The following is a 71,808-nucleotide window of genomic DNA, read 5'->3' as shown; positions in this document are numbered from 1 at the left end:
TGGTAATGGAGATCAATCGGGCAATCAAAGTTGTCATGCCCCTACGATGGAAATCGTTTTGGTTTTCAAAGGATGGACGACAAGGTTAAGGATGACTAGTTCTAAGTCTCGATTGGAGTTGGAGAGACACTTAGAGTAGTTTAGGACTTTGTTTTTCCTTTGGCCGTACTATTAAGGGGGGTATGGACGGGTAGCTTGACCTAGTTAAGTCTAGTGAGTTAGGTGTGGTGCACACTTATTAAAACTAGCTCTAGGTAGCTTCTATGAATGCCTAAGATCTTTTTGAGCAAACTTCATTCACATATGATCGAGAGTTGGAAGTGAATGGAGGGTCAAATGCTGACCGCACGCTGGCCCCGGTGCGACCGGACATTGGCCGCATGGTCCGGTCAGTTCATTTGATCAGCTGTCTGCGTTCGGTGCGATTGGACGCTGGAGAGGTCAAGTGACCGGACGCTGAAAGGCAGCGTCCGGTCGACTCCAGTAAGGTTCCAGAGAAGGGAATCTGTGACCGGACGTGTCCGGTCAGTACTGACCGGACCCTGAGGGTTCAGCGTCCGGTCGAGTCCAGTAAGGGTCCAGTACGGGTTTCATGCGACCGGACACGTCCGGTCAGTGCTGACCGGGCCCTGCCAGCGTCCGGTCAATACATTTTTACTGGTTCGCGGGTTGAACTGACCGGAGCGTCCGGTCAACATGACCAGAGCGTCCGGTCACCCCGCAGAAGCTCATAACAGTTCGTTTTTCAGGCTGCCTTATAAATAGAAGCTCCACTCATGTGTGGAGTCACTTTTGCTCATTCCAACAGCCGAGAAACACATTTGTGAGTGCCAAGAAGAGCAAGGTCCTAGTGAGGTGTTTGTGATTTGAGAATCCAAGAGTGAAACCTCATTAGTGAATCAAGAGTAGACAAGTGTGCATCCATCTTCTCATTAGGCTTTGCGTGGTCAAGTGAGAGTTCGTGCTTATTACTCTTGGTGATCGCCATCACCTAGACGGCTTGGTGGTGATTGGGAGCTTGGTGTTCACTCGGCGGAGCTTGTGGGTGACCCAACTCAAGTTGTGAGTGGCTTTGGGTGATTCGCCGCGACGGAGTGTCGAAGAATCAACCCGTAGAGAGCACTTGATCCTTGCGCGGATCAAGGGGGAGCTACACCCTTGCGCGGGTGCTCCAATGAGGACTAGTGGGGAGTGGCGACTCTCCAATACCTCGGCAAAACATCGCCACATTCCTCTCTCCATTTACTTTGAGCATTTACTTTAAGTATTTACTTTGAGCAATTCAATACTTGTCTTTACATTCATAGAATTGCCATGCTAGAGTAAGTTTGGAACATAGGTTGCAAGTCTTGTGTGCATTAATTTGATAGAAACACTTTTCTAGGCACAAGGGGTTAATTGGGCTATCCGTAGGATTTGATTATTGCAAGAAAATTTAGAATTAGCCCAATTCACCCCCCCCCCTCTTGGGCATCTTGATCCTTTCAATTGGTATCAGAGCCTTGTGCTCACGTTTTTAAGCTTAACCGCTTAGAGCAAGATGTCTCACGGGGATGGACCACCTCCTATCTTCGAGGGGGACGATTTTCCATATTGGAAAATTCGCATGGAGGCATACCTAGAAGCTCTAGACATTGGAATTCTTAGAGCCGCCTCTCAAGGGTTCCCAACACCTAAGAATCCCACACAACTTGAAGGCGATGAAGTGAACTATGAAAAATGGAATGCAAAGGCTCGCAACACCATCTTTAGAGGCCTTTGCAAAGATGTGTTCAACCACATAAGGAACCACAAAGATGCCCATGCACTATGGTCGGACGTTTGTGCGGTCCATGAGGGAACTAAGAGTGAGCGTGAGGAACGCTATCATCTTGTGATTAAAAAGCTAAATTCATTTGAGATGCTTTGCAAAGAATGTGCTAATGAGATGTATTCACGTTTGAATGTTCTTGTAGAGGAAGTCAATGGGCTTGGACTTACTCAAATGTCACCATCCAACGTTGTGAGAAAGATCTTGAGTGTCCTCCCCATTGACAAATATGGCCATATTGTGACCGTGCTACACCAAGGTGATCTTTCCACCGCTACACCGACACAAATCTTGGGAAAGATCAATGCTCATGAGATGTACATGCACATCACCCCACAAGATGGCTCATCCTCTACAAAGAAGAAAGAGAAGGACTTAGCATTCAAAGCGAGTTAAGATAAGGGCAAAGCAAGACTTGAGTATGAGAGCTCAAGTGATGAAGAAGATGATGAAGAAAGTCTTGCTCTCATGGTGAAGAAGACCGCCAAGATGCTAAAGAAGCTAAACAAGAGTGGCATCAAGTTTGATGGCAAGAAGAAGAAGTTCTTTACAAGCTCAAGAAGAAAACCAATCTCCGAGATGGATTGCTACAATTGTGGTGAACTTGGCCATCTTGCTCATCAATGCACAAAGCCCAAGAAAGACAAGTTCAAGAACAAGAACAAGGGCAAGAAAGATGACTCAAGCAATGAAGATAAAGATGAGAAGAAAAAGAACAAGCCATACAAGAAGAGAGATGGCAAAAAGAGAGACTTCCACAAGAAAAAGAAGAGTGGAAAGGCCTACATCGTCGGTGATTGGCTCACGGACATTGATTCATCAAGTGGATCATCCGATGATGATAGTGACAATGAGAAGGTGGCCGCCATTGCTATTGATCTTGCACCTTCACCGCCACCATCGCCATCATCCTCTACACACCTATGCCTTATGGCCAAGGGTGAACGCAAGGTAACTAAGAGTGATGATAGTAGTGATGATGAGCATGCTAGTGATGATGATTGCGATAGCGATGATGATGATTCACCTACATATGATGATCTTGTCAAAATACTAAGAAAATACACTAAGATCATTAGAAGGAGTAGAGCTACAAATGAAAAGCTTGATGCTAAAAATGATTCACTCTTAGCTAAGTGTGATACATTGGAAAAGACTAATGATGAGCTTAGAGAAACTAATGATGCTATATCATCCAAACTCAAGGAGCTCAAATCTTCCAAGAAAGAGCTTAAAGATAAACATGATAAACTTGAGTGGGTGCACAATGAACTCATCACTAGCCATAACAAGCTAAAAGATGAATACACTACTCTTAAGATTAATCATGATACTCTTGTTATTGCTCAAGAATTTTTACCAAATGAGCCACATGATGCTACTAACCATGTTGTCAAGATTGATATAGCTACTTCATGTGATGATTTAATTGATGAGAGCATTGAGCATGGATCTAGTAGCAAAGGCAAGCAAGTGGTTAAGTGCAATGACTATGATGAGTATGTCAAGCTCAAGAGTGATAATGAGAAGCTCATGAAAGATCTTGAAGAGATGAAAAGCCACAACACCATTGTGCTAGAAACTCTTGATCATGACAAAGAGTTGATTCTTGAGAATGAGAAGCTCAAAGAAGAAAACAAGAAGCTCAAGGAAGAAAAGAAAGATGATGCTCTAAAAGAAGAAAATAAGAAGCTCAAGTTGGAAGCATCTCAAGATTGGATTGAGCAAGTTTGCTAGAGGCAAGCATCTCCAAAGTGAGCTACTCATGAACACCGTCATGAAGATGGATAGAAGTGGCATTGGATATGTGGCAAGTGTAGAAAAGAAGAAGGCTCAAGCTCAACAATAACAATTAAAGCCAAAGCCAAAGCCAAAGAGATGTTTTGAGTGTAGACAAGAAGGCCACTTTGCTCATGAGTATCAAACTCCACTGCCACAACCCTTGCCCAAGCATGCTAGACCCTTTGCTTTCAATGCTCACTACATGCTTAGAAAAGATTCAAGTGGAAAGATGAAAGTCATGTTCTTAGGACCCCCAACAAGAGTAGACCTAAGAAGATTTGGGTGGCTAAGTCACTTGTTGAGAAGGTGAAGGGTTCTCAACAAGTTTGGATTCCTAAAGTTTGAATCTCATGTGTGTAGGTGAACTACAAGACCAGTGGAAGTCATTGGGTTATTGATAGTGGTTGCACTCAACATATGATCGGTGATCCTCGTATGTTCACCTCACTAGATGAAGAGGTAGATGGGCAAGAGAAAATAACATTTGGAGATAACTCAAAGGGCAAGGTTAAAGGATTGGGCAAAGTGGCAATATCAAATGATCATTCCATCTCCAATGTGCTATATGTTGCTTCATTGAGCTTCAACTTGCTATCCGTTAGGCAATTGTGTGATCTTGGCTTCCAATGCTTGTTCACCAAGAAGGAGGTTGTTGTATCCAAGGTAGATGACAATCAAGTGATATTCAATGGATTTAGATACAACAACTTATATCTAGTTGACTTCACCTCCGAAGATGCAAATTTAAAGACTTGCCTATTCACCAAAACAACTCTTGGGTGGCTATGGCATAGAAGACTTGCTCATGTTGGGATGAGCTCATTCAAGAAGCTTATGAAGAATAATTTGGTGAGAGTGTTGAAGGATGTGAACTTTGAAAAGGACAAGCTTTGTAGTGCATGTCAAGCCGGCAAGCAAGTTGCAAACACTCATCCAACCAAAGCTTTCATGTCAACCACAAGAGTGCTAGAACTCCTACACATGGATTTATTTGGACCAACAACATACAAGAGTTTGGGAGGAAATCTCTATTGTCTTGTGATTGTGGATGACTATTCAAGGTACACATGGGTGTTCTTCCTTCATGACAAATCCGAAGTTGCCTCGTGCTTCAAGAAGTTTGCCAAGAGAGCTCAAAATGAATTTGAAGTGAAGCTCAAGAAGATAAGAAGTGACAATGGCAAAGAGTTTGACAACACAAACATAGAAGCTTATTGTGATGAAGTTGGAATCAAACATGAAGTCTCCGCAACTTATACTCCTCAACAAAATGGTGTAGTTGAGAGGAAGAACCGGACTTTGATCACTCTTGTAAGGACAATGCTAGATGAGTACAACACCCTCGAAGCTCTATGGGCGGAAGCAATCAACACCGCATGTTATGCATCCAACCGCCTATTCCTTCAAAAGTTCCTTGGCAAGACACCTTATGAGTTGCTCAATGGGAAGAAGCCGGACGTCTCATTCTTTAGGGTGTTTGGTTGCAAATGCTACATCTACAAGAAGCGGCAACACCTAGGGAAGTTTCAAAGACGTTGTGATATAGGTTTTCTTGTTGGTTACTCATTGAAGTCCAAAGCATATAGAGTATTTAATCATGCCACCAGCTTGGTTGAAGAAACATATGATGTGGAATTTGATGAATCTAACAGCTCCCAAGGAGCACATGAGAATCTTGATGATGTAGGTGATGAACCGTTGAGAGAGGCTATGAAGAATATTCCAGTGGGAGACATCAAGCCAAAAGATGATGAAGATGATGTACAAGTCATTAACCAACCTTCTTCATCAAGTGTACCACAAGATGGTGAAAAAGATGGGAGAGTAGAAAATGAAGATACTCATATCTCCCATGAGCAAATGGTGGTACAAGCACAAGATGTTGATGCTCCACAACCTCCTCCTCAAGTGGTCAATAGAAGAAATACACCTCTCCTACAAGATCATCCACATGATCTCATCATAGGGAGTCCATCAAAGGGTGTAATGACTCGATCTCAAAAACTTACTTCATTTATTTGTCATCACTCTTTTGTCTCTTGCTATGAGCCTACCAAAGTAGAAGAAGCTCTTAAAGATCCGGATTGGATCAATGCCATGCATGAAGAGTTGAACAACTTCACTCGCAATGAAGTTTGGACTCTTGAAGAGCGACCAAAAGGTGCAAGAGTCATTGGAACAAAGTGGGTGTTCCGCAACAAGCAAGATGATCAAGGTGTTGTTGTGAGGAACAAGGCTAGACTAGTAGCAAAGGGGTTCTCTCAAGTTGAAGGTTTGGATTTTGGAGAGACCTTTGCACCGGTTGCAAGATTAGAAGCCATCTGTATCCTTCTTGCATATGCATCACATCATGAAATGAAACTATATCAAATGGATGTGAAAAGTGCATTTTTAAATGGCTTTATTAATGAACTAGTCTATGTTGATCAACCTCCCGGGTTTGAAGACCCTAGATATCCTAATCATGTTTATAGGTTGTCCAAGGCAGTATATGGGCTTAAACAAGCCCCAAGAGCTTGGTATGAGCGCCTTCGGGACTTCCTCATTGAAAAGGGCTTTACCATTGGGAAGGTCGACACCACACTATTCACCAAGAAGCTTGATGGGCATATCTTCATTTGTCAAGTATATATTGATGATATCATCTTTGGATCATCAAATGAAGACTCATGCAAAGAATTTGGTGAATTGATGTCAAAAGAGTTCGAGATGTCAATGATTGGTGAGCTTACATTCTTTCTTGGTTTTCAAGTCAAGCAAATGAAAGAAGGCATCTTCATCTCTCAAGAGAAATATACAAAAGATCTTCTCAAGAAATTCAAGATGGATGAATGTAAGCCAATCAAGACACCAATGCCTACAAATGGACATCTCGACCTAGATGAGGGAGGTAACCCGATTGATCAAACTCTCTACCGTTCTATGATTGGTAGCTTGTTATATTTAACCACATCTAGGCCCGACATCATGTTTAGTGTGTGTATGTGCGCTAGATTTCAAGCTAGTCCTAAGGAAACACATTTAATTGCCGTAAAATGAATCCTTAGGTATCTTAAGCACACACCAAGCATTGGCCTTTGGTATCCCAAAGGAGCTTTATTTGAATTAATTGGCTATTCCAATTTGGATTACACCGGATGCAAAGTTGATAGAAAGAGCACATCCAGAGGGTGCCATTTGCTTGGTAGATCACTTGTGTCTTGGTCCTCTAAGAAACAAAATAGTGTGGCTTTGTCCACCGCCGAAGCAGAATACATTGCCGTGGGTGCTTGTTGTGCACAATATTATACATGAAACAAACTTTGCTAGACTATGGTGTTGTTCTAGAAAAGGTACCTCTTTTGTGCGACAACAAAAGTGCGGTAAAACTTGCAAATAATCCAGTTCAACACTCTCGCACCAAGCACATAGATATCCGCCATCACTTTCTAAGAGATCATGTTGCCAAAAATGATATATCACTAGAAGGTGTAAGATCCGAAGATCAATTAGCGGATATCTTCACTAAACCGCTAGATGAGGCTATATTTTGTAGATTGCGGAATGAGCTCAATGTGCTTGATTTTAGTAACTTTACTAAAAACTGAGCTTGTGTTGTCCCTTGCATTCATTGTAATTTACAACATGCTTAATTTGTGGCAATCCATATAGGGCTTGTCAAACATGGTTAAGATAACCGCCGAAAAGCGTGTGAAGAAGCTTAACCTTGGATCAAACTTGACAAGCAACTAGATTTATTTTCAAGTACTGCATATGCATGAATGTTGTTTTGTCGGTTTGTTCCATTTGCCCTCTTGTTGCCTATTTTCTTAAAAAGAATTATAGCCTAAGGCAAAATATTTTGAAAAATATGAGGGTTTGAGAGAGAGGTCACTCACATCAGTCCCAATTGGTGTTTATTTGGATCTTATTCAAGTTGGGACTTGATTGGGAACAAGCAGCGCGAAGGGAGTTTGAAGATTTGCTAGAAAAGATGCACCGGACGCTGCTGTCCAGCGTCCGGTCAGTTCACAGGAGGTGAACTGCTGGTGAAGGAGTGTCCGGATGCTGCGTTTGTGCGTCCAGTCAGAAGGGGATCCAGCGTCTGGTCGATCGAAGGAAGAACAAGCGGTACTGACTAGACCCTGCCTGCGTCCGGTCATGGACCACCGGACGCGTCCGGTCCCGATTCTAGAGGAATTGGACCTCTCTAGAATCGATCGGATGCTGGGTGGTAGCGTCCGGTCGCTACCACTGGAGCGTCTGGTCAGTGGATTTCGTGCGGCTTCAGGACTCTTTTCTTTGTTTCCTTATCTATCGCGTTTGGGGGATCTATTTAACCACCGCCGTACCCTTGTTGCCCCTCATCTCGTTTTGCCCTAGCCCGTGCTGCCACCAGGTCGCCGCCGCTGCTCTCCCGCGCCAACGCCGCCGACCAGCACGCCGTGCCGCCGTAGTCAAGCCCGTAGCTGAGCTCCGTGCCCCAGCCACACACGCCACCGCGCCTTTCCCTGCCTCGCTTGCCTCTGCGCCACCACAGCCCGCTGCCGAGCCTTGCCGCGTGCCTCTCGCGGGTCAGCCACACCGATGTCAAGCTCATGGATCTAGCGCCTCTAGTCCTCCTGCTGCTCAAGCAAGCGCCCTAGCTCTGTTTCCTCCTTGGTAAGGCCAGATCATTGCTCCAAATTTGTTTTGCCTGTGAATCTAGATCAACTGCATTGTATTGATTCCCAATCGCATTCAGGGCTTTCGACCTAACCCTAGCCAGTTCCGAGGTTCCCCCGCGCGACGTCTTTCCTTTTCCTGGTTTGCCGTTTCTTCAGGTAGCTTGCCCGTCGTCTCAATTTCGTACCTACATTGCTTGCTTCCTAGGTTTTCGCATCTATTAGATATATTGTATTTATTCGTATATCCATCTATTCTATCGTGCAACGAGTCGGTGCCATTGTGGTTCTTGTGGCAGTTGGCAGTCAACTCAGAGCCAAGCTCGCGAGTAAGGATTGAGGCCAAGCCTCGAGAGTGTCAGTTTGATAGTTGATCTTCATCAGCGGCAGTTCACCCTCTTGTCGGATCAGATGGCTCGCACCAAGAACGTTGGTGGTGGTCCAGGTGATGATGATCGGAGGCCCCCGCCTCGCTAGCCTGCAGGATCGAAGGGCAAGTCAACCAAGCAGGTGACATCCAAGAAGCGCAAGTACCCCAACACAGAGACAGCTGTTGCAGAGGCCACAGAGCGTGCCAAGAGAGGCGGTGCCCGCAATGGAATCGTCATAGCAGATCAGCTAGCACCAGATGCACAGGACATACTGAGGGAGATTGAGCGACTTCATGGTAGTCCACCTAGGACTGTCATGATGGTAGGACATCGTCTAGCCACTAAGGAGCATCAGTGTCAGGGGGAGTCCCAGTAGGAGGCACAGCAGCAGCCCCCACCAGCAGAGCCTCAGCCAGCCCAGGAGACTTAGGAGAGTCAGCAGACCAAGGAGACCGAGGAGACCGAGCCGGCACCCCAGCTATGCCACTCAGGTCATACCAGTGCTATAGTTCCACCAAGGCCAGCTACACAGCATAGGGGGTCACGCCCTCTGCCCAGACCATAGGGTCCGCCTCCAGTGGTACACCTCGACTTGAGGGCTGCTACAGCTAGGCAGGTTCGCCAGCTACGCTTTGTTGAGTTTGACGTGTGGTTCTCTCCGAGGAGGGATGAGAGAGTAGCTGAGGGGTTCTATACACCGCTCCAGGAGGACTTCTACAATGCCTATATCAACAGTGGGGTAGTATTCAGATCACAGAGGGTCTGCAGTTTGGAGTCTATTGTGGCAGCAGCTGGAGAGCACATCCGTCCCTACTTGTCATATTTACTGGGGCTTGCAGATCTGATTGGCTGGACAGGAGTATATGTACCATCTTGGGTCCGGCAGTTCTATGCTTCACTCTACGTTGATCCGCATCACAACTTCATTCATTTTGCATTCAACAGCAGAGATTATCGGGTGATGAGCTCCAGGGCCCGGGAGATACTGCGGCTACAGGATCAGCCTGTCAAGCTACATGAGGTATGCTATGGATAGCAGGAGCCTCCCAGGCGTCCTCATGGAGGGTTGGTGCCCCCTATAGATTTAGTGCAACATTGCTTCAAGGAGCCCTTTGGTGAGGGGTCGAGCAGGAACCCCCATGACTTGACTCCTATAGTGAGAGTGCTAGAGGCCATTATCAGGAGGACACTACTTCCCAGGTTGGGATACAGGGAGGGCCTGACTCGCTTACAGCTCTGGCTTCTTAATGCCCTGATGCAGCATACCGTATTCGACATTTGGGACCTCCTTCTATCAGAGATGGAGGATACTATTGCTGAGGGTTTCAAGGGTCGCCGACAGCTTCCTTATGCACATTGGGTCACATTCTTGATGCTCAAGTGTGTGCAGGTTAGGACTCCTGAGTTAGTTGCTGAGTACAGGGTTGCCACCATAGAGTTTCTAGCATACTACATGGCACAGAGGATCAGGCACAGCACTCCACAGGCACCAGCTCGGCCCAGCCGTCGTCCAGATGTTCCCAAGTCAGCAGCTCAGCAGGACGAGATCATTAGAGGCATCGCCGCTACAGAGGAGGAGCAGCTTGAGGCACAGCAGGAAATGACCGAGTCCAATGATAGCTCGGATGATGACTATCTGCCGATTCCTCAGATGCCTCCACGCAGACATGATGCAGAGGCCGGTAGTTCCAGCTCAGCTCCACCAGCACCGCAGACGGACCCCGCATTGATAGCTATTCTTGAGCGGATGCAGCAGGACCAGGCACAATAGGCACAGGAGACCGCTGCCAACTTCACACAGTTCTAGGCTTGTCAGGACGAGTTCCAGAGGCAGCAGCAGCTTCTCCAGCAGCAGCAGCAGCAGATGCATCACCAGCAGATACTCATGCAGCAGCAGCTTATGGGCTTTATGCAGCATGTCGTGACAGCACTTGGGGCCCCACTGCCACAGTCTTCGCCCTAGCTTGCTCAGCCTACCTCCACCACGACGACTCCAGCTATACAGCCCAGTGGGCTTCAGAGTCAGGGACAGCCTCTAGCTTAGTTTGCATCACCAACAGTTCAGGTGTCCCAGTGGTTGTCCTCACCGGTGGTTGCCCTGCAGTTCACTCCATATCACACGGGTTTCTCACCAGAGCAGTCACCCTCACTATTTGTTCTTGACATGTCAATCTCCAGGAGTCTTGGAGCATCTTTCAGCGAGCTGACCGGCATGCCTACACCACCTCATATGCATACTGCCGGTCCGTCCACAATAGCTCCAGCCGTAGTGACTACTCAGAGGCTTCCCTCGTCTGTCGCCTCGTCAGATCCTACGACAGACATACTAGCAGCTTCACAGGCAGCACCAGCCCTAGCTCAGACCCAGACCGCTTTAGCGACACTTCCTGCCACAGAGGGTCAGTCAGTACAGAGCTCAGGGTCAGATGATGATGGTGCCCAGTTCCAGCTTGCCCCACGTACTTCAGCGCCCGACTCATCCGCTGCAGCCCTGCCGACCGACCCTTAGGTTTTGGTGTTTGACGCCAAAGGAGGAGAGGGTTCGAGTATGTAGACTCAGGGGGAGCTAGTTGTCTAGTATTAGCTTATTATATACATTTGGAGTTGTTATTTGTGAGATACACTTATTTATGCATTCGTGTGATTACTTTCATGCATATTATTATATCTATGTGACAGTGCTATCTACGTGATTGTGATATATGACATGTGTACTCTCCACTTTATATTATTTCTATGTCGTATCACTTGTGTTATGCTCATTTGCCTTTGCTTCCGCAGTTTTACTCCGATGCAAATGAGCTTTGTTACTCGTACTCATGCTTAATTCATATTCTTTGAGTACATTGTGTTGGCTTGGGTCATATAAGCTTGACTAACACTTTTTGTTCTTGCTGACAAAAGCTTATATGAACTAAGCCCGTCAAAAACCTCACTCTTTCACATACTCGAGGTGGTATTGTCATCAATCACCAAAAAGGGGGAGATTGAAAGCATCTAGGCCCTTAGTTGGGTTTCAGTGATTAATGACAATACAAGATTACTATGACTAACGTGTGTTTTGCAGATGCAATTAAGTTAGGTCATGGTAATGGAGATCAATCGGGCAATCAAAGTTGTCATGCCCCTACGATGGAAATCGTTTTGGTTTTCAAAGGATGGACGACAAGGTTAAGGATGACTAGTTCTAAGTGTCGATTGGAGTTGGAGAGACACTTAGAGTAGTTTAGGACTTTGTTTTTCCTTTGGCCGTACTATTAAGGGGGTATGGACGGGTAGCTTGACCTAGTTAAGTCTAGTGAGTTAGGTGTGGTGCACACTTGTTAAAACTAGCTCTAGGTAGCTCCTATGAATGCCTAAGATCCTTTGGAGCAAACTTCATTCACATATGATCGAGAGTTGGAAGTGAATGGAGGGTCAAATGCTGACCGGACGCTGGCCCCGGTGCGACCGGACGCTGGCCGCAGGGTCCGGTCAGTTCATTTGATCAGCTGTCTACATTCGGTGCGATCGGACGCTGGAGAGGTCAAGTGACCGGACGCTAAAAGGCAACGTCCAATCGACTCCAGTAAGGTTCTAGAGAAGGAAATCTGCGACCGAATGCGTCCGGTCAGTACTGACCGGACCCTAAGGGTTCAGTGTCCGGTCGAGTCCAGTAAGGGTCCAGTAAGGGTTTCATGCGACCGGACGTGTCCAGTCAATGCTGACCGGACCCTACTAGCGTCTGGTCAATACATTTTTACTGGTTCGCGGGTTGAACTGATCAGAGCATCCGGTCAACACGACCGGAGCGTCCGGTCACCCCGCAGAAGCTCATAACGGTTTGTTTTTCAGGCTGCCTTATAAATAGAAGCTCCACTCGTGTGTGGAGTCACTTTTGCTCATTCCAACAGCTGAGAAACACGTTTGTGAGTGCCAAGAAGAGCAAGGTCCTAGTGAGGTGTTTGTGATGTGAGAATCCAAGAGTGAAACCTCATTAGTGAATCAAGAGTAGATAAGTGTGCATCCATCTTCGCATTAGGCTTCGCGTGGTAAAGTGAGAGTTCGTGCTTGTTACTCTTGGTGATCGCCATCACCTAGACGGCTTGGTGGTGATTGGGAGCTTGGTGTTCACCCAGCGGAGCTTGTGGGTGACCCAACTCAAGTTGTGAGCGGCTTTGGGTGATTCGCCGCGATGGAGTGTCGAAGAATCAACCCATAGAGAGCACTTGATCCTTGCGCGGATCAAGGGGGAGCTACACCCTTGCGTGGGTGCTCCAACGAGGACTAGTGGGGAGTGGCTACTCTCCGATACCTCGGCAAAACATCGCCGCGTTCCTCTCTCCATTTACTTTGAGCATTTACTTTAAGTATTTACTTTGAGCAATTCAATACTTGTCTTTACATTCATAGAATTGCCATGCTAGAGTAAGTTTGGAACATAGGTTGCAAGTCTTGTGTGCATTAATTTGATAGAAACACTTTTCTAGGCACAAGGGGTTAATTAGGCTATCCGTAGGATTTGATTATTGCAAGAAAATTTAGAATTAGCCCAATTCACCCCCCCCTCTTGGGCATCTTGATCCTTTCACACGCTTTCAAGCTCGCCTGACCTCCCCCAAAGGTAAATCATTCTGCCTTGTACCCGTAGTCTTATGTTGTAACAGAAACTTACTGTGTTATCTCCTTTATGTTTCCTAGATTAATGGTAGAGATAGAGCAACAGTGTTCGTGTCTCCACCCCCTGGTGTAGATTGGCCGCAAGTTGCCACCCCAACCGCCCAGACCAGCGTCGGCATCGAAGACGTCGACTGGGCCATGCTCAAAGTTGGGGAGGAGGCAGCGGCTAGAGCTGCTGGTAAGCGGCCAGCAGCCAGCAAGCGTCGTCAGGCGATCTTCACATTGTCAGACGATGAAACAGAGGATGCAGACATCTTTCGGCTCGTCCCTTGAAAGAGGAGGAGGCAACTAGAGCCGATGGATCAAGGTGGCTCCTCTGTGCCAGTGGGGCCCACATCACCGACCACTGCAGTGTAGAGGACAAGTGGCAAAGGGGTCGAGCATCAAGCCCCGGCGCCGGTGCTAGTCGTAGAGGGAAACCAAGTGGCACCTGCAGAGCACGTGGAGCAAGCACGGCTGAAGAGACGCGCCTTTGCCACATCATTTCACGCTTCCAAGCTGTAAGTATTTGTAACCTTGATGTAAGCTTACACTTTAAATTGAATAATGTTATCTTCTGAACTTATCTCGGATATATTAGGTCGGCGTCCACCGAAAATCCCGACCAACTAGCCGGGTGTGGCATGGCTCTGCCAGCAATGTCAGAGAAAACTGCCCAGCAGCCGGCCATGGAGGAACCTATAGCAGTTAGTCCACCAGAGCCATAGCAGATGAGCGGCCAGACAACAGTCCCCGAGCAAGTGGTCAAGGGGAGAGCCGAGCCAAGTATAGGTGCTCCGAGCACTAACCCTACTGAGGGGAACACATCAGCGCCAAGGGTAATAGACCAAACTGAGGAGCAGCCGCCAGAGGTGGCACAGAGCAGCAGCAGTTTGCCAGCACAGAGCACGTTTGCCGATGCTACGGCCTGTGGGAAGGCCATAGTGATCGCAGAGGCTGCAAACTCTAGACCAGCACCGCTACCCGAACAAGAGGCCGAAGAGGACGAAGTAGAGGAGGTCCTGGGCCGTCCCTAGGACAAATGACAACATGTATATGTGTCGCGCTGGCGGAATGACCAATGGGTTGTTCATGAAGAAATCCCAGAGGTCGAAGAGACCATGAAAGTTGAACGTGCGGCGAAACGTCTGGTGACGGAAGTCCAGGTATGTTTTGCTTGACCACCTGATCCTGCTACCCAGTCAAACTATCTGACTTAGCTTTTTACATGCAGGACTTAATGAAGACCGCAAGGTACCGAAAGAAATGCTTCGACCAGATTGAGGGGATCACAGCAAGCAACAAAGAACTGGCGGTCGAGGTGGAACGCTTGCACCACCAACTTGAAGCCGCCAACCAGGAGAGGACGGAGCAAGAGGCACAGAACCAGAACCTGGTCGCCCAGTTCAGTAACAAAGAGCAAGAAAAAACAAGTAAGTTGTCACTTTATCACAACAAGTGCATGACACGTGTTGTTGCATTGTTGGTAATAACAGCTGTAATGCAGGCTTAGAAGCCAAAGTAGTCCGTCTCCAAGAGGAGAATAGCCATGTGGCTGTAGAGTGTGGTCGCCTGAAGGAGGACAACAAGAAACTGGCGCACGACTAGTCGCAACTCCGGGACCACACAACCAAGATGAAGGAGGAACTAAAAAGTAAGTGTTCCAGACCACCTTGCTTACTCTGTTGCCCGCCTTATCTTGTCGTGGTGTGACATTTTAATGTCTTGTGTAGTTTGCAGTTTTAAAAGTCAATGCCAAGAAGCATCTGGAAGCCATGATGAAAGATCGTGACGGCCTGAAGGCGCGGTGCTAGAGATCACCGAGGATCGGGACACATGGAAGAACCGGTGCTAGGAAGTGGCAACTGGCATTTTGCCCGTCCTCAACCTTATCGACCCAGCGCTTATAGAGGAAGTGCCAAGGACGCCGCAGCTCGGACTGGTCGAGAGATGCCGAAAGGCATCGGGATGGTTCCAAGAGTTCGTGAAGGAGGCGAGTGAGTACACAGGCGCACATGTGCTAAGCATGGTGCGGGCCCACTACCCCCTGATCGATCTCAAGCGCCTAGAGGCTGAGTACCCAAAGGAGGTGGATCCAGACAAGGTTGAGGAGCTTCAGATGACTTAGCTGGACCTATCTTCAAAGATAATTGGCGACATTAACCTATGTGGAGGTGGGACAGCACCTGTACAGGGTATGCCATCAATAAGTCAGCTAGAAACGCCATTAGTTATGAGCCAACCAGAGAAGCCTGCGGTCTTGACCAGCCAGGCAACGGCGGGGCCATCCTCTTCAGCTCGACCAATACAAGAGTCCCGGAGACTCGAGCAGGATGTTGGAAGCAGCGAGCAGCAGGTGCCGTGTGCCCCGCCCAGCCAACAAGATAGGCTAGAGCTGTAGAAGAAGGATATAGTTGTGTTATTGTAAACTTGTACCTCTTTAGGCAAGCTTGTAATAACGTAACTGTATATCATCATAAGCTTGTTTGTTTTGTATAAAACGTATTTAAGCTTGAAACCTGTGTTGGTGTAACTAAGTGAGAACATATTAGCGTTCTATTTAGTTGTACCAATTTAGTCGACATGTCATCCTAAAAAGTTTGTACAGCCCTGATTTGCCATGTGGTCGGAGTGTGAGGTGCGTGACCTGTGCACACATAGACACGGACAAGTTAAACTAGGGGGGACCTGCCGATCACCCGTAGCGTAGAGAGCGGATCCCATGCACGCGTTGGGAGGAACCAGATACAGGGCCTGCTCCGAAAACCCAGGAAGGAATGGTGGTCGGCTTTGACTGGCTAAGTTAGAATAACCGTAAAATTCGAAGTGACACATCAGAATGGTCAGAGAAATCATAATAGCTTTATTGAATTAATTCGAAAGTACAAGAGGAGTACATATCTTAGTAGTTAAGCATAGAAACGCCTAAGCTTGTCGATGTGCCATGAATTGGGTAAGTCCATACTGTCTAGGTGAGCTAACCTGTAAGACGTTGGTCGTGTGACTTCCTTGATCATGAAGGGCCCTTCCCATGGAGTTGCGAGTTTATGAACACCAGCCTGATTCGTCTTCCACTTTAGGACCAAGTCCCCGACCAAGAAGAACCACTCTTTAACGTTCTTGTTGTAGTACCTACGCAAAACAGCAAGGTATTTGGCTGTACGTACGCAAGAATCGAGCCGTTTCTCTTCTGCACTATTCATTTCTAGCTCCCGCACTTCGTTGACCTTACCTTCGTCGAAGTTCTCGACCCGTGCTGATCTGAAAGCGATATCTGCTGGGAGGACTACCTCAGTGCTGTAAACCATAAAGTATGGTGAGACGTCGGTGTTACGACTGGGCTGGGTTCTGAGGCCCCAGACCATAGCTGGTAACTCTTTGAGCCATCTTCTAGGAGCTTTGTCATTTTCTCTGTACATCCTCTTCTTCAATGCGTCCAAAATCATACTGTTTGCCCGCTCGACCTGTCCATTAGCTCTAGGGTGCGCCACCGAGACATATTTTACTACTATGCTCCTTTCATCGCAGAAGTCCCAAAAAGCGTTCTCGGTGAACTGAGTACCTAGATCAGTGATGATGCTGTTGGGTATGCCAAAGCGGTGGATGACCAGGTCGAGGAACATGACAGCTTTTTCTGAGGATGCCTGTACCAGAGGCATGTACTCTATCCACTTAGAAAATTTGTCGATCAGCACAAAGACACATGTAAATTTCCCAGGAGCCGGTTTGAAAGGCCCGATCATATCTAGTCCCCAGCATGTGAAGGGCCAAGAGGCTGGTATTGTCTAGATCTCATGTGCTGGCACGTGGATTCTCTTAGCGAAGAACTGACAACCCTCACAGTGGCGGACTAGCTTCTCTGCATCGGCTACCGCTGACGGCCAATAGAATCCTGCTCAGAAAGCCTTGCCGACCAGCGTTCTCGAGGCGAAATGGTTGCCGCAGGAGCTAGAGTGGATTTGGTCCAGGAGATGTTCGCCATCCTCCTAGGTTATACACTTCATCAAGATTTTCTCCTTTTCGTTCTTGCGCCATAACTTACCATCGACGAGCAGATACTGCTTACTGCGATGCATTAGGTGCTCGTTTTCTGTCCGATCAGTGTAACCGCTGCCATCTGTCAGGTACTTGATGAAAGGTACTCTCCAGTCGGGCTCATGAGTGGTCGGAGGTGGCTCGGTGGTACTCGACGCCAGAACCATAGCCACCAATTGCTTGTCTAGAGGCTTGTCGACCGTGGGATCTTCCTCTTCGATGGAAGGCGTGAGCAGGTCTTGGACGAATATGCCATGTGGGACTTTGGCTCAGGATGATCCTAACTTTGAAAGCGCATCTGCTGCTTGATTTTTGTCCCGGACCACGTGTGTGTACTCGATGCCATAAAACCTGCCTTCCAGCTTTCTGATCGATTTGCAGTATGCATCCATCTTTTCACTGGCCGTGTCCTAGTCCTTATTGAGTTGGTTGATAACCAGAGCCGAGTCTCCATAGACATAGAGACGTTTAACACCGAGCTCGACCGCAATACGCAAACCATGTAGGCATGCTTCGTACTCGGCGGCATTATTAGATGCTGGGAAATAAATCCTGAGGACATACCGGAGCTGCTCCTTGGATGGCGACACGAAAAGGACTCCTGCTCCTACGCCGTCGATGTTGAGAGAGCCATCGAAGTACATCTTTGAATACTCGTCGGGCCCTTGAGAGGCAGGCGTGCTTAAGTTTGTCCACTCGACGATGAAATCGACGAGTGCCTGAGACTTGATTGTAGTACGGCTTGCGAATTCCAAGGAGAAAGGGCATAGCTCCATTGCCCATTTGACGATGCGCCCATTCGCATCCTTGTTGCCAATGATGTCTCGCAAGGGGTACTCAGTCATGACCACCACACGATATCCGTCGAAGTAATGTTTCAACTTTTCGGGATGTTATCAGTATGGCGTAGATCAATTTCTGAATCTGTGGGTACCTAGACTTGGATTCATTGAGCACCTCACTAATGAAATAGATTGGTCGCTGTACCTTGTAGATGTGGCCAGGCTCATCGCGTTCGACCACCATGGCAGTGGAGACCACTCGATTAGTCGCCGCAATGTAAAGCAGGAGTGTTTCGTCTTCTCTAGGAGCAGTGAGGACCGGAGGTGACGTAAGGTATTGTTTCAGCTGTGTGAAGGCAGCGTCTGCTTCCTCCGACCACTCAAACTTCTCAGATGCGTTGAGCAGTTTAAAGAACGGTAATCTCTTTTCGCCTAATCTTGATATGAAACGGCTGAGAGCAGCCATGCATCCGGTAAGCTTTTGAACATCCTTCACCTTTTTAGGTGGCTTCATGTCCAAGATAGCTTTGACTTTCTCTAGGTTAGGGCGTATGCCGTCGTGACTGACGACGTTGCCAAGTAGTATGCCAGAAGGAACACCAAAGATGCACTTCTTTGGGTTTAATTTTCATTGGAATGTGTTAAGGGCTACAAAGGTGCGTTCCAGGTTGTCAACAAGGGTGTGTGCTTCCTTGGTTTTGACAACTATATCATCAACATAAGCCTCGACGAGGTCGTCTTTTATCTCATCTTTGAGGCAGGCCTGTATAGCGCGTTGGTAGGTAGCCCCGGTGTTCTTGAGCCCGAACGACATGGTCGTATAGCAGTAGGCGCCGAAAGGCATGATAAAAGATGTCTTGATCTGGTCGTCCTTTTTGAGAGCGATCTGGTGATAACCAGAGTAGCAATCAAGAAAGGAAAGCAGCTCGCAACCGGCGGTTGAATCTACGACCTCGTCTATGTGAGGTAAGCCAAAGGGGTCCTTAGGGCAGTGTTTGTTGAGATCAGTGTAATCAACGCACATTCTCCATTCATTATTCTTTTTGCGTACAAGAACCGGGTTAGCTAACCACTCCGGATGTACACTTCTCTGATAAATCCGGCTGCCAAAAGCCGTGTAACTTCTACCCTAATTGCCCCCTTTTTATCGTGAGCGAACCGTCGTAGCTTCTGCTTGATAGGTTTGGCCTTGCCGTTGACATTCAAGGAGTGCTCGATCAAGTTCCAAGGTACACCGGGCATGTCAGTAGGTTTCCATGCAAACACATCCACGTTGCTCCTCAAGAACCTAACGAGCGTGTCTTCCTATTTAGGATCCAGGTTGGCCCCGATAAGGGCCGTTTTGCTGGGATCACCGTCGACCAGCTGGATCACCTTGTGCTCCTTGGACTTGACGTTCTTGCATGGAGCCTCGAGCTCTGGGATCTCTAGGTGGTCGGCCGAGGTCTTCTTGGCGTCAAGCATGGTCTCGGCCATGCGAATAGAGAGGTCGTGAGCCTCTGCTATTTTAAAGCTGTCGTCTTTGCAGGTATAAGCTGTGTATATGTTACCCCTGAGGGTTAGAACTCCTTTCTCGGTAGGCATCTTGAGCACCAGATACCTGTAATGAGGTATGGCCATGAACTTGGTGAGCGATGGTCGACCAAGGATAGCATGGTAGGTGCCGTCGAAGTCAGCGACCACGAAGTTGACGTAGTCGGTGCAGAAGTGGTCTGGGGTCCCAAACTACACAGGCAGCATGATCTGCCCGAGAGGTGTAGAGCTCTGTCCGGGGAGAACACCCCAGAACTGTGCCTCGTATGGCTTGAGATCCGCCTAGGTTATCTTCAGGGCCGGCAGACTGTTCTTGAACAGTATATCGATGGAGCTGCCACCGTCAATCAGCACTCTGTCGAATTGAACTTTGTTGATACAGGGATCGAGGACCAGGGGAAAACGTCCTGGTTCAGGTATTGCGGCCCATTGGTCTTTTCTGCTGAAGGATATCTCGTGGTGAGACCAAGGAGGGAGCCATGGATCGGCGATGAGGTTGTTGGTGTTGGCCATGTTCAAGCAAGCGCGGGCGAGCAGCTTGCGTTCTCGTTTGGTCTCGATGGACACTTTGCCTCCAATGATGGTGTGCACACGATCGGTTGGCTTAACGTACTTGTGACGGGGATCTGTGTCTTCATCGTCGTTATCCTCGTTGCGCTGTTCCCCTGTGTCGTTAGGCTTGTCGGATGTATCCGGAGCCTGTTGACGTGTGTAAACAGACTTGAGAATGCGGCAATTCTCCATGGTGTGGTTTGACTTGGGATGGAGCTGGCAGGGCCCTTTCAATGCTTTGGCGTAGTCTTCTTTGTAGTTACGACGCCCGCCACCTTTTTTAACGGTGTTGACCTCGCCGTCATCTTCCCGAGCACGCTTGCCCCTATAATCATCACGGCGGTTACGCCACTGATTACGTTGGTCATGGTGATCGCGGGAGTCATTGCGCTGGTTGCGGCGGTCAAAATTGTCGTTCCGACCACGGTTACCGCGGTAGTCGTCGCGGTGTGGGGGGTGGTCGGAGCGTGGAACCCTGGCTGCTTCTTCGATAATTATCTTTTTAGCATCGTCGGCGTCCACATATTTCTTAGCAGTGGCCAAGAGCGCTGTAACTGATTCGGGTCTCTTGCGGAGGAGCTTATCCCTTAGGGCGTCGTGGAAGCGTAGGCCAGTGATGAAAGCCTTGATTGCCTCGTTGTCGGAGATTGACGGGACCTTGATGTGCATCTCTGAGAAACGCCAGATGTACTCTCGCAGTGGCTCATCCTTCCGATCTCGGATCCGTTGCAGATCATATTTGTTGCCGGGTTGCTCGCAAGTAGCAATGAAATTGTCGATGAAGGCTTGCTTGAGCTCTTGCCAAGAATCAAAGTAGTTCGCCGGCAAGCTGACCAGCCATTGGTGACCTGCATGGCCAACAGTGACTGGGAAGTAGTTAGACATGACGTGCTCGTCAGCCATGGCTGATCTACACGCAGTTTCGTAGAGCATGACCCATAATTTGGGGTTCTCCTTGCCGTCGTACTTCTGAAGTTTTTCGAGCTTGAAGTTCTTGGGCCATATGACTTGGTGAAGGTGTGGAGTAAACTGCTTCAAACCCAGCGGGCCGTGGGCAGTATCATATTCCATACGGCGATAGCTTTCGTGGGATGCACAATCATTGGCTCTCTAGTTGATGTGATCGCGCAGATCACGTCCTCTGAGGTAATGGTGGAGATCGTTATTGCCATCGCGGCGATCTCGGTTGCCATCTAGATTAGCCCTGCGACCGTGGTTATCGCGGTGATTATCGCGGTTGTCTCAGCGGTTGTCGTCCCGGACGTCGCAGCAGTTGTCCTCCCGACAGCGGTTGTCATCCCGACCACCATCATGGCCACCGTTTCCGCCTTGACGGTTGTCTGATGGGTCATTGTTGCGCGAGCCACGTTGGTTGGGTGGCTGTGAGCGACTTGAGTACTGGCGGCTGTGGCTTGACTCGACTGAGACAGATGGAGCCCGGGCTTGATTTACAATCTCTGCGGTCTGGGCCATAGCAGCCGTCAGATAAGCTTGTATTTCATCGCGAACTGCCTGGGTTTCCAGGGTATTGGGTAGCCATTGCATTGTCGCCATAGCAACGGCTACATTGGCGCTTGGAGTCCTGAAGACCTGTTTGTCCCTCACCCTGTCGAAGGCATTGTTGAGGTCGCGTGGCTGGACCCTTATGCGTCGTGCTTCCTCTTCCGCCTCGGCTTCGATTTGTCGGTGATTAAATCGATCAATATTGCGTGCTTCGTGTGCCAGCCTTTCTTGCTCTGTCTCGCCGACTGCCGGTGGTTCGTCATTACTGACAACGTTGATCAAGCCTCCCTGCCTTGGTGGGAAGGACGAGAATCGCGGGTATCCCAGGGCGTGGTCTGGGATATCCAGATCGTATTCGACGCCTTCATCATCGTGATTCCTGAGCTCAGTGCGATCAGATGCATTGCCGGACGAGGAGCTGGAACCACCCTCTTGAACTATGTGGACTGATCCTTCTTGACAATCCTCAATCCGGACCATGTTGACGAAGTTGCGTGGCTTGGGCCGAGGTCGGAGTACAGAACGTAGACCCGAGCAGTGTTGTATATTGTAAGCGTAGTTGGAGGCAGCGTTCCGCAGGCCGTAGGGCTAGGCCTGGTAGTTCCCCGTCGAGGCTTCATACTCGGAGAGTCAGAGACCCGTCACAGAAGCTGGTCGGCGATGAACAAAACGCCCTTCAGGAGTAGATATGACCACGAGATCTGTACCAAGTCATGCAGGACGACTGGCCTGAGCTGGTCGGGTAGATCTATTGTGGAGAGCGGTTACCTACTCATTAGGTTGACTTTGAATTGAACTTACCAGAGCTAGGGTTTCAGTGAGTTTAGTGCCGACCCGATCGATGGAGTCGAGCAGGTCGGTGTTGTCGATCTACTTCCCTTTGTAGCGGGGAAGCGGACGATGGGTTGTCAGCGTGGCTGAAGGCGATGCAGGCGTGGTCGGAGCCAGACCCACCGTGGTCGGAGCCAGATCCACCGTGGTCAGAGCCAGATCCCCCGTGGTCGGAGCCGTAGCCAATGCAGGTGAAGCAGCGGTCGACGCAGATTGAATCCGCGCCTCCTCCGTGATCATGGTGATGAAGTCGTCGGAGCCGGTGGTCCAGGTGATCTGACCGATGGTGAACGTGAGGCCGTTCGGTGTAGCCATGGAGCCGGGGATGATGACCATCTTGTTCGCTTGGAGAACAGTACGCACACCCCCTACCTGGCGCGCCACTGTCGACAAAATATGGTCGGCAGTCTACCTAGGGGTATGCCCAAGGTAGTAGATTGTCAGCAGACAGATGCTTAAGCCACAAACAAGACGGTGATGCAAGACAAACACGCGGTTTTATCCAGGTTCGGCCGCCAAGAAGGCGTAATACCTACGTCATGCGTGTGATTGTATTGCTGTATGTCAATGAGAGATGTTTTTTAGAGGGGTCCCCTGCCCGCCTTATATAGTCCGGGGGGTAGGGTTACAGATCTGGAAACTAATCCTAGCCAGTTACAATTACCATAGGTGGCCAGATAAGGATTCCTATTCTAACCGACCAAGATCTTGCTTGATTGCCAAATCTGTCTTGACTCCTTGTGCGGGACTCCGAACAGGTTGGCCGGGCCGCGCGTCGTCTTTCGGTGGACCGGACCCTCTGTTCCGGGCCGGCCCAAGCCTAGCCGTAAGGGTATAGGGGTTAATACCCCCACATAGGGCCAGCATGTGCGAGTGGCAACGGCGAGTGGCGCTCACCTTCCTCACCACCGGCCTGGTCCCCACTCGCTCGCTCATCTGCGCTGCTTCATCGCAGAGTCGCAAGCAGCACGGCCGCGTCGCGTGTGCCCGTGACAGCCTGCTCTGGGCTCGCCCCGATTGCGCCTCGGCCGGCCGCGCCCACGCCGGGGAGCAGCCGCACTGAGGCCACGTTGCAGCCGCGACGGTGGCCGGCGACGCGGCTGTGGCCGGACCCGGACGACGACCCGGACGCGCGAGTATAGGAACGGCAGCTCACCACCGGCTGTCGCCAGATATATTTTCCTCGCCGAGCCGCCATATTGTGGCCGCTCCTCGGCTATAAAAGCCGGCCATGGCTGCCGAGCTCGCCATCCTCGCTCCCATCGAGCTCGGGCTCTGGCTTGCTCTTCTTTTCTCGAGCTCCCTCCTTCTCTTCTCGGCGCACGGACAAGGACCGTTATGGCCTTGCTCCCTCACCGACGCACTCCCCTCAGCTCTCCGCCTCCCCTCCTCTGCCTCTCCATTCCTCTCGGCACCTCGCGCCACCAAGGCCACCTAGCCAGACCGCACTGGGGCAGAGCGTCGTCGATGCCGCCGAACAACGCCGTCGCTCGGTGCCCTGCTCTGGCCGCTCTCCGCTTGCCGGCTCTGCTATCTCCCTCTCCCACCTCTGCTCTGCTCCTCCCATCTTCCCTCACGCGCCCTGCCTCCCTCCGCCCTCGCCCTGTGCTGCCGCCTCGGCACCTCACCGTCGGCGCCCTACGCCGCCGAGCTCTCACTCCCTCTGCTCTGCTCTCTCTTTCCCCATTTCTCCCTTCTTCTCTCTCGCCCTCTTTCTTTCATTTGCTTTCTGCCGAAGGGATGAGGACGGGCAAGGATTCAAAGGCCGCGGCATCTAAGCTAGCCAGCCAGCCAATGCGGAGCGCTTGGCCACGTCACGCACCCAATGAGGGCGCGCCACGTCTGGCTGCTCGGTCAAACAGAGAAGGATGCGGCGGGAGGTTGGAGAAAGGCCTGACAGGCGAGGCCTGTGAAGAGAGGGAGGGGGATGACAGGTGGTCCCAACCTGGCGGTGAGAGGGAAAGGCCTGACAGGCGGGGTCGTTGCGGGTTTACTGTGCGGAAACCGCGGTCGAATGGACCCGAGGGCCAATTTTAACTGGTTTTGAGAATTAAGAAACTGTGCGTGTCTAGTTTTAGAGTTAGAGGGCTAGAATAAAACTACAGCCATAGTTTGAAGATAAAAAATGGACTTTTTTCTTCTAAATAAGACTCGACGTCTACTCGTAAATCGAAGCGTAGGAAACTACGCGGAACTAGCGTTGGGGACTTCTCCGCCGTTTCTTCAGATCCGGTACGCCCGCCTCCACTCCCCATCGCCGCCGCAAGCCACAACAATCTCGCGATCCCCTTCCCGCGCCGCCTGCTCGTGCACTGCCGGCTGTCCCGGCACCGCGCGCGGTGTGTCTCTGCTACCGCCCTGTTTCGTTGCCGGCGTCCGTTCGTCTGTTCGGCAGACCGGTGCTCGTGTCTTTGTTGCGTTCTCTTCCCTCTGTAAGCACGGTGAGGTCCCCAGCTGTCGTTTCCTGTGCGATTGCTGTTCCCTGCCCTTCAAGTACTCGATAAAATGCCTAAAGGGAGTGCGTTTGCTAATTTTGCATGTCCGCTGCTTTCATGTGTTTGTAGACCATCTAGCGCACAAGTGCGGAAAAGGATTTCAGTTTGTGTCTGTCCTATATAGAGTTGCTGTGGACATAGGAGTTCATGTGCAGGAGGAAAAATGGCTGATGGTCTAAATATTGTTTTGTCGTCATTGCTATTGTCGATTGTATATTTTTAAACTAATCAATGTTGCTACCTAATTTATTTGAACTCAAATGATGTACCTTCGCAGCTACCTACTTTACTTTGAATTGAAGTACAGTGCAGCAAGAAAGGCTACATATTGTTTAGCACAGCTGATCCTTGTTTGTCTGTGTTGCATACAATTGTTCATTAAAATTTTTCTTCATGGAAACTACTGCATTGGAAAGGATGGTTTCTAGTGCTGAAGTCTTCGAGCTATGAAAACTATGATAGTTTTTAGCATTGGGAGTGCCGTGACCTTTGTTTGCTCGTCCTACGGCCTTATTAGCTTCTGGTCCCACGGCCGTATTACTACAGCGTCCTTCTTGTTCAGATCCAAATGGTCTGGGAAGAGATTCCCTGCTTTCTGGTCATACGGCCTGCACCTTCCCTGTTTGTCGAGCTGGTCTAGTAAGAGATTCCATGCTTTCTGGTCCAAATTCAAATCCCATGCTTGCTAGACCGTTGATGGTGGAAGCCAACACAAATCAATGGGGAATGGTAGGGCCGAGGCTCCAAGCCAGTGTTTTCTATGCTCTATTTTCCCTCTTAATTTTGGTTTGTATTTTCCATTTGGATGTCTATTCTTGATTTGGATATTGTTTTTTCCTAGAATTGTAGTCTAATAGAGACCATTTCACAAAAGTCCCTGACTGCCTTTGTAAATGGTATTAACAGTGGTGGGCAAAAACTAAACCTAAAACAAACAACCCACTTTATGTTTTTAAGTTTGAAATTGGATTCTAAGAAACATAAGTTGTACACCATTGGTTCCCCCAAAAAGGTACCTTTATCACTTTTTGACAAGTCAAATGGTTTAAAGTTTGATAAAAGTTAGACAAATTTTGCTCAGGGATACTGCACAAACGTATAATATCCTGCTGGAGCCAACTCCAAAATATGCCTAGTACCATTATGAAATCGTGATTCTTTGCCACTAGACACCGCACCCATTAAAATATTCATTTTAGTGGATCGGGAGAGAGAAAGAATGGTGAATATATCAAATTGCCCCTACCAGTCATCTTCCACCTCTGACCGTCAGCCATGGCTGAGGGTTGTGTGTGTCGGGGTCGGGGGCGGCTCCAGCCGGGGCTGAGCCAGCAGCACGACAGAGTCGGGTGCTCGCTGGACCGCGGAGCTACAAGCCGTCGAGCGCAGCCGCTCCATCCGTTTCTACCACGCCGCCCATGGCCTGCTCCCTCCGTTCCTGCCACACGGCCATGGCGGACAGCGGCCATGGCCTGGGGTGAGCGCGCCTGACCGGGGGCTCGCAACATCGCCGGGGACAGATGCGGCCTCGCTGGGACGGTCGCGCGGCCATGCCAGGGCGAGCGGGGCCTCGACAGGGGCGGGGGCGACCTCGCCAGGGGCGCGGCCGTGGTCGGAGCAAGGTGTGGCAGAACCGCCTAAAATAACTCACTTCCGGATGTGCTTGTCTTCCATTAGATGCTAAACACCCTAAGAGTGAGCTAATTTAAACCGTTCTGTCGAGCACACCCTATGGGAGAACCCAAAAATCCACATTTTTCAACAGGATCATAAATGGGAGAATAAACTTTACAACATTTTAGCTATTTCTTACATCACTTCCATACAACATCAGAGATAATATTTATTGTTTATAACAGCGGAATATAACCATGTTATTAGAGTTTTAGCGGAAGTAAATTCATTTAATGACAAGTTAAACATTAACATGATGATCCGTTAAATACATCATAACAGGTTATAAGTTTTTCCATTGTAAAACATTTTGCGTGAAAGTTTCAAATAAACTCTATGCCCGCAACGTTAAGGAAATCCTCGCTGAGCCCACCAGGAGGTTTCCACACACAAGTGTCAGCTCCATATGTTCCTGCCACTTGCAATAGGGTACAACAAACACTGAGTATTCAATTATACTCTGCAAGACTTACCCGTCAGGAGGAAAGAAAAAACTCCAAGGATATGCAAGGCTATCTGGCTTGTGGTTTTATTGCATCTGCAGGAAGCATTACTAAGCGTGCATCCTTATATTCAATTTCATTAGCAGTCATCACTAGTTCATTAACTAACCATTCTATGTAAGCACCTGTGCTACTTTCAAGCAGGTGGTAAGCAATCAGAACCATTTTGCCATCTTTCATATTCTAGTTCTTACTATGGTGCTAAATCGTTGCCAAGCTGAACCGTATCACACGGCGATTCGTGAACCAATGTATCCCAGTTGGGTACCCTAAAACACACGCCCCGCTTGTACCCAGGCACAAGCAGGACCAACCCATCACTCTCCTGTCAAGGGGTCTAGGTCCCCGTCCAAACTTGGACTCCCAGCCCCCACACTTGAGTCTCGGACTCAGTGTGGTGCTTAGACCTCTACCATCCTTGTCTCCAATCAGTCGGTCCGGAAAGAGCCGAAACCCATGACATGAGAGCAACGAGCCTTCCCGCCCTCATAACTAAGTATGTGCTTGGGATAATAAGTCTGTGACCTGACTAGAATCCAATACAATGGACGGTCCTTAACAGACACAGGCGGAACAAGTGCAATCCGAGCCTCGCTCGAATGCCAAACCAAGTCTAGATCCAAAGTACCATTCCGTCCGGTCTCCAATTATCATTCATATATATTCCATGTGATAGTAATATAATAACAACAATAATATCTTTCCTATATCTCTCGAGTGATAGACAATCACTCGACTTCTACTGGAGTCATGTAGCATAGCAATCTACACGATCTTGTCATAGTAGTAAGACTCATAGGATAAGGATATATATATATGCAAGTGGTTTCATTCAACTCCTTAAAACTTAATACACAAGCATAAGATAAAGTGTATAATAATAGGGGTTATGCATCGAGGCTTGCCTGGGTAAAATATAACCAAGTTAGCTTTTCATCATGGTGGCATGATCATCAAGTCACCATCTGCTTCCACTACTTTGGTCGACTTTAGGATCCATCGTTGTTCCTATTATGATATACGTGTATGCAACGCATAAAAGTAAATGATCATGGCAATCGCAACTCTAAAATACGATTACGCTGCTAAACTAACGAGCTGGCTCTAGCGACTAACGTACAAGGCTATGTATCCATGTTGTCGGGCGAGGCATTACTTCCCAATAAGCATTTTAGCTACAAAATCCCCATATATATCCTTAATTCATTTTATTGATTTAATATATTTTCAAATAAGGGCTTAATAGGTATTCTAGCAAACTAATTATTCTAGAGCTGCAAAAATTATAGAAAGCACCTAATAATATTGTGAATCTACTGTAAAATTTTCAAAGCTAACACTATCATTATTTTGCCACAAAAATTCCTACAAGTTCATACTTTAATAATTTTAGAGCATGTTAAAACATTTAAAGCATCCATGAAATATTTTAGAACCACGTGAACCAAGTACACTAGCAGGTAGATCATGATTTTATAAGCTTAACAAAATTGGTTTCACAATTTTTGGTCGACTACACAAATTTATATTGAATTTACAATTTGCCTTAGAAACTAAATTAGAAAATGCCTAGAAAAGAAAAAGAGGTTGGCAGCAACCATATCGGCCCCAGCGGCCTACGTGGACGCGGTGCGCATGGCAGCTGGCCCAGCAGCGGCCCAGGCGGGGGAGCCTGCACCGCGCTTTTTGTAAAATAGCCCCTAGCCTACCTAAATATTATGCGGCGCCTCTAAGTACTATTGCACCAGAGAAACCCTTTGCAGAGAGCACCCCCCAACAAACCTATCTTCGCATCAAGCTGGTCCTCGACACCCACCCCCCGCGCAAGGAGGCATGGCTCTAGCCATAGCAGCGCGCCCTCATCGACCATCAGAGAGAAGCACCCGCCCTACGAGCAAGCCTACGAGCACTGCGGGGCCAAGACGAAACCTAGAGCGGTGATTTAAAACTAAACGACGACCCCCAGTGTGCTGCCCACATAGGTGGGCAAACCTCCATGGTGGCGCGCCTTCTTCGACGAACTAGGGCTACAACGAGTATAACAGATCGGGTGAGAGAAACAGGAGCTTACCCTGAGGTTAGCTGTGGTGATGGATAAGACGGGGAAGCGATGAGGTAATCGGGCCATGTGCACCCGCACCGTGTGGCGGCGCTTCAGGCGTGGCATCAACGCATCAGCCCATCATCGGTGAAGGTTCCAGCCAAGCCGAGGCGAGTACCAGATAGAGGGGTCAAAGGTGAGTTTGTACGGCCATCAAATGAACTACAGCGGTGACAAGAGACTCACCATAAACCAACCAAGACATGACGGTGAAACGAACTGATGGCGAGCAAAACTCGAAATTGGCCGGCAATAAAGCTTGGCTGTGCCCTGGTGTGGGACGTGCTATTAGCTAGTTTCCATACCTAGCTACTTGGGCTTCGAATCGAGGTGCGGTGTCCCGTGGAGTGTGAATTTAACTCACAGAGCGGTGTGGTTCCATCGATGGCGATGGCAGGCGGGTAGTGGCTCTGCTACAAAGGTAGCAATGCGACGGGACAACGAAGACATGCAGCGCCTCGATAGTAGGTGGATCGAGTGGTCGAGATGGGTGCCACGTCGGCTAAAGCTGTGGCTCTTGGCTGGTAGTGGCCATCAGCCTCGCACGTGACAGCGCACATGCAGCGGCACCGTAGCGTAGTAGCACAACCCAGCGTGCATGGCTCAGGCATGGACACGGCACAGCACCGAGAGCGGCAAGAACAGCGACAGCTCGCGGTGGGGCATGTAGCCAGAGCCAACGAGGGCGGCCAGCCCACGATGGCGTGCTCATGTGGTGACTGGGGTACTCAGGCCGAGAGCCTAGAACGACGTCTTGCACGCTTCTTAAAGCAGCCCAAAGTTCACTTACTAGCTCGACAAAAACTCCACCAAGTCCATGAACCCCAAATTGGCACTATCGACTTGCTAACGAAGCAATTGCCGTCGCCACTGGATGCCCCAAGAGGAAGTTGGAGTGGCGCCAAGGTTGGTTTGTCACGCCGAACGGCTGTTCACAAACAGAGCGGCAACGGCATAGCTAAAACATGTTCTGACGTAGTTCGGACACTACTTGCGTGAACATCGCAACTCAAACGCAACCACAACCTTTACCACGCTCAAGTTCACACCTCGATGCACCCAATCGTACAAAAACATAGGTGTGTCGCTTAACCAATTTTGTTGGAATTTAAATGCCAAAAACGACATTGTCTATCATTTCCGATTTAGAAACGTTAAGGGTTCAGTTTGATCTACAACTTTTAACACTTTAGCCGTAATTTTCAAAGGGTATAAACCTTGTTAATTTCAAGTAACTAACATACCATGATCTAGTCCATATTTCGTACTAACTCGTGGGAACAAAATATTAAAGCACTATTTAAGTATGTTCCACTATATAATTCACCAAAGATAGCACTTTAAACATAATCATTTGTGTGCCGACTTAACCGTGAAGAGTGGATTTAATTTCAATTTGATTTCCCAGCTTCTCAAAAATACTAGCTGAAATTATTATTCTCCATGATTTAAAATTGCATGTCCAGCTATGTAACTTGCCCTCAAAGCTTTATTTCCACACTATACTCCGGTTATAATTGGTCGTTGTTCATAGAAATTGTTTTCATGCCAACAATTAACAAAACTCATTCTATTCTTTTTGTTAGGAGTTTTCATCACCACCGCTTTACGCTAAGTAAACGAACTCACTATATTATTAGATCTATCTCTCAGGTCATAATCTCAGTGCTTAGCGAGCTCATAACATCAAAGGTGTTACACCAGGCGCGGCCTTGCCAGGGGCTCGTGACCTGGCCGAGGGTGCGCGGCCTCGCTAGGCGGCGTGTGGCTGTGATGGCGGCGCATGGTCAGACTTGGGATGGCGCGGTGAAGAGCTCGGGGAAGAAGGAGGTGCCAGAGGTTGAAGACGAGAGTAGTTTAGACATTTTCTCCACCTTCTCTCTCTACAAAACTAAAAAATAAATAAAATAATCTGTGTGGTGTCTTTGGGTAAAGAACCACTAATTTGTAATGTACGCTAGCAAATTTTAAAGTTGGTGATGTTCACTGCCAAATTATACATTTGTCCAATGTCCCACAACAAATTTTGCCTAAAAGTTACACAAAATGTGCTAACATTTATGATACAAAATAAGTATCTTTAATTAATTGTGAAATATATTTTCGAAGTAAACATAGTGGAGACATAAATGTTAATCCTATAGTTGCATCCATTTGTGGACAAAGGGATCAGAGTATTTGCATTATTATTAGAAGCTGAAAAGCAGGTTTAAAGGTGTTTTTGTTGCCATGTGACATGCAACGTCTATTTTACTCTCTCTCCATGTCAAAATAAATATGTTTTTAGCTATATATCTAGATGAACCTTTGTCTAGCTACACAGCTAGAAATGTATTTATTTGGACCATTTCACAGGTTTTCAAAATTAGATACTCCTCCGTTCAGAAAAAAAAAATCTAGGTTTGAGACAAGTTAAACTTTCTTCACTTTAACTAATTTAGAAAACATAGTATTAACATTTATGCTATCATATAGATTAACTATAAAATATATTTTATAATTAATCTAATGAGGGTTATTTACTATCATAATTGTTTGTATTTTTTCATATAGATTGGGTTAAATTTGAAATCATTTGATTCCTTGGGAGAATTACGGTTTTTTGGGGGAAGTATCTCCCTTGGACGGAACAAAACCAAGACTTTTTTCTTTTTCCTTTCTTGTGTGGTTTTTCTCTTCTTTAATTTCTTTATCTTTTTAAATCTTTCTTTTACCCCAATTAATTCTCTTATTTCATTTAATGTTTTACTTTTTTCATTAATAGGTTACTGTAAGCTATTCAATCTTTCGGTCTGATTGGTCCGAACAAACCAGACTCTTGCACCAACCCCCAATCTTCCATGTGCTCGTGTTCCTTTTTGTCTTGTATTTTTTCCTATTTTTCTTGTTTTTTACCCTTCGTTTTATTTTATTTATCCTTCTTTTAATTCTTTTTTCATGTGATGTTCTATTAGTTTTTATTATGTTCTTTGCCGAGTGCCGCATGTCGTGCACTCGGCAAAGGATTTCCCGAGTGCCACGACGGCACTCGGCAAAGAAAAGCCGCCGTGATGGCCAGGTCATAGTGACGGCCCCTTTGCCGAGTGCCACGCGTCGGCACTCGGCAAAGAAATGTGTTTTTTATTTTTTTAAAATGCTTTGCCGAGTGCCTGAATCTGGCACTCGGTAAAGCTTGTTTTCTTTTTTTTTTGGATTTTCTTTGCCGAGTGCTGTAGGTAGGCACTCGGCAAAGCTAGGAAGCTTAGTGTCCCAGATTCCCAGCTTTGTCGAGTGTCATGGTCATGACACTCGGCAAAGAAGTGAAAAAATTCAATTTTTTTGGTTTTTAGTCTTCCATCGTTGCAAACAAAATATACATCATATATATATAACACAACTATATATCACACAAATATATACAAATGTATATCACAATCCACCACAAACACAAACATAGCATAGAAGTATCACAATCTCGACTCCCAAGTCCAAAGTCCAAACACACAAGCATAGTTCACAAAGTTCACAAGTGCATTATATCACAACGGCTGCCATTTGAAGCTCACAGCGACGGTCCGGGTTGGGATGGCCCAAAGTGCAATCCCGGCGACCATCCGAGGTGGTTCGACGCCGCCCCCGATTGATGCTGCATAAAATAGAAGAGATTGCACGTGAGCGACAAGAGAATAGATAAATATGCAAGATAAATATCCGCCACTACCACCACCACCACCACATCACCGCCATCACCAACACTTCACCACAAACACTTCACCACCACCACCACCACACCACCATCACCACATCACCATCATGACCACCACCACCACCACACCACCACCGTGAGCACCACAACACCGTGACCACCACCACCAACACCACACCACCACCACCACCATGACCACCACACCACCATGACCACCACACCACCACCACCACCACCACTAGGTTTCTCTAGGTTTCACTAGGTTTCTCTAAGTTTCAGCATAGAAAGTAAAACTTCGTACTTATACTCACCGGGGTAGAATCAGGACGTTGTGGAGGTGGATCTGGAGCAAGCAGCGTCTGTGGGATCGCCCAACCTTGTTGCTGGCCAATTTGCTGCATAAACTTGATCATCTCGGCCATCTGCCGCTGATCTTGCTCCCGCAGGGCCTCCAAAGCCTGTAGCCTTTGCCGCTCGACCTCCCGCTCAGCCTGCAGTTCCTGCACCTGGGCCTGCAGCATTTGACCCCAATGTTTCAATAATGCATAGGTAAGGTATGTAAAAGTCAAAGAACAATGAATGAAACAGGAATGCTTACCTGGAGTGCCGACACCGCGGTCGGCCATTGGCGTATGGGCACGCTTGAGCTCGTGCTCGATGCTCGGAGCTGGTGGAGAGGAGGAGTAGAGGCCGTGTCGAGGACGCCATCGCCAATCCAGAACCGCCCATTCTTCTTGCCTTGCCCCACCCTCATCACGAGCTAAGGATCAAGGCGCTCCTCAGTTCTCAGATCCTAGCCCGGCCCATGGACTGACCTTACCGCCTCCGTGTACGAAGAGAGGCGGGTGTGGACGCTGGAGTTGGTGTACGCCTAAACCGAGGCATCTAGGTCGTACTCGATGTCGGCCATCGCCTTGCCCATGTGAGCCAGAGCATATCCCTTGAGTTGACCAACTAGCTGGCCACCGTGTGCATCCGACTACGAGAAAGACAACAACATGTGGTTAGAAATGATGCAGAATTGAGCGCGGCTAGATTAGAGCAATGGCGGAGACTTACATATGCCTTTGCATATTTGCTGAGGCTGTGGCTGCCCTGATGGTGAGGTACACCTGGCATCTGCAAATGCCTATTGTGGGCCTCCTCGTGCTTCTTCTGCCAGTCCCCGTCCAACCAGGTGTCCACAATATATTCCCAGCAATCGGGGTGGGTGGCGCACCAGCTTGGAATCACCTACAGGACATAAAGTAGACGACATATTAGAAGATCAAATTAGGCATACTTAATCTCAAAAGAAATGAATATTCATGTTTTGTATTTACCTGTATGTGCTGCTCACTTGTCAGCGTCATCCATCTTGCCTCCTCTTTGTTGACACGCCTGAGTAGGAACTTGGCGTTGTAGTCTATGTGGGCCTGGATGTGGGACTCGTAGTGCAAGTCCGTGACACGCCTTTTACAGGAAGCGTAAGCCACCTGATACGCACTTTCCTCCTGTCCCTCCTGGATTCTGAAGAAGTCCTGCATAAAGACACGAGGTATCCATTATTTTATTTCAAGAATGTCCAATGAATGCGAGGAATTGAGGAATGTAGTGCAAGAAAGACTTACCCACAACTCCCTAATCACCCGATCTGCCTTGTTTCTACAGCGGATGCCATTATGATCTGGAGCATCCTGCATAAGGGTATAGTGGTCGAACGTCCAGGCCAGCTCCCAATCCTGATCTCCTTTCCTAACCAGGGCAGGGAAGTGTTCCTTGCACAGAAGTTCTAGGATGCCATTCGCATTGCGTGCCGGGGCCACCTGGTCCACAAGCACCCAGTTCCTGCACAAGAGGTCCACAATAGTTATTAGTTGTTATTATGATTTTTCAACATATCAAATGAAGAACATATGAAGTTACTTACTTATCGCCCTCGGGTGCAGTCAGTGGGCGCCTCTCAACAGGTATCGATCGCTTTGGGAGCTTTGCGGGACGTTGCTAGTAGGGCTTCGACATACCAGAGGAAGTGGAACCCCCTACCATCGCTGCCTCCTCATCCTCCATCGCTAGAACTGCCTCCTCATCCTCCGTCCGTGGACCCCCGTCCCCGTCCACCGTGTGTTGAAGGTCGTCGTCGTGCATAGGGTCGTGTAAGGAGCTGCGCCCGTGGTCAGTCAACAGCTCCCACCTGGGCCTGCCTCTCAGCCTCCTCGGCCTCTTTGACGCCTCCACCTCCTCAGCCACCGCCATGTCCCTCCGGTTGGCGTAAACCGAGGGGCAGCTCCTCCTAGTGGGCCCCATCACCTGCAATTAAAAAGAGTAAACCTGTAAGTACAGATAAACAAGACATACTTAGTAAGAGATGCAAAATAAAGAAAATGTAATTACAAAATAACATAGTATTACATGTATTTCTAATATTCTTCATGATCGGGATTATCTAGACGATAGATATCGTCATCACTATCAAGATTGTCCAAATCCTCAATAGCCTCATCCTCATCGTTGTCATTGCCTAGTCGTAGTCCATCAAGCATTTCCAAGTCCTTCGGATCATGCACCTCATTTGCAGCGTACTCGTCAACAACCCATTCCTTGTCTGCTTCCATTTTGATCTCTCCGGTTAAGTCTATCTCAAGCATCCCTGGTAGCCCCTCTTCTTGTTGATAGAACTCTTCGTCATGCGTGTTTGGGTTCAAGTTGTAATCATCAGGGTTTGGGCGAGGTAATCTACCGTGTGGTGATACCTTGTGCACAATATACCAACCTTGAAGACGTGGGTCGGTTTTGCAAGCATATGGACAATAATAAACTTGTGTGGCTTGTTGAGCCACAATATAGACATCTTCTCCTGGATAGAAGAAATCCTGTCGAGTTTTGACTATCCAAAGTTGATGGGACTTTCTCGATACTGCAGGATCAAACCACTGGCATTTGAATATGACAGGATTAAGTGCTTTGGAACCATGGTAGTCGAGCTCGTATATTTCTTCAACTGTCCCATAATACTCCTCCTGATCAGTGCCCGACGTAAATACTCTGGTATTCGTGGTCCTTGGATTAGGACGACTCTGCTCGTACCTTGTTGTGTGGAAGCGATATCTATTCACGTCATAAGCGTTAAATGACAAGACCTTATAGTCAAAGCCATTGGTCACCTGTCGTAATTCAGCACTTATAGACACATCTCTTTGGCACTGCAAGTTCAAGCAGGAGAGAAATAAAATCAGGCAACTTGGAATGTCAAACTTAGCAAGAGCTAAGTTGGCTGGTACCTTTTTTTGGAACCATGTAATGAAATCAGGCAAACCATGTTGAAGAAGGGTCTCTCGTTCATGGTCAGAAGGTGGCCTTGAATGGTGCCAGGATTCATCAAAAAATTCTCAGCACCGACAAGGAACAATGTTGTTGGATGTACAAAAGTTACAGAGTATGTAACAAGTTCATTGAGAACTTACCCCAGATACGTTTCCACTTCGTCAAGGTTGGTCAATACGTAGAGCATGATCTTGCGCCACTCTTCATAGCTCAAGGTCTTTGTGGTCGCTCCACTTGCTCTCCCGTGTGGCCCTATGAAAAGGCTAAGGGTCGATTCATTTTTGTCCTCGTTGTACCAAGCGGGTGGATTATGCACGCTAGGAAGGTTCTCATTATAGTATGTTGTTGTGAAGTTTGACACCTCCTCATGAATGAATGCCTCAGCAATGGAAGCATCAATCCTACCTTTGTTTCCACATTTCTTACGAATAGTCTTTAGACATCTCTTGATTGGATAGCACCAACGGTTCTGCACGGGCCCCCCCATTCGTGCCTCGGACGGGAGGTGCAAAATCAAATGTTGCATCAACAAGAAAAAGCCAGGTGGAAAGATCTTCTCCAACTTACAGAGCAACAGAGGTGCCGCTTTTTCCAACTCCTCAACCACTTTCACAGATACCTCCTTGGTACAAAGCTGGCGGAAGAAAGAGCTCAACTCTGCCAGCACCTTCCAGACATTCTCAGGGACGTAGCCTCGAACCATCGACGGAAGAAGCCGCTCAATCCATATGTGGTAGTCATGACTCTTCATCCCTAAGACTCGACCAGTCTCTGGGTTCGCTCTCCTCCTCAGATTCGATGCATACCCATCCGAGAACTTTAACATCTGTATCCATTGTATCACTTCTGTCCTGTGCTTCTTTTCTAAGACGTAATCGGCCTTAGGCCTTTTCCATGGCTTGTCGTCTCTTGGAGGCAGCATCTCTAGCTTTGGTCTATCGCATAGCATTGCCAGGTCCACTCTGGCCTTAGGGTTGTCCTTTGTCTTGTCAGGAATGTTCATGAGTGTTGCCCAAAGTGCTTCGGCAACATTCTTCTCAGTGTGCATTACATCTATATTATGTGGAAGGAGAAGGTCATCAAAATAGGGAAGCCTCTCCAAGCCCGACTTATGAGTCCACATATGTTCGACACCATATCCCACAAAGCAATCTTTCTTTGGATTATCTTTCTTCCGACTATCTTTCTGTGGATTGACCACGAGAGCATCTATCTGAGCATGAACCTGGGCACCAGTCATCTTCTGAGGTTCAGGGTCGGTCACCTTGACACCTTTCGTGAAGTTCTTGGTGTCTTGTCTGAATGCATGGTTAAGAGGGAGGAACTGTCGATGCTTGTCGAACGACGAAAACTTGCCACCCTTCTTCAACTAAATGAACTCCAGTGTTGTCTTGCATACCGGGCATGGGAACTTCCCGTGGACACACCAGGCGCTGAATATCCCATACGCCAGGAAGTCATGCATGGAGTACTAGTACCAAACATACATTTTGAAGTTTTTCTTTGTAGCTCGGTCGTAAGTCCATACCCCTTCATTCCAAGCACTGATCAATTCATCATAAATAGGCTTCATGTACACACCCATTTTGTTTCCCGGGTGTCCAGGAATTATCAACGTCAAGAATATGTTTTGCCGTTGAAGGAGGACCCCGGGGGGGAGATTGAGGGGGATAGCGAACACGGGCCAACAAGTGTATGGGGCCGACAGCATTCCATAAGGATTGAACCCATCCGTTGCCAGCGCAACACGTACATTATGGGCCTCAAGATCTTTGTCATGACGCTTGCGATTAAAGTTTTTCCATGCTTCGCCATCAGCTGGATGTACCACCTTGTCAGGATTATATCGAATGCTATTCTTGTGCCATGTCATCTGTTTTGCGGACTCGTCGACCATGAATAGCCGTTGGAGCCTCGGTATGATCGGAAGGTGCCATAGGACTTTCATGGGGATCTCAAGATGCTCCTTCTGGCCATCACCTTTGTCTACCTCCACATACCTAGAGGATTTACACTTTGGACAGTACTTTGCATCCTTGTGATCTTTCCTAAATAGGACGCACCCCTTCAGACAACAATGTATCTGCTCATACGGCATCTTAAGTGCATGAAGGAGTCTCTATGACTCATAGAAGCTGCTCGGCAGAATATGACCCTCCAGAAGCAGCCCACCAATAACTTCCAACATACCATCCAAGCAGGCTCGACTCATGTTGTACTGGGACTTCAACCCCATTAGGCGTCCAATGGTATCCAGTTGACAAACCATTGCCTTCTCATGTAGGAGCTTCTGTGCCGAAGACAACATTTGGTAGAACGCCTTTCTAGTTGGCTCTAGCTCCTCCTCCTCATCCTCCTCCTCCTCCTCCTCCGTAGGTCTTTTAGCGAACGTTGCTTCATGAAAGTCACCTAACCATCCTGCTACCCCGCCATCAGCATCAAATGCCTCCAAGCGTGGTCTCACCACCTCCTCTCTAGTACGATGGGCTTCACCATGGAACACCCACCGGGTATAGTTTGGCGTAAATTCATACTTGCAAAGATGTTCCCCCATGATCTTCCTTGTTTTTCTTTTCCTATTTCCGCATTCGCTACAGGGACAGAATGTGTCTCTCGCTCCATTAGCTGCCTTGCCAAATGCTTGGTTCAAGAAACCCTCGGTCTTGACCATCCATTCAGGGGTGATTTCAGCCTGACTTGGGCGGCCCGTGTACATCCACTCATGGTTATCCATCCTATAGCATATACATGAGCGAGTAATATAACCACCAATTGCATCTGAACGACGTGCCTACTATCTAATGTGTGAGGATAGATCCTAATCCCACCCGTGAATGCGTAGATGAGGTTAGTTTACATGCTCTACTTCGATCCAAGACAGAATTTTGGCAGCACCTCCCCGCTGTTCTCCCGATACACGTCCTGGAAGGGAGAGTGTGTATCCGGAGAACAACAGAGAGGTGGTGCCAAAACTCTATCTTGGATCAAAGCAGAACACGAAAACTACCCCATCTATGCATCCGCGGGGTGTCCAAAAAAGTGGACAATCTAAAACAGATACGGTCTTAGATATGCGAAGATCCGCATACCTCCAACCGTATCTGTTTCGAACGGGAGACGCCTAACTAGGTTACACCGATCTATGACAACGATAAGGAAGAGAGGTTATTCATACCTAGGGTGGCGGTGGAGTCAGGCTAGCGGGGCAGTGGCAAAGCGACACTGTGCAGGCAGGACCGCAGCGCCGATGAAGACGATCGGGGTCGCCTATGTACTCCGGGTCCCCTCCGACGGGTCCTGCTCTGCAAAAGAAGAATTATAATACTATAAGTTAAAAATTTCGGCAGAACCTCCCCTACACGGGGTGGTTTCCAAAACCTGCAAGAAAAAAGCCGGCACGATGGCTGACAGCATATATACGGCACGAAGGCCCACACATCCACGTACGGCACGAAGGCCCACACATCCACATATGGCACGAAGGCCGTTAATGACATACAAGGCACGAAGGCCGACAACCGGGGGGGCTTTATACCTTGGGTGGCGGTCGAGTCGGGCGACGCGGTGCCGGGGTCACCTTCGTCTCCAGCGAGGGGCAGGGACGACGGCGGGGACGAACGGCGAGGGGTGTGGTCGGCGGCTGAGGCTCCTCCTCCTCCCTTCTCCTTCCTCCTCCCTTCTCCTTCTCCTTCTTCCTTCTTCCTTCTCCTCTCCTCCACCTCCCTTCTCTCCTCTGCTCCCTTGCTCCTCCACTCCGGCAGGTCAGGGGCGGGGGGCAGCCGAGCGGGGCTGGGTCGGGGCTGGGGCTACGGCGGTCCGGCGGCCAAGCGGCGCTGGGTCAGGGCCAGGGCGAGGCTGGCTGGCTGCAGTCGCGGAGCAGCGGTGGAGCGGGGCTGGGTCGGGGCCGGCGGTCCGGCGGCGGAGCGGGGCCGGGGCGGGGCCGGCCGGCTGCGGTCGCGGAGCGGCGGCGGAGCGGGGCCGGGTCAGGGCCGGGGCTACGGCGGCGGTCCGGCGGCGTAGCGGGGCCGGGGCGGGGCCGGCTGGCTGCGGTGGGGGAGCGGGGCCAGGTCGGGGCCGGGGCTACGACGACGATTCGGTGGCGGAGCGGGGCCGGGGCGGTGCCAGTGGTCGCGCGGCGGCAGGGCGGGGCCAGGCGCGCGCGGCAGTGAGAGGGAGAGAGAGAGTGGGAGCGGGCCGCGGCTGGCCCGCTAGGGTTAAGTGGGTCGGCTCTTTGCCGAGTGCCGAGATGCGGGCACTCGGCAAAGAAATTCAGCGTTCTTTTAATCGGAAAGAATAAAAAATTTTTTTGAAAAATCTTTGCCGAGTGCTGCAAGCCGGCACTCGGCAAAGAGGTTCCTGTGCCGAGTGCCAATTGCGACACTCGGTAAAGTGTTTTTTTTGTTTTCAAATTTTTTCTGTGGTATTTATACAGTACCTAGAATCACATGTTCCAATTTGGAACTTTTCTATGACTTTTTGGTATATCTTTTTAATTTTTTATGTTTACTTGAATTTTTCTCGAAAAAGTAAATTTGGACTGCAGGTGCATGAAATATTAGAATTTAGCGATTCAAAAAATGGTATTCATGTTTTTAGTGTATTTTGAGGCCGTGTGCAGGGATATTCGTGAAATTTCGAACATCTGTTTCACGAAACATGACCACCAACTTGTTAAAAAAGTGTTTTTTAATTATATAAAATGCAAACGAAGTCCGAAAATCACGAAACTTGTCGAGGTGCCGTGTCGTCGCGTGTAGAGGTTGTGGTAAAAAATTAGAAGTTTCCGAGCAAGTTATGACGTACGATGCCTCAAACCCAGACATCTCCACATGTGATCACAACCTCTACATGCGACGACACGACACCTCGACAAGTTTCGTGATTTTCGAACTTTATTTGCATTTTATATAATTAAAAAACACTTTTTTAACAAGTTGGTGGTCATGTTTCGTGAAACAGATGTTCGAAATTTCATGAATGTCCCTGCACACAGCCTCAAAATACACTCAAAAACATGAATACCATGTTTTGAATCGCTAAATTCTAATATTTCATGTACCTGCAGTTCAAATTTATTTTTTCGAGAAAAATTCAAGTAAACATAAAAAATTAAAAAAATATACCAAAAAGTCATAGAAAAGTTCCAGATTGGAACATGTGCTTCTAGGTACTGTATAAATGCCATAGAAAAAATTTGAAAACAAAAATAAAAAAAATAAAAATACTTTGCCGAGTGTCGCAATTGGCACTCCGCAAAGGAACCTCTTTGCCGAGTGCCAGGCTTGCAGCACTCGGCAAAGACAGCACATTTGTCGAGTGCTAACGGCCAGCACTCGGCAAAGGATGACAGAGAGGCCACCGGCGTCGCCTGAGGTATTTTTCCGAGGGTTGTTCTTTGCCGAGTGCCTGACACTCGGCAAAGAGAACGTTTGCCGAGTGTCACTCTTTGCCGCGTGTTTGACACTCGGCAAAGATGGCCTTTGCCGAGTGCCGGCTTTACCGAGTGCGGCACTCGGCAAACTGTCTCTTTGCCGAGTGCCCGTGTTTCGACACTCGACAAAGCTCCGAGCACTCGGCAAAGAGCGCGTCTCCCGTAGTGGGGTGAGAGAGAGAGAGAGAGTAGATTTTATCATAGGTCCTAATTTCAACTAAAGAATTTGGCAATGATCTGAATGGAAAAAATTCTACATGGAGTTGTACATTCAAATAAATCTGACAGACTTCTATGAGGAATACTTCATAGTAATCAATTTTCCTAAACAGAACAACTAATTAAAGTTTATGAAAAATGTTCACACAATAATAGCATGCCTAGTGTTGCTGGCTTTGATAAAATACATGCTGCTTTGCTAGTGACCTCCAAACAATAGTTCAAGTTCAAAGAACTGCAGCTACTGCAGATAGCATATTTTATAAACTTGGCAAAGAGGCATATTTTTTCCTAGAGCCACAATGAATATGAACAAACTTACCATAGTGGTAACTATTATACTTGAAATTAAGAGTCGCATCAAATCCTCTGGCAACAAAGCAACAACCTGTAGAATTAGGAAGAAAATATGTGACAGACTTGCACCGCAACAAAGTACTGAAATTCAGGGGTTTGCCCCCATGGCGACGTACGCGAGTCCCGCAGCAACGCCTCCAGCGCCGATCCGACCCGTCTTCCCTCAGTAGTCGATGGCCTTCACTCGGCCACCAGTCTTCACTCTGATTGAAAACCTAGTGAACGTGACCCAGCCTATTCCTTATCTCCGATCTAATCTAAACAATTTATGAAGGATGAAACTCAAAGCTGCAATCAGCACCACCGGCACAGAGGTTAGAGAGCAGAAATTTGTTGTTCTGACAAAAGCTCACTGAAAAAGAAATCTACATGGCCAAAAAAAATTCAACACAAACCTGAAAACAAGCATTGCCTTTGCTACACAAACATTGCTTGTTCCTCCTAAGAAAAAAATAAAACAAATCATTGTTACTAACCCTTAACAATAAACTTGGTTCTGCACTGATCATTCTATCCCATTTTTGTTTTTGTTTGAACCACTAAATTAGTCCAAATCTCTTATTTTCCAACATTTTTAAGAACTACTCATAAGTTCCAGAGATCCATTTAATAAAGTAGATTGAGCAACTGACTTTGTTGCCAAAGAGTGAAAGTATATATGCCTTCCTTTGCTCACTGACAAGGGCCGGCCACTGTTATCTCACTGCATCCTCTAGGTGCATCTTGCCGGTTATAATGAAAGCAAATAGAAAAGCAAGATGAAATGAATGTGTAGGGAACAGAACTAACCTTCAGGACCGACCTGGCGACAATTTGATCTGTTTGTATGCGTGCAGAGTGTTCTCACCCGTTCAGGGTACCGGTGGCGTATCCGTGACGTTGAAGAACTCGGCAGACAACTTCAGCGCATCGCCCCTGCTCCTGCTACCTCGCTGCTGTTGCTGACACGTCCGACGAGTCACAAATTGGACCAAACAAACATGAAGCGAGAATGGGCGGCGGCAATGACGGAATCAATCCACACGAGCACGATAAAAAATACATGGGAGACGACGTCCTTGCTGCTGTTGACGTCTTGACGACGTACAGCGCGTCCAGGAGCCACGACGACTCGACGTGGCCTTTGGGCGTCTAGACGTGCCGGATCGTCAGCGGCGATGAGCGATGGTTCCTTCTCCTTCTCATTGTTAGGGCAAGGGAAGGGAAAGGAAGAGATAATTGTGTCGCCGTGATCCACACGATGTTGTGCGCGACAACGAAGCGGGGGCTGTTGGGTAAAGGAAATTACCAATTGATGGACGATCGATTCATGTTTCCTTTCTTGCTTGACGCTGAGGGGGGCGATTGATTAATGTTTCCTTTTTCATCCGTGATTTGTGCCGATAGGAAAAAGCCGGAAAAAATATAGAGATAATGGAGTCTGCGGTGATCTTTCATGAAGGTCACGGATCATACGCACGCGATGATTCCGGGAGGTTGGAGATCGAGCGATTGTGCCGGGATCGTCGCGCGGGGGAGGGGAGCGAGCGCATTTTGTTTTGACGGGCAGAGCGAAACGAGCGACGCACGTCGTCCTGCCAGGTAGTCTTTCTTTCGTATCTTTTTAGTTGTAGATAGGGATAGAGATATATCTAATATGTTACCTTCGATGTTATTAATGCATTGTATGTATCTCACTATCATCGAGATTATACTACAACTACAATAAGTTTGAGTCTTCATCACATGATTCGACAATAAATATATGTTACATAACGGGGTACCTAGATCCGACAAAGGAGAACCGAGTAATCAGGTATAGCTGGATCCAACAACATTGGTCCCTGCCATATCATGGTTCAACCCACCAGTGTTATCGAACTATATTAATTACAATACTTCTGTTGAAACTCATTGAGTTTTTTTTAATATTTCTACGTTATATTATATCCCTTACACTCAACTGAATTTCCATACGTGGAAATGAATTAAGATGACTATAATTGTTAATGGTTAATTGTGTAGGTTGTCCAGTGTACACGTTGGCATCTCTTCTTCTGTTTTTGTTTCAGTCCAATTATAAACAGAAACATGGCATTCATGTCTGTCAACTGCAATGCCAAGTCTATACATGTAATTCCGTCACTGTTCAGAGCTTAGTGGATTGAGGATTGAGGTACTCTAATTCACCCCAGTCCATAAAGGGTGAAAAATTGAGGATTGAGGTTGTAGGTTTTGGTAAATTGAAGTGCAACCGAATTAACAAGCACTTACTGTAACTAACTTACCTAGAACTAGAATGAAGCCAACTTGCTTGGTGTTGTGAAAAAATGTAGAAAAACCAAACACTCTTACGGCACACCGTCGCATAATCGCGTTACACGGATCCATCTGGCTCTGAATCTCTGATCCCCTTTGTCCTTTGCACAGTTCGCAGCCAAGGCCAAGCAGAGTCAATCTTGACCGTACGTACCTTGCCAACTACTGCACCTACGCAGGATGGCCCAGCCCACCGCCCATGCTAGCTTCTCCTCTCTTATTTTCTCGCGGATAAAGTCCCCCTTACCTTTGTCAATGTTCGCGAAAGTCCGTTTTTCCTCTCTAAACTTTAAAACCAGGCAAATATAGCTCTCTCAACTTTTAAAATCGTTCATCTTACCTGACCCTATTATAAACAGTTTTGAAGACGGTTTTGTCTTTTTCTTTTTTTATTTATTTCGGATGAATCTTTGAAAAATCATAGTAAATCACAGAAAAAATCATAAAATGGAAAATCTAATTTTGTTGGACTTCACATGAGTAAATCTACACAGTGAACATATAATATGATATGCTTTACTACAAAGTTTTTGTTATGGCTTTAGATCTATGCTTTTCTGTAATTAATTGGAATAATTCATAACTGTCGTTTCTGTAGTCCAATTGTGATGAAATTTTTATGATGGGCTAATTATTATATGATTGAACTGTAGTAAAAATTTCATACTCATTGGATCATGTATAGCTCAGTTATAGATTTATTTATATTTAACAAGCATAAACCTAAATAAAATCTATAACTAAGTTATACATGATCCAATGAGTATGAAATTTTTACTACAGTTTAAGCAAATAATAATTAGCCCACCATAAATTTTTTTACCACAATTAGACCATAGGAACTGCAGCTATGAATCATTCCATTTAATTATAGAAAAGCATAGATCTAAAACTACAGCAAAAACTTTGTACTAAACCATACCATATTATATGTTCACTATATAGATCTACTCGTGTGGAGTCCAAAAAAATTGGATTTTCTTTTTTATGATTTTTCTGTGATTTACTATGATTTTTCAAAGATTCAATCGAAATAAAAAAAAGACAAAACCGTCTTCAAAACTGCTTATAATAGGGCCAGGGAGGTAAGATGAATAATTTTAAAAGTTGATGGAGGTATTTTGCGCGGTTTTTGAGTTTAGGGACAAAAAAAAATAGACTTTGGTGAAAATTGAGGGAGGTAACTTACTTTTTCCTTTTCTCTGCCTCCTCTAGCCCGGTTCTGAGCATAGGTGGGAGGGGCGACAGGCTAAAGCCCAGCTCGGAAACGGGCCTAGGAGCCTATATATACAGGCCTATATATACAGGACCTGAATACGTTTGTTGCTTTTGCAAATGGAAATGAATATTGAAGGCCATATGCCTAGCGCCCTAGCCTCCCAGGCAGCCGTCGAAGAGAAAAATAGAAAATGAAGCATCGCACGTGGTGTGACTTACGGCCTCATTCGTTGGTTTTCAATTCTTTTTCGACTAAAATTATGATAAGTCAATTAGTCATCAATTAGTTTATTGTTAAAGAATTGGTACACCAATGTTTATGTCCAAGTTTTGACAAGTCTTTAGAAACTTATTAAATTGTATAAGAGAAAAAATACACCCTGTTCTGCAGCAATACTTTTTAGCAAACGTGTCGGTGTTTTGGATCCGGCGGGTCCTCAACCGACTAGTAAAAATGTACTGCGTGCCCCTAATCCCGGATGGTGATGCAAAGAGACACAAGGTTTATACTGGTTCGGGTGATAGGTGCCCTATGTCCAGTCTGAGAGAGCGATATTGTATTCTTTGCACCGAGGTGCTTGTAGTAGAGGCTTACAAGCTGAGCGAGAGAGGGAGCTAATCCCTGGTCTCTGCGTATAGTGGCGTGGGTTGCTTAAGATGTTGATCTCTTGCAGTGAGGAAGCGTGTGTGTTACAGAGCGTTGTGCATTGCTTGCACGTGTGAGTCTCCTTGCCTAGAAGCGGCCCCGATCACTCCCTTTTATAGTCGAAGGGAGGCACGGGGGCGGTACATGGATTTGCTACGTGGCGTTTTATGAGCAGAGGCGGCATGTCCGAGCCCTGTAGCTCATCACTGTGGCGGCATGGTCGGTGGAGCGGCCTTGTCCTCGGTGCACTGGAGCGACGCGCCGGTCACGCCTGATCCTATGTGACGTTGGGCTCCTACGGCTTGACGCAGGGTATGGTGCGTACTACGGACAACGTGCCGGTTCCAGAGTGCTGACAACGTAGAGAGCCGAGGCCTAGTCGATGAAGAGGCTGAACCATTGTGGGGGGCTCGGTGGGCGCGAGTCCCAAGGCTACAGGAGCCTGGAAGCTGATAGCCGAGGCTCGGAGGGAGCAGTTGGTCTTGTACGTCGATTCCGAGGCTACAGGGACCCAGACTTGACTCTCCATGCTGCACTGTCCTTGGAGCATGGGTTAGGCAGCACGGTGCAGCATGGGTGTCAGCCGTGGGCAAGTGCCGAGCACAGCGGCCGGTAACCCCTGCCCCATCCTGTCCCGGACGGCATGGCATCGATGTGACTCCCGTCTCGTCGGCCACTCCGCTGTATCGAGCCGTCGTTCGGCTGACATCACGGGAGTGGTTGGACGTGATGGTTGGATGTGACGTCCTGTCAGAGAAGTCGGTCAAGGTGGAGGTGACGGGATTGATGCCGAGCCCGCCTCGAGCGAGTCAGAGAATCGGTACCTCATCCGAGGCCTTACGGGCGGGGCCTCGGGCGAGTCGGAGAATCGGTACCTCGTCCGAGGCCTTACGGGCGGGGCCTCGGGCGAGGCGGAGAATCGGTACCTCATCCGAGGCCTTACGGGCGGGGCCTCGGGCGAGTCGGAGAATCGGTACCTCGTCCGAGGCCTTACGGGCGGGGCCTCGGGCGAGTCAGAGAATCGGTACCTCATCCGAGGCCTTACGCGCGGGGCCTCGGGCGAGTCGGAGAATCGGTACCTCGTCCGAGGCTTTACGCGTGGGGCCTCGGGTGAGGCAGAGAATCGGTACCTCGTCCGAGGCCTTACGGACGGGGCCTCGGGCAGGGCGGAGAATCGGTACCTCGTCTGAGGCCTCGTGGTTTCGTTCTAGGCTGAGCCCGCTTCGGGTGAGCCCGGATATTGTTCGAGGTGGGCCGGGCGGTCCAGCCGAGCCTCGGATAAGGTGGGGGTTTTGCCGGTGGTTGTCTCTTGGCTTCGATATTTACGAGGTCTAAGCGATTTTTTCGGTTCTTGCTTAGGGGACCCCTTTTCATGGTACCCGACAGTAGCCCCTGAGCCTCGGGGAGAGTGTGAGTGCTCTCCCTGAGGTTTTGATGAGACTTGGCTCACGGTGGTGTTTCGTACTCGAGGCCTCGGTGGGTGTGCGCGAGCGCACCCACCGGGTGTAGCTCTCAAGGCCCTGGAGGAGTGGATTTATTCCTCCAGGGGCTTTTCTCATGTTGAGCGAGGGGTTTTATCGTGTTTGCCGAGCCCACGAGTGTGAGTTCGGGTCGCTGGGCCTCGGCTTGGTTGCAGGAAGAGCCCTCGAGCCTCTGCTCGGAGCAAGAGGGCGATCAGGAGTTTCCCTATCTTTTTTGTGTGGCCCTCGGGCATCCTTTTTGTTCGGAAGGAGGGGTGGAGTATGCCAGGCTACCCTCGGTGAGCGCGAGCAGTGACACCTCCGGTGAGCTATTATCGGGTAAGTCCGAGTGGAGGCCCATGCCCCATTCGATAGGGGTCGGCTAGCGGTCTAGAGACGCACTCCAAAAGTACCAAAGGGCTTCTCTAGTGGGTCCTAGGGCCATTTGATTGGCCTCGGGGGCTCGGTGCCTCCCTATGGTGGGATCCCATTCAGAGACTTCCCTGTCGGTCTCGGACACGACTTAGGGCATCCCAAGCAATTGCTTCCTTGGGCCTCGGCCATGTATGGGCTCGCCCATAGTCATCCCTGACTCCATTTGTCCTGGGGCGGCTGTCGAGACCCTCGGGGGCCCAGCCTTCAAACCCCTAGACCGTAACGGGCTCGGTGCCTTTTATCGCGTTTGCCGAGCCCCCGAGTGCGAGTTCAGGTTGATGGGCCTCGGCTTGTTTGCAGGAAGAGCCCCCGAGCCTCTGCGCGGAGCAAGAGGGTGATTAGGAGTTTCCCTGCCTTTTTTGTGCGGCCCTCACATATCATTTTCATTCGAAAGGAGGGGTGGAGTATGCCAGGCTACCCTCGGTGGGCGCGAGCAGTGACACCTCCGGTGAGCTGTTATCGGGTAAGTCCGAGTGGAGGCTCGTGCCCCATTCAATAGGGGTCGGCTAGCAGTCCAGAGACATGCTCCAAAAGTACCAGAGGGCTTATCTAGTGGGTCCCAGGGTCGTTCGATTGGCCCCAGGGGCTCGATGCCTCCCTACGGTGGGATCCCATTCAGAGACTTCACTGCCGGTCTCGGACACGACTTAGGGCATCCCAAGCAATTGCTTGCTTGGGCCTCGGCCATGTACGGGCTCGCCCATAGTCATCCCTGACTCTGTTTGTCCTGGGGCGGCTGTCGAGACCCTCGGGGGCCTAGCCTTCAAACCCCTAGATCGTAACGGGCTCGGTGCCCAGTTCCTTAGACTGAAAGGAATCAGGTGGGGGATATTCCCCTCCCATCGGCTGACAACAGCGGGTGCGCCTTTTAAGGCGGTTCCTTGGGGAGACGGAACGGCGCCTACCATCGCTGTGGTTGGATGCAACGCGACATCTACGGATGGGACATTACTGTGTGCGTGCGGTTAATAAGGAGAAGGTGGACGCGTGGGCGATTTAGTCGGATCCGGATTAACTGCGCTAGATCTAAGGGAAACTTCCTCAGTTTCGTCGCCCGTCCGTTTCGCCCTCTTCCCTCCCTCATAAATACATGACGAGCCGTGCCCCGCCCCTCCTTACCTTGCCTACCTGCATTCACCCTTTCTGCCCTCGAGCGGTTGCTAAGAACAGAGGAAGAGAGCACCGAGGAGAAGAAGGGAGAAGGGGGAGGAAAGGAGAGAGAGAGAGAGAGGGATGCGAGAGCACGCCTTACCGCCATAGCCACATTCTCCACCGCACCCATGGCCAGCGGCGCTGTTGTCATCCAGGCGGATCCTTGGGGTCCGCCCGATGTGTCTGCGGCGACGCTGCAGTCGCTCGTCGACGACGGTCTCCTTCGCCTGGTTACCGACCCCAACAGACTGAAGTGGATTGCTCCGGGGGGCGAGCCGGAGCCGAGGCCACACGATGGCTACATCGTGAGCTTCGTGGCCTTCCACGAACGCGGTCTTGGCTTGCCGGCAGACCGGTTCATGCGGGCGCTCCCACAGTACTATGGCGTGGAGCTCCACAACTTCAACCCCAACTCCATCGCGTAGGCGGCCATCTTTGTTGCTGTCTACGGGGGGTACCTAGGCATCGCCCCCCACTAGGAGCTATGGCTCCACTTCTTTCGGGCGGGGCTCAACACCAAGCCGGCGGGCACAATGGGCACGCGGAAGGCATTGAGGGCCAGCGGCTGCACTCTCCAAGTGCGCCAAGATAGGCAGCCTTTCTACATCCCAGCCCAGCTCGCATCGTCCAACCGCCACTGGTACAATAGCTGGTTCTACCTCCGCAATGACAATGGCGGGCTTCCCCCCTATACCGGGCGAGTTGTGGAGATCTAGCCGGAGAGGTGGAGGTATGGCATCCTGTTGGTTGATCAGCCCAAGCTGCAGCCGCTTCTGATGGCGCTGGAGAGGCTGCGCAGCCATGGCCTTACGGCGGCCGTGGTCATGGCAGCCTTCCACTGCCGAAGGGTGTTGCTGCTGATGGCTCGGTGGCAACGCCTATTTGAGATGACACCGGGTGAGCCGATCAACGGCATCTGGTTGTTCGCCATCGCTGTTTCCGATGAGGAGGTTCTACGTCGGGTGAGAGAGACGGTGGAGGGGCGGCAGAGGAGCAGTGATCTGACCCTGTTCCCGATGCGCCCGTCATGGGGGTACATCTCTCTGGTGAGTCATGCGTCGCTGTGGCCCCTGAGGCCTCCTCGCTCCTTACGTTTTCAATTTGTTCCCTTACTTGTGTTTGTCGTTCCTGCAGGGGATGAGGGATGTGCGAGCCTCCCCGCCACCTGTTCCCGAGGACGCAGAGAGGCAGGCGGAGAACAGGGCGCCCGCCGAGGCGTACAAGGAGCGGAAGGACGTCGAGGAGGCAAGGCGCAAGAGGAAGAGCCTCGAGCGCGATGAGGTAGAGAAACGTCGCCAGCAACAGAGGCATGATAGTCTCTCAGAGGAGCCATTCTAGTCATTGTCGTCGAGGGATTCTTCGAGCGATGATGACGAGAGCGAGGCAGGGCGGGGTCCCCTGGACCATCTCCCTGACATTAGGGAGACGGTGTCTGGGGCGTCGGTGAGCGGCCTGGCGTCTCTAGGTGGAGGAGGAGAGGACGCCTCGAGGCTGGCGATCGCCTGCCCCGGGGTCGAGGCCGACACACCTGAGACACAGGCATTGGGGAAGCGCACCATCAGCCTGATGGGCTCGATGGCGGAGGTGGTGCGGGTGACGGCAGGGGCGACTCAACCGCCTCCATAGAGGGTCGAGGGGCGTCGGAGTCTGGCGAGGGCCGGCCGGCACCGGTGGACACGGGGGCCATGCCACCGCCATTGTAGAGGATGAGGGACGCAGTGTGGAAGCTATTGTGTCCCCGTTCGAGGTAAGTGTTTTGTCAGTGGAGTTTGCAGCATCTCCCACTTGTTCTTTGGTCGTATGCTGACCTCGTGAGTGCTTTGTCTTTAGCCGGAAGCATTAGGCGGAAGCGCCTGCCCTGGCACCACGTAAGGTGCTCAAGGTGAGCACCAGCTCCACCACCTGATGGGTGGTGGAGGGCGCAGGCCACCATGCAGCGTGGCACGGCGTCAGCCAGGGCCGACCCAAAGGAGCTGGTCGCCCAAAGAGAGGCTACCGAGGCGGCCACGAAGCAGGCGGGGGAGGAGGCGCCTATGCCCCGCGAGGCCAGGGTCCTCGAGTTAGGTGAAGCTAAGGCACCTTCAATCACTGAGGCCACCGAGGGCGAGGCCGAGGCCCCTAGGAATTTCAAGGCTGAGGTGGCGGAGGCCAGGGCTTCCGAAGCTGAGGTGGCGGACGCCGGGGCTCCCAGGACCACCGAGGTCGAGGTGGTGGAGGCTGGAGCCCCTGGGACCACCGAGGCCGAGGTGGCAGAGGCCAGCTTGGGCGTGGTGGAGCCGGTGGGCCAGGATGCAGAGATGGAGGCGGGGCAAGCTCCGGTACCGCCCCCGGTCCAAGACCTGCCGCCGCCTTAGGAGAGCGCTCGGGAGGTGGAGGTTCATTCAATCTCCTCCGACGATACTTCCTAGGGGAAGGAGGTGGCGGACACCGAGGCACCCAACACTGTGGAGCTCGGCCCTTGTCCGGGTACAACCCGAGCCCCACAGGTGGGATAGCCCACGTGTCTTGTGGCAGAGCCGGGACAACCCTAAGGGGGAGCCTCTGTTTACCCTCGAGGACACGGCTGAGGGGGGCACTGGGGTTCTTTCAAGCAATTCCACCGTATGGCAGAGCGGTCGCTGCGGACAGTGCTGTCCGTCGTGGCTGACGACCTACCCGGCGTTGCCCAGGTACGCGCTTTCTTTTCTCGCGCTGTGTCATCTTTTTCTTGAGTTTTCTCACACTGCCTGACGTTTGTTCTGCCTATCCAGGAGCTCGAGGCCCGGTCCCTCAGGAAGTTGATGTTCCTTCGGCGGGAGAGGGACATCTGGGACTAGCTCTGGCAGCAGAAGGACTTGCTTGCCAATGCCAATGAGCTTCTGTCAGCGGGGAGTGTGGAGGTGGAGGACCTCCGCCTTTGCTGTGCTGATATGAAGGCCGAGGTGACCACGGCTCGGGAATAGGCCATCCCTTTAGCGGCGCGGATCAAGGAGCTGGAGGAGGAGCTGACCTGAGTGGCCGGCGAGCGAGACACCTTCAGGTCCTGGCCTGAACAAGTGGCGGCCTCTGCCAAGGCCATCGCCGGGCAACTGGGGGCGGAGCAGAGCGCACACCTGCTGATGAAAGGTGCCTTGGCAGAGGCTATCAAGGTGGCTGAGGCCTCCTGAGTCGAGGCCTTAACCTGGAAGGAAAAGGCCGAGGGTGAGTCCTGTTGAGCCGCGCCCCTTGTTTTAGTTGTTTTTCTTGTGTTCGACCCTTGACTCCCCGATGTGACGCAGAGCTAGAGAGGGAGGCTTCCAGGGCGGCTAAGGCCTCTTGGGTTGAAGTCCAAAACTAGAGGGAGAAAGCCGAGGGTGAGTCTCATAGGCTTGCACCCCTGTTCGGCTTGTTTTCTTTCGTGCTTAACCCTGTCCCGCTTGTCTTGGCGCAGGGTTGGAGAAGGAGGTCACCCGGGCAGCTGAGGCCTCCGTCATAGTGTAGGCGGTGCTCGAGGCTAAGATCCGAGAGCACAACGCGCTGCAGAGCGCCGCTCATACCTCCTGCGAGGCCCTAGAGGTCAGGGGGGTCGAGTCAGGTAGCTCCCTCGAGAGCCACCTGATCGCGTTGAGCGGCCGAGTCCACGAGTGGCTCTGGGGGGCGCTGCATACGGGCGTCAAGCATGCCCTAGCCGTCGTCTCCTCGCACTACGCCGACATCGACCTCGAGGCTGTCAATGACGGTTACGTCATGGCTGAGGATGACAAGAAGGCCGAGGAGGAGGTCATGAAGCTGGTGGAGGCGGCTAAGGCTCCTGCCACGGCACTGGCCAGGTTGTTCAAAGAGGAGGTGGTTCCTCCTACGCCGACCGCCGACGCTGGCGACCCGGAGTTTTGACCTGGGCCAAAGGGGCCATGTAAATAGATTAGGACTTACATTATTGTACCATGACGCTTGTAGCCATCGAGGCCTTTTTAAAGTACTTATGCGTATACGCTTTTTAATCATTTTTTATTGTATTTCTGAGCCTCTGCCCTCTGTCTCGTCTTTGAACATATCTCTTGCAAAAAACTTCCTCGAAGCCTAAGCGGCCCTTTGGGCAAAAGGTGGTGAGGGAGTTGCTGTAGCCCAGAGGCATAGGCCGTCTTGCGGCTCGGCCGGCCTTTTGGCCCTGAGACAGACTTTCGGTCCTTAGGTTTTTTTACAATCAATTTGTCAGAGTACGCGAGAGAGTTTGGCATAGAATTTTTTTCAAAAAATGACTAAAAACAGTGACTGGGGCTTAGGGGGGTCCCCCCTTCTAGCCCCCGAGGGAGGCTCGATTCTGTAGAGGCAGAGCTGAGTCTTATTCGAGCCCCATGGTGGGCACCTCTGTAGAGGCAGAGCCGAGTCTCCCTTATAGCGCTATCGTAACGCCGATCCCCATCGATGGGCTCAGGGGGTTTCTCGAAAAATTAGAACAACTCAAGAATGCTTCTTTATTGTATTTCAAGAAACAATGTATACAATGCTTGGAAATTTAAGGGTAGAAGCGACATAGCTGTTCTTTGTTCCAAGCGTTGGTGAGGATTTTGCCCTTCTCGTTGGCTAGCTTGTAGGTCCCGGGCTTTAGCACTTTGGCGACGATGTACGGCCCTTCCCATGGCGGGGTCAGCTTATGGCGGCCCTTGTTGCTCTGCCTCAGTCTCAGCACTAGGTCGCCCACTTTCAGGTCTCGGCTTCGAATGCGCCAGGCATGATAGAGTCGTAGGGCTTGCTAGTACTTGGCCGAGTGTAGCAGCGCAACGTCTCGGGCTTCCTCCAGTTGGTCGAGGGCATCCTCACGGGTAGTGCGGTTGCTTTGCTTGTTGTAGGCATGTAGCCTCGGGGAACCGTACTCCAAGTCAGTGGGGAGGATGGCCTCAGCTCCATAGACTAGGAAGAACAGTGTGAACCCCGTGGCTCGGCTCGAAGTGTTCCTCAGGCTCTAGATGACCAACGGGAGTTCGTCAAGCCATTTCTTGCCAAATTTCTTCAACCGGTTGTATATTCTTGGCTTGAGGCCTTGTAGGATCATGCCGTTGGCACGTTCTTCTTGGCCGTTTGTCCTAGGGTGTCCTACGGCCGACCAGGCCACACAAATGTGGTGGTCGTCGCAGAACGTCAAGATCTTGCGGTCGGTGAATTGTGTCCCATTATCAGTGATGATGGTGTTTGGAACTCTGAACCTATGGATGATATCAGTGAAGAACAGCACCGCTTGCTCGGATTTGATTCGAGTGATCGGACGAGCCTCGATCCACTTAGAGAACTTGTCGATCGCTACCAGCAAATGGGTATGGCCCCCGGGGGCCTTCTGTAAGGGCCCAACCATGTCCAGCCCCCACACGGCGAATTGCCATGTAATGGGGATGGTTTGGAGGGCTTGGGCCGGGAGGTGCGTCTACCGCGCATAGTACTGGCATCCCCCGTAGGAGCGTACCAGCTTGGTGGCGTCAGCAACCACCGTTAGCCAGTAGAACCCTTGGCGGAAGGCATTTCCGATGAGCGTTCGAGGCGCTGCATGGTGCCTGTAGGCTCCTGCGTGCAAGTCCCAAAGTAGGGCTTGGCCTGCCTCGGTGCTGATGCACCATTGGAGGACACCAGATGGGCTTCGCCTGTACAACTCGCCGTTGCTGAGGACGTAAGTTTTGGCTCATCGTGCAAGCCATCAGGCTTCGGTCCTGTCTGCAGGAAGCTCTCCTCGAACGAGGCAATCAAGGAATGAGACTTGCCAGTCCGTGCCCTGGTCAACCTCGGGAGGCTCCGCGTTGATTTCCATGGCCTCTTGTTCGGCCACAGGGGTCTCGGTGATAGAGGGGGCCTCGGGCCCTGTGGTGGGCTCGACCGATGGGCCCTCTTCCGTTGCCAAGGCATAGTCGATGGAAGGCTTGTGGAGGTCTCTAGCAAAGATGTTCGGGGGGACTGGGGCTCGTGCCGACGCCATCTTTGCTAGTTCATCCACGACCTCATTGAATTTTTACGCAATGTGGTTGAGTTCGAGACCGTCGAACTTGTCTTCTAGGCGACGTACCAACTTGTAGTACGCCTCCATTTTGGGGTCATGGCAGTTCGACTCCTTCATTACTTGATCAACGATGAGCTACAAATCGCCCCATATGTCGAGACGCCATACTCCAAGTTCGATGGTGATCTGCAAGCCATTGATGAGGGCTTCATACTCGACTGTGTTGTTGGAGGCAGCGAAGTGGAGCCGAATCATGTAGTGCATGTGCACTTCGAGGGGTGAGATGAAGTGTAGACCCACGCCTACCCCGGTCTTCATCAGGGACCCGTCAAAGTACATGGTCCAGCATTCTGCCTAGACCTGAGCAGGTGGCAGTTGGGTGTCGGTCCACTCAGCCACAAAATTGACCAAGACCTGGGATTTAATTGCTTTCTGAGGCACAAAAGATAGGGCTTCCCCCATGAGTTTGACGGCCCACTTGGCTATCCTACCCAAGGCCTCCTGGTTCTAGATTATCTCTCCCAGAGAGAAAGACGACACCACGATCACCGGGTGGGACTCGAAGTAGTGACGCAGCTTGCGTCGAGCCAAGACTACGGTGTAGATCAGTTTCTGGATGTGGGGGTAGCGTGTCTTAGTCTCATAGAGCACCTCGCTGATGAAGTAAACAGGTCATTGCATGGGTAGAGCGTGCCCCTCTTCCTGCCTCTCGGCTACTACGGCCGTGCTAACTACTTGGGTCGTTGCGGCGACGTAGAGTAAGAGGGCTTCACCCTTGGTCGGCGGCACCAGGACGGGAGGATTGGTGAGCAGTGCCTTGAGCTTGGTGAGGGCTTCTTCGGCCTTGGGGGTCCAAGAAAAGCGTTCGAACTTTCTCAAGAGGCGGTATAGAGGCAAGCCTTTTTCACCAAGGCACGAGATGAAGCGGCTTAGGGCCGCAAGGCATCCCATAACCCTTTGCACTCCCTTGAGGTCTCGGATTGGTCCCATGTTGGTCACGCCCGAGACCTTCTCTGGGTTTGCCTCGATGCCGCGCTCCGAGACTATGAATCCCAAGAGCATGCCTCGGGGGATCCCGAAGACACACTTCTCGGGGTTGAGCTTGATGCCCTTCTCTCTGAGGCATTTGAAGGCTACCTCCAAGTCATCGACGAGATCACTGGCCTTCCTAGACTTGACCATGATGTCGTCCACATAGGCCTCGACAGTTCGCTTGATGTGCTCGCCGAAGACTTGGGTCATGCACCACTGGTACATGGCCCCTGCGTTTCTGAGGCCAAACGACATAGTCACATAGCAGTACATGCCAAATGGGGTGATGAAAGAAGTCACGAGCTGGTCAGATTCTTTCATCCTGATTTGATGGTAACCAGAATACGCATCAAGGAAAGATAGGGTTTCGCATCCCGTAGTGGAGTCGATGATTTGGTCAATTCGAGGTAATGGGAATGGAACTTTTGGACATGCTTTATTCAAATCGGTGTAGTCTACACACATCCTCCACTTCCTATTTTTCTTCTTAACTAATACAGGATTAGCTAACCACTCTGGGTGGGACACTTCCTTGATGAATCCGGCCGCCAAAAGCTTCTACACCTCTTCGCCGATGGCCCTGCGCTTTTCCTCGTTGAATCAGCGCAGGCGCTGCTTCATTGGTCTAGAGCCAGCCCTAATGTCCAAGGCATGCTCGACGACCTCCCTCGGTATGCCTGGCATGTTCGAGGGACTCCATGCGAATACATCGGCATTCGTGTGGAGAAAGTCAACGAGCACAGCTTCCTATTTGCTGTCGAGGGTGGCGCTGATCCTCAGCGCCCGGTCGTTGGAGCAGGTGGGGTCGATCGGGCCGAGTTTGACGGCCTCTGCGGGCTCGAAAGTCCTGGCACGACGCTTGGAGTCAGGCGCCTCACTACCAAGTCGGTCGAGGTTGACGATGAGGGTCTCGGCCTCCATGAGAGCCTTGGCGTACTCGATGCATTCGATGTCATAGTCGTATGCATGCTCGTACGTGGACTCGACGGTGATGACGCCATTGGGGCCTGGCATCTTGAGCTTGAGATAGGTGTAGTTGGGGATCGCCATGAACTTGGCGTAGCACGGGTGCCCTAGGATGGTGTGATAGGTCCCCTTGAACCCAACCACCTCGAAGGTGAGGACCTCCTTGCGGTAGTTGGAGGGAGTGCCGAAGCAGACGAGCAAGTTGATGCGCCCGAGGGGTCACGTGTGTTTCCCTGGCACGATGTCGTGGAAGGGCGCGGCATCACCTCAAAGCCGTGATTGGTCGAGCTCCAGGAGTTCTAGGGTGTTAGCGTAGAGGATGTTGAGACCGCTACCTCTGTCCATCAACACCTTGGTGAGCCAGGTGTTGCCGATGATCAGGTCGACGACGAGTGGGTACTGCCTGGGGTTTGGGACATAATCGGGGTGGTCATCCCGATGAAAGGTGATCGCCTCCTGAGACCAGTCGAGGTGCTGGGGAGTGGCCACCTTCACCGAGAAGACCTCCCGATGCTCCTTCTTTCACTGACGCGCCGTGGGGCACGCTGAAGGCCTGCCAAAGATCATGAAGGCGTTGTGCACCTCGGGGAACCCGTCGTCCTTGTCGTTGTCCCTATCGCCGGCGTCCTTCTTCTTGGCGTCGTCGTTAGGGAGCCCAAGCTTGGCATAGTAATGCCAGAGCATGGTGCACTCTTCGAGGGTGTGCTTCACTGGTCCCTAGTGGTAAGGGCAGGGATTCTTAAGCATGTCGTCGAAGAGCCCGGGGCCTCTAGCGGGGCCTCGGGGATTCTTGCGATCTGCGGCCACGACTAGACCAGCCTCGAGGACCTCCTGCTTCCCTTGGCGACCCTTTTTCTTTTTCTTGGGGAGGTGGGGGGCCGAGGCCCCAGGGGCCTCGTCCCTCCGCTTCCCCTTGGCGTCGTTGTCGGGGAAGATGACCCCGACAGCCTCTTCGCCCGAGGCAAAGTTGGTGGCGATGTCGAGGAGCACGACCACCGTGGTTGGTATGTTCCAGCCTAACTCTTGGACCAGGTCTCGGCAGGAGGTGCCGGAGAGGAATGCCTGGACAATTTCCGAGTTGCCGACGTGGGGCAACTCGGTGCATTACTTGGAGAAGCGTCGGATGAAATCTCGGAGAGACTCGTCTGGCCTTTGGCGATAACTCTTGAGGTCTTAGTAGTTCTCGGGGGTGCACGTATGTGCCCTAGAAATTCCCGATGAAGACCTTTACCAAGTCACGCCAGTTGTTGATCTGCAAGCGAGGGAGGTGTTTGAGCCAGGCTCGCTCCGAGTCTGACAGGAACAAGGGGAGGTTGCGGATGATGAGCAGGTCATCGTCCGCGCCGCCTAGCTGACATGCCAGGCGGTAATCAGCCAGCCATAGCTCGGGGTTGGTCTCGCTGCTGTACTTTGAGAGGTTGGCTGGTTGCCGAAAGCAGGACAGGAAGTGGGCGCCACGGATGGCCTTGCTGAAGACTCGAGGGCCAGATGGCCCAGGAGAAGGACTACGGTCCTCCCCACTGTCATAGCGACTGCCTCGGTGCAGGTGGTAGCCTCGGGCGGGCCCATCGTTGTCATGGCGTCGTCACCTACTGACCACATCGTGGTCGCCTTGCACCTCGTGTCAGTCGTTGAGGCGGTCGTGCACCGAGGGGGCCTTGTTGGCTTTCGGTGACCGGGCAGGCTCAGGACAAACCGAGGACTCTCTATCCTACCGAGGCAGCGTCGTGGGTAGTTTCGAGGCGCCTCCACGCCGTCAAGAGGCGGAACTTTCGGCCTGCTGTACCGCGGCGGTCTCGAGGAGGTCTCGGAGCTCGCCATGGACCCGTCGCCCCTCCGAGGTAGAGGGCTCGGGCATCATTCGGAGTAGCATCACCGCTGCCGTGATGTTCTGGCTAGTGCGATTGAAGATAGGGGGTTGCTCGCCCCCTTCGTCATTGGTGATGCGGTGGTTGATGTCGTGAGCCCTCCACCGGGCTGCTCTGCCATCACCGTGACCCCGCTGCTCTTACTCGAGGATGTCTTGGAGCTGCTGCAGAAGGAGTCGGTCTTGTTCGACCTTGGCCTAAAGCTCACGGAGCTGCTCTAGGTCCAGGCATCGAAGTTTCTCAGGGGCAAGGTTCTCGTTCCGTGCTGCCCGGGGCTCGATGCGTGGAGGTGCGGCGTCGCCTGCCCCCTCATGGGGCGGGGAGTGATTGCCTGCCCCTTCATCCTTATCGCTCGCACTTAGCATCCCGAGCTCGACGTTGAAGCACTCACGAGTGGGATCGTAAGTGCCTTCGTCATCGGAGTCGGAGTAGCCGAAGCGGTAGTCGCTCACGGCCATGAAGCGGTGCATGGCTTCATGGTCGCGAAGCCCGGAGAAGTCCGCTCCAGCCCACGCCTCGTCCTCCTCTGAGGAGTCAACGTGTTTGTGGGTCGGAGTTGTGGCGATGAGGTCAAGGGCAAAACGTTGGTAGGCGGCGGCGGCATTGCCCAACCCGAAGGGGTACGGGGATGATGTCGTCGCTGGGCTCCGCTCTGCCGGAGTCAACTCCTCAGGAGGTGGTGGGGTAGAGCTTGATGGCAGGGCATCGCTGCGTGCCACCGGTGTCTTTCCCTCGCCCAGGCTTAAGCTAGACAGGTCCCCAGCCAGGGACTCTATACCAATAGCCGGGTATGGGATACTAGCAGTGTCGGGGTGGTCCCGCCCGCGTCGTGCCTGGCAAGCACGATGAGAGCGGTGGCCTCGGCGCTGCCTGCGCCTAGGCTGCTGGTGCGTGATGTCGTCGTCGGTCAATGGGGCTCTGGGTGGGAGGAGTACCATATCGTACTCATATCCTACAGATATGAACTCTAGGCTCCCGAACCAGATCACCGTGCCATGACGCAGTGGTCGCATGGGGTCTGCCATCTGGAACTTGTTGGGATGACTAAGCTGACACGCAGTAGCTCCCCAACCTGGCGCGCCAACTATCGGTGTTTTGGATCCGGCGGGTCCTCAACCGACTAGTGAAAATGTACTGCGTGCCCCTAATCCCGGATGGTGATGCAAAGAGACACAAGGTTTATACTAGTTCGGGCGATAGGTGCCCTACGTCCAGTCTGAGAGAGCGATCTTGTATTCTTTGCACCGAGGTGCTTGTAGTAGGGGCTTACAAGCTGAGCGAGAGAGGGAGCTAGTCCCTGGTCTCTGCGTAGAGTGGCGTGGGTTGCTTGAGATGTTGATCTCTTGCAGTGAGGAAGTGTGTGTGTTATAGAGCGTTGTGCGTTGCTTGCACGTGTGAGTCTCCTTGCCTAGAAGCGGCCCCGGTCACTCCCTTTTATAGTCGAAGGGAGGCACAGGGGCGGTACATGGATTTGCTACGTGGCGTTTTGTGAGCAGAGGTGGCATGTTCGAGCCCTATAGCTCGTCACTATGGCGGCATGGTCGGTGGAGCGGCCTTGTCCTCGGTGCACTAGAGCGACGCGCCGGTCACGCCTGATCCTGTGCGACATGGGAGCTCCTACGGCTTGATGCAGGGTATGGTGCATACTGTGGATGGCGTGTCGGTTCTAGAGTGCGAACAACGTAGAGAGCCGAGGCCTAGTCGGTGAAGAGGCTGAACCATTGTGGGGGGCTCGGTGGGCGCGAGTCCCGAGGCTACAGGAGCCCGGAAGCGGATAGCCGAGGCTCGGAGGGAGCAGTTGGTCTTGTACGTCGATTCTAAGGCTACAGGGACCTGGACTTGACTCTCCATGCCGCGCTGTCCTTGGAGCAGGGGTTAGGCAGCACGGTGCAGCATGGGTGTCAGCCGTGGGCACAGTGCCGAGCACAGTGGCCGATAACCCCTACCCCGTCCTGTCCCGGATGGCATGGCGTCAATGTGACTCCTGTCTCGTCGGCCACTCCGCTGTGTCGAGCCGTCGTTCGACTGACGTCGCGGGTGTGGTTGGACGCGATGGTTGGATGTGATGTCCTGTCAGAGAAGTCGGTCAAGGCGGAGGTGACAGGGTTGATGCCGAGCCCGCCTCGAGCGAGTCGGAGAATCGGTACCTCGTCCGAGGCCTTACGGGCGGGGCCTTGGGCGAGTCGGAGAATCGGTACCTCGTCCGAGGCCTTACGGGCGGGACCTCGGGTGAGTCGGAGAATCGGTACCTCGTCCGAGGCCTTACGGGCGAGGCCTCGGGCGAGTCAGAGAATCGGTACCTCTTCCGAGGCCTTACGCGCGGGGCCTCGGGCGAGTCGGAGAATCGGAGAATCGGTACCTCGTCCGAGGCTTTATGCGCGGGGCCTCGGGCGAGGCGGAGAATCGGTACCTCGTCCGAGGCCTTACGGGCGGGGCCTCGGGCGAGGTGGAGAATCGGTACCTCGCCCGAGGCCTCGTGGTTTCGTTCTGGGCCGAGCCCGCTTCGGGTGAGCCCGGATATTGTTCGAGGTGTGCCGGGCGGTACAGCCGAGCCTCGGATAAGGTGGGGGTTTTGTCGGTGGTTGTCTCTTGGCTTCGATATTTATGAGGTCTAAGCGATTTTTTTGGTTCTTGCTTAGGAGGGCCCTTTTCATGGTACATGACAAAACGAATAGTGTTTTCCTCTCACAACAAATCAGGATAAGCATCAGCATAAGCCAAATTTCAGCAAAACGAACAGGGTAATGATTTCCACTGTTGTTATGACACTCAACTGTGGGGGTCACTCCTGGCCTCCCACAACAAATTTTGCCTAAAAAGTTATATAAAATGTGCTAACATTTATGATACAAAATAAGTATCTTTAATTAATTGTGACATATATTTTCGAAGTAAACATAGTGGAGACATAAATGTTAATCCTATAGTTGCATCCATTTGTGGACAAAGGGATCAGAGTATTTGCATTATTATTAGAAGCTGAAAAGCAGGTTTAAAGGTGTTTTTGTTGCCTTGTGAGATGCAACGTCTATTTTACTCTCTCTCCATGTGCAAAATAAATATGTTTTTAGCTATATATTTAGGTGAACCTTTGTCTAGCTACACAGCTAGAAATGTATTTATTTGGACCATTTCACAGGTTTTCAAAATTAGATACTCCTCCGTTCAGAAAAATATATATAATTCTAGGTTTGAGACATGTTATACTTTCTTCACTTTAACTAATTTAGAAAACATAGTATTAACATTTATGCTATCATATAGATTTACTATAAAATATATTTTATAATTAATCTAATGATGGTTATTTACTATCATAATTGTTTGTATTTTTTCATATAGATTGGGTTAAATTTGAAATCATTTGATTCCTTGGGAGAATTATGGTTTTTTTGGGGGATGAGAGAGAGAGAGAGAGAGAGTAGATTTTATCATAGGTCCTAATTTATTGGCTGCACAAGTTTGTTGCATGTTGCTATCCCACAATATGTCGACATGCACTGTCATGTCGTCGTTTTTTTAATTTGGGCACGTTAGTTATTGTTGGAGCGTGAGAGGTGGTTGTCCCGGCAATTGGCAACATCATACAGTACATCGTACCTGCTTGGACGCTAGCATCAGCTTAATTTGTCCATTAATTGAACGTGACAGACACCGATGGAGATAGATGGCGACCATTTATAGGGTAATCCCAAGTTCCCAACCTGGAAAGGCGCTGATGCTCGCTAGCTTTACGGTACAACTAGGGTCCCGTTTGGATACCTAGGCATTTTAAGAATCTAGATTAAAAAAAAAAGGTCTCCGAATCCTAGAATTCCTTCAAAACATCCAAGAATTCTAGAAAATTATAACACATGGGCACAAAATCTGGAAAACATCGTAGATTATTTTTTTATCTAGAACCCGGATTTTAAAATCTCATCCTCCTAATATACACCTGAGTTTATTACTCCGCAACAGAACTGTAGTTGCTACTACCGGATGAATCCTCACTCATCGATGCAAGCGTCGGTCCAGACAAACCTGTAAATAAACGTGCCCAACGATGAGCGATGCCCTACGCTGTTAGATAAATGATTTTGATCCACTTTGAAATTTGACTTTAGTCCTGGTATTTTTCGTGTCCGGGACTAGAGAAATCTTTAGTCCCGGTTGGTAGCTTTAACCGGGACTAAAGGTCCCTGCCCAATGACTACCGCGGCAGGCTTTTGCTCCAGGGGACCTTTAGTCCCGGTTGAAGCTACCAACCGGGACTAAAGGTTAACTTTTACTCCCGGTTGGTCCCTCCAACCGGGAGTAAAAGTCTACTGTCGGCTGGAGGCTCCGTCCGGGACTAGAAAGTGACCTTTAGTTCCGGTTTCTGTATCTAACCGGGACTAAAGGTCCCCTCCTATATACCCCTTCTTCCTCCCCGAGCCCGAGCCACTTCGAGCTTAGTGTTCTTGCTTCATCGCCGGCCTCTCTTCTTCCTCATCGCCTTTCTTCGATTCTTCATCGATTCTTCGGTTCTAAAGGTTACCAACTTTATACTCCCATGTTTCATTAGTAGCATATCTCATTTTGTGGACTAGATATATGTGATTTTTTTTATTTGTAAGCCATTTAAGCACAAAATCACTTTAAAATTTACATATTTGGATGAAGGAAGGTTAAAGTAGTTATTCAAAACTAGTATTCAGCTTTCATTTCTAGCATGCATAGCACACTTCATGGTTTAGAGATTTAGAGAATTTTAGAGTTTTTTTTAATTTTATTTGTTTATAAAATGGGAAATTTATATTATATTAAAAATGAGTATAGAGAGTAGATGACAACTGCTTCCGGGTCCTCGGTCTCTCATCGGGTTCCAAAGCGACTGAGGCCGGACCTCCCTCTCATTGCATATGGCAAGTGTGAGGAGAAAATTGTGATGGAGTACCGGGTGAGGAAGGAGTGTCCCAACAAGGACCGTATCTTCTACAAGTGTCCGGATCGTAATATGAGTTATTTTGTCACATTTGATGATTATGGTTAATTTATACTTATTTTCATGATGATTGTGATTAGAGTTCTAATTTTTTGCTTTAATTTCAGTGGGATGGCACTGGATGTTTAGGCTGGTACTGGGAGGAAGAGTATGTTGAACACGTGCAAAACTCTCTTTCATAGGCGGCTACGGCGGCTGATGAGGCAGTGATCCTGTGGAAGAAGCCCATAGATGTTGAATAAACGCATGATCTGTCTGTTTTAGTTGGGATTAGTCACGAAATCCTTATGCTGCTGAAGTGCATTTTAGCTTTAGTTTTTTAGTGGTAGTTGGGATTGTCTACATTGTAGCGAGACTTTCATAAATTTAATACCTTGTGTGGTGGTATACATGTCGTATAATTAACTAATTATGTTATAGGTTTTAATATAGTATGTATGTCATGTAATGCAGATGAGCCGACATTGGATGTATAATGCTGATCGCCGCTCCTAAGAGTTCATTGAGGGCATACATTCTTTCTTACGTGTGGCCGAGGCAAACAAAAGCGATGGTTTCATGTGCTGCCCATGTGCCATATATAAGAATTTGAAGGAATATGCTAGCTCAAGGAGTCTTCATTCAAACTTGTTGAAGTCGGGTTTCATGCCAAACTATATTTGTTGGACGAAGCATGGAGAAACCGATGTTGTAATGGAAGAAGGTGAAGAAGAACAATGGGACGATGATGACATATTGCTGAATATGGTGCCTTCAATGATACTGCAATGGGGGAAGCTGAAGAAGAGGTAGGGGTAGAAGATGTGCCCGCTGATGATCTTGGTCAGGCCATTCATGACGCACAAAGAGAATGCGAAAGTGAAAAGGAGAAGATCAAGTTCGAGCGCATGCTAGAGGATCACAAGAAATTGCTATACCCAACTTGTGATGCGGGGCAGAAAAAGTTGGGTACCACACTGGAATTGCTGCAATGGAAGGCAAAGAATGGTGTATCTGACAAGGGATTTGGGGAGTTACTAAAAATCCAAAAAAAGATGCTTTCAAAGGATAACGAATTGCCCGCCACTACGTATGAAGCAAAACAGGTAGTCTGCCCTTTGGGATTAGAAATCTAGAAGATACATGCATGTCCTAATGACTGCATCCTCTGCCATGGCGAGGAGTACGCAAAGTTAGATGCATGCTCGGTATGTCATGCATCGCGGTATAAGACCAGGCGAGATGACCCTGGTGATGTTGAGGGCGAACGTCCTACGAAGAAAATCCCTGCCAAGATTATGCGGTATGCTCCTATAATACCACGCTTGAAACGTCTGTTCAGAAACAAAGACCATGCAAAGTTGTTGCGATGGCACAAAGAAGACCGTAAGGTAGACAATATGTTGAGACAAACTGCTGATGGGTCCTAGTGGAGAGCAATCGATAGAGAATTCCCGGAGTTTGCAAATGACGCAAGAAACTTAAGGTTTGCTTTAAGTATGGATGGTATGAATCCTTTCGGGGAGCAGAGCAGTAGTCATAGCACTTGGCCTGTTACTCTATGTATCTACAACCTTCCTCCCTGGTTATGCATAAAGCGTAAGTTTATTATGATGCCAGTGCTCATCCAAGGCCCAAGGCAACCTGGCAACGACATCGATGTGTACCTGAGGCCACTAGTTGAAGAACTTCTACTTTTGTGGAACAGACCAGGTATATGTGTGTGGGATGAGCACAAACAGGAGCACTTTGACCTACAAGCATTGTTGTTCGTAACAATCAATGATTGGTCTGCTCTAAGTAATCTTTCAGGACAATCAAACAAGGGATATAATGTATGCACGCACTGTTTCGATGATATTAAAGGTATATTCTTGAAAAATGTTGAAAGGTCGTGTACCTTGGCCATCGTCGATTTCTTCCTACGAATCACCCCCTAAGAAAGAAAGGCAAGCATTTTAAAGGTAAGGTAGACCACCAGACCAAGCCGGGCAACCGAACTGGTGAGGATGTACTCAATATGGTCAAGGATATGAAAATAGTATTTGGAAAGGCACATGGTAGTGAACCTGTTCCAAACGACGCCGACGGTCACACACCCATGTGGAAGAAGAAGTCCATATTTTGGGAGCTACCCTATTGGCAAGTCCTAGAGGTCCGTAGTGCGATCGACATGATGCACCAGACGAAGAATCTTTGTGTGAACCTGCTAGGCTTCATGGGTGTGTATTGGAAGCCTAAGGACACACTTGAAGCACGACAGGACCTGCGGTGTTTGAAAGAATGAGACAACCTACATCCAGAGAAGACAGATGATGGATGCCATTACTTAAGTCCTGCCAGCTGCACTCTTAGCAAAGAAGAGAAGGAAAGCATGTTTGAATGCCTAGCAAGCATCAAGGTACCATCTGGATTCTCCTTGAATATAAAGGGTATAATAAATGTGCTAGAGAAGAAATTCCTAAACTTAAAGTCCCATGACTGCCACATGCTCATGACGCAATTGCTTCTAGTTGCATTAAGAGGAATTCTACCTCCAAATGTACGTCTAGCCACCATGAAGCTATGTGCATTCCTCAATGCAATTTCTCAGAAGGCAATCGATCCAATGGATCTAGCTAAACTACAGAATAATGTGGTTCAATGTCTTGTCAGCTTTGAGTTGGTGTTCCCTCCTTCCTTCTTTAATATCATGACACGCCTCCTAGTTCACCTAGTCAAGGAGATTAGCATTCTCGGTCCTGTGTTCCTGCACAACATGTTCCCCTTTGAGAGGTTCATGGGAGCCCTAAAGAAATATGTTCACAACCGTGCTCGGCCAGAAGGAAGCATCGCCAAGGGCTATGGAACAGAGGAGGTCATTGAGTTTTGTGTTGACTTTATTCCCGACCTTGACCCGATTGGTGTTCCTGAATCGCGACACAAGGGGAGACTAAGTAGAAAGGGGACACTAGGGAAGAAAACATATATTGGTACGCAGGACAATTATTTTAATAAAGCACACTACATAGTTCTGCAAAACTCCTCCTTGGTGGATCCGTATATCGAGACACATAAAGAGTTGTTCCGATCTGAGTTTCTAGGGAAGTCTGAAGCTTGGATTACGCGTCAGCATATGAAAACTTTCAGCGACTGGTTGCGAAAAGAATGTTAGGGTGATGAGAGTATTGATGAGCAACTATATTTGTTGGCTAGGCAGCCATCATGGCATATCCTCACATACAAAGGGTACGAGATAAATGGGAATACATTTTACACAGTAGCCCAAGATAAAAGGAGCACCAACTAAAATAGTGGTGTCCGCATAGATGCCACCGACCCTAATGGAAATAAGCAAACATATTATGGCCGCATAGAGGAGATATGAGAACTAAACTATGCATCTACTTTAAGGTACCTTTGTTCAAGTGCCAATGGGTAAAGGCGACTGGAGGAGGGGTAGCAGTCGACAACCAGTATGGAATGACAATCATGGACCTCAACAATATTGGGTACAAAGATAAACCGTTCGTCCTTGCCAAGGATGTGAATCAGGTGTTCTATGTCAAGGACATTTCTACAAAACCGAAGAGAGGGAAAACAACAACGACCCGATCAATGAGCCAAAGCGCCACATAGTTCTTTCAGGAAAAAGAAACATCATCGAAATTGAAGACAAATCAGACATATCAGAAGATTATGAAAAGGATGACCGAATTCCACCCTTCACAGTGAACAAAGACCCAAGCATCCAGCTAAATAATGAGGACACTCTATGGTTACGGCACGATCATAACCAAGGGATATACGTTAAGAAGTTCACTACTGTGCTCGCTTGATATATATATAGTGTATTCATATTTCTGTCATGTATTCATATTTTCTACGATTTAAATGAATATTCTGCTCGACGGTGGATTTCCTGTGGAGAATGTGTGATGAAAAAACAAATGATCAACGTCAATAAGATGTGAAAACTAATTTCCTATCAAAAAACAATAGTTTTAATGATTTTAATTAAGTAGTACATTTTTGCATGGTGAAAATTATGATTATTATTTACACTATGTTAAATATTTATACGGTAAAACAAAAGAGTTTAGGTTACAGATTTTTCTTATGTACAATAATGCAAAACCAGGTCCCAGAATTCTTTTTGTAATTTTTTTGCTAATATTTTATTTACTAGGAAATTAACAACTCTCTGCATATTTATATAAAAGAAATATATAAAAAAGGAAAAAACTTCTAGAAACTGGCGGGAAGCCAAACTGCAGCCCACCTTTACTCCCGGGTGGACCAACCACCCGGGACTAAAGATGGGCTGCGTTTTCGTGACCCGCCAAAATCACCTTTACTCCCGGGCCGTGGCTACACCTGGGACTAAAGGTCAGACCTTTAGTCCCGGTTCTAACCATCACCCGGTACTAAAGAACCTTTAGTCCCGGTTCTAACCATCACCTGGGACTGACTAAAGATGGGCTGCGTTTTCGCGGCCCAGCAAAATCACCTTTACTCCCGGGCCGTGGCTACACCCGAGACTAAAGGTCAGACCTTTAGTCTCAGTTCTAACCATCACCCAGGACTAAAGAACCTTTAGTCCCGGTTCTAACCATCACCCGGGACTACAGGTCGCCCTTTATAAACCACGCCCTTCTCCCTTAGTTCTCTTTCTCTCTATCTCCGCCGCCTTCTTCTCCAACCAGATTTCGTAGCCGCCAAGCCTTCTTCTCTGCCGCCGCATCTTCTCCATCGCCTCATCCACCAGCGCCGCCGCCCCCAGGCGACCACTTTAGCCTCACCTCGTCACGCGCACGCACGCTTCTTCTCCGGCCGGCCAGCGCATGCCTCGCATCGTCCTCGTCCCCGGCCCACCTTGCTCGTCATCACCGACGACGGCGCGCCTGTCGTCCTCAAGACTGTCCTCCTCAACGACCAAGAAAAGGCCATCCTCCTCAACGACCAAGAAAAGGCCATCCTCCTCAATGATCCTGTCCTCGCCGAGACGGAGCGCATCAAGGCCGTCCTCCTCAACGACCAAGAAAAGGTCCCTCCGTTTTTATCGCCACCAGTTCCATTGGTAACTCGCACTGAATCTTCTCTGCTCTCACGTTGTTGCAGCCGGAGTCCGATCGAGTTGCTGGAGCTACTCCGGCGGCTGCTGGAGCTGGACCTCGCGTTTGACACCTTGGATGTGAGCCACCGCCGCCACCATAATCTGTTTATGATGGATTAATTGCTCCAACCTTTTGTAATCGGATGGATGCGTGTGTCGAGCCATCGTGCCAGCAATCTTATAATGCGATTTTGCGCTGAGCCATCGAGCTCAGTGGAGCACGGCGCGGCCCGGTGTCTCGTCGTTTCCTCCTTTTTGTGTGGTAGCTTATGACGATGCCGGCCCCCAGATCCAAGACGTTCGACGACGTCCGTGACGTTGTAGTAGTAGGGCACGTAGTTCTCGTACTCGGGCGGGCATACCTCTGCCTCCTTGGCACGGACGCCGCCGCCCGCGAGCTCGCCGATGTCGAGTAGGTCACTTAGAAATCATGCCTTTTATTTTTTAGAATTAATTTTTCCATGAAATGAAAAACTTAGAAAATAGTTAGAAAATTGTAGAAAATCCATACTAGTTGAACTTGTGGACCGTGTTCATCTTGGCTAGCATGTTCATCTCGAGCAGTAACGGACGTCAAGGAGGAGCTTTGATTCTACGAGGGAGAGCGACAACGGTCGTGGTAGACCGTGTTCCCTTCCTCGTAGAATCGGAGCTCTTCCGTGGCCAAGTACGGTGCCGTTCGGTGGAGAAATGCCCACCGAGATGATCACGTAAGCAAGGTCAACTAGTACGGAAGCTTACGTGATCTTAGAAGATGTGTGATGGCATGAGAGCGTGTGTTTTTTCTCAATTTTGTCGAGCAGGTCACTTAGAATTAATTTTTACATGAAACGCCCGCGAGCTCGCCGATGTCGAGCAGGTCACTTAGAATTAATTTATCCATGAAATGAAATACTTAGAAATCATGCCTTTTATTTTTTAGAATTAATTTTTCCATGAAATGAAAAACTTAGAAAATAGTTAGAAAATTGTAGAAAATCCGTACTAGTTGAACTTGCGGACCGTGTTCATCTCGGCTAGCATGTTCTCTGCCGAGCGGTAACGGACATCAAGGAGGAGCTTTGATTCTACAAGGGAGAGCGGCAACAGTCGTGGAAGACCGTGTTCCCTTCCTCGTAGAATCAGAGCTCTTCCGTGGCCAAGTACGGTGCCGTCCGGTGGAGAAATGCTCACCGAGATGATCACGTAAGCAAGGTCAACTAGTACGGATGGTTATTTATTTAAAAATATTTTTGAGCTATAATTTGATGGATATTTGATAACTTTAGACCTACAAATGTCATCTACAAATGTTACTATCCTCGAGGTGGCACGTCCTATAGGAGTCCATTTTATCGACATAGTTTTTATTTTTTATAGATATATCTAGTGGTGTAAAAGCTAGATGGTTGCCCCGAGAGACAACATGGATGAAGAAATGATGGATATTATCAACACCAGCAGGATGCAAATGACGGGAGTCAATACCTATCTCTTGAAGATAACCAAGAAAATATTGTGCAAGAAAATACTGGCGAGGTATATATATTTATATATATATTTGAATATTATATATATATATATATATATATATATATATTTGAATATCTATCATCTATTATGTGTACACATGATATTTATTTTTATTTTTTTAAACGTAGCCCTCTGGATCGATGACCACAACGGCGAAAAGCAAAAATATTCAAGGCCCGAAAAAGCCATTGGAGGGGCGCTACATAATATCGGAATTCAATATCGAGACAGGCGAACCACTTGGCCCATATGCAAGGAAATTCGTGCAACACTATGGGTGCCTTGTAAGGGACAGACTTCCGATCAGTGCCCGTGAATGAAAGCAAAAGATCAACGAGCCCCTTGTTAGTTTTGTCTCTGATCTTGATAAGAATTTAATTTGGGATGATATCCTTTAACATTTCACGTTGCAAGCGGATGATTATGATGATATCAACGATGATGAATTGAAGGAGCTAGTTTGAAAGTGGGCTATGAAGAAGATGGCCACACAATTCTAGACATGGAAGAAATCCCTATTCACAAAATACGTCAAGAAGAATCTAACGCCCAATTTTAATACTAGTGGCCCGCTCGCGAAGTTGAGGCCCTACTGGAATGATTTTGTACAGTACAAGACATCGGAAGAGGGTGAGGAACGGGTGAGAAGGAACCAAGAGAATGCCCGACATAAGGTATACCACCATGGCATGGGATCAGGTGGCTACGCGACTGCCATTCCCAAGTGGGAAAAAATGGAAGCGGACATTCTTGCCAAGGGCATCACACCAGAATCACTCAATTGGCCCAAACGCGCAAAGAATTGGTTTTTTGCTCATGGGGGAAGACTGGACCTAGAGACCAGGAAGCTGGTTCATGGCCCAAAACACAAAAGAGCAACACAAAGATTTTTTTTATGCTCTACAAGCTAAAGCTATTGGTGCGTTCAGGACCAATAGAGAGAAGGATGAACTGACGTATGCCATCGGGACTGCTGAACACAGTGGCCGAAC

The 71,808-nt window shown here is 49.4% G+C and overlaps 1 protein-coding gene and 1 long non-coding RNA gene across 3 annotated transcripts; one reads left to right on the top strand and one right to left on the bottom strand.

Moving 5' to 3' along the window:
• Positions 1–42,128: 42,128 nt before the first annotated feature.
• On the bottom strand, positions 42,129–43,565 carry LOC136471989 (uncharacterized). Of its 2 annotated transcripts, XR_010762190.1 has the most exons (4): positions 43,038–43,565; positions 42,644–42,689; positions 42,365–42,536; positions 42,129–42,279 (listed from the first exon to the last, which is right to left on the bottom strand). It is a non-coding gene; the product is annotated as an uncharacterized lncRNA (long non-coding RNA). The 2 variants fall into 2 exon arrangements; XR_010762189.1 differs by having other exon boundaries at positions 42,365–42,689.
• A 7,823-nt stretch (positions 43,566–51,388) lies between these two features.
• On the top strand, positions 51,389–53,309 carry LOC136469048 (uncharacterized). Its single transcript, XM_066467388.1, has 2 exons — positions 51,389–51,775; positions 52,917–53,309. The coding sequence occupies exons 1-2, from the start codon at positions 51,389–51,391 to the stop codon at positions 53,307–53,309; spliced, it is 780 nt and encodes a 259-aa protein (XP_066323485.1).
• The last annotated feature ends 18,499 nt before the right edge of the window (positions 53,310–71,808 follow it).

This window comes from Miscanthus floridulus, chromosome 8 (assembly GCF_019320115.1).
Source record: "Miscanthus floridulus cultivar M001 chromosome 8, ASM1932011v1, whole genome shotgun sequence".
Taxonomy (NCBI): Eukaryota; Viridiplantae; Streptophyta; class Magnoliopsida; order Poales; family Poaceae; genus Miscanthus; species Miscanthus floridulus.
Note: the sequence above shows the minus strand (reverse complement) of the source record. Positions and strands in the feature narration are given on the sequence as shown.

Bases quoted from the DNA above. Each gene is read 5' to 3' on its own strand.
- LOC136469048 (XM_066467388.1), top strand. From the start codon at position 51,389: ATGCAGCGTGGCACGGCGTCAGCCAGGGCCGACCCAAAGGAGCTGGTC. The intron at 51,776-52,916 runs GTACCGCCCCCG...GTCATAGTGTAG, and splicing joins TGGAGGCGGGGCAAGCTCCG to GCGGTGCTCGAGGCTAAGAT.